This window comes from Cajanus cajan, chromosome 6, assembly GCF_000230855.2.
Source record: "Cajanus cajan strain Asha chromosome 6, NIPB_CcT2T_4, whole genome shotgun sequence".
In the NCBI taxonomy this organism is placed as follows: Eukaryota; Viridiplantae; Streptophyta; class Magnoliopsida; order Fabales; family Fabaceae; genus Cajanus; species Cajanus cajan.
In genome coordinates, this window is record NC_138522.1 from 9,093,401 (window position 1) to 9,154,348 (window position 60,948).

Consider the following 60,948-nt stretch of genomic DNA (forward strand, 5'->3'; position numbering starts at 1 on the left):
TCATCATAAAAAATTATTCATTTCAAAAAATTTATGTGATAAATCCGAACAATCTAGGATTTAATAACTCCTCAATACTAATGAGCCCAATACTAAATGAAAAGGTTTGGCCCGACCCGCATCTCATACGCGGCCCAACCAAGGCAAGCAAATGGCAACTACCAAACCAAAAACAAAATGTTACTCCGTTTCAATTTGTAGTTTACACCAAGGGTGTGTTTGAAAATTTATTAAAAAATTATTATTATAATTTATACTATTAATAAGAATTACTCCATTTAATATACACATATTTTAGACAACTTTATCCCTATAACTCTCTTAAACTATACTTCTCCAATTACTCTTCCTCTTTGGACCATTTTTCAAAAATTATCCTTACAGCTACACTTATTCAAAACTTATTATTAATCACTTACTTTATTTATTTGAAATATACAGAGGCAAAAAATGATTTTTTACACTAATTAATTATAATTGAAATAAATTTCTGTTTAAATAAATTTGTTGAAAAGCAATTTTGAGACATTTAGTTTTGTTTCAATGAAAAATCAACTTTTATGTACTACATCAGTTTAATGAGAAAATTTTTTTTTTCAGAAATGATCATAAATTCAAATTTTTAAATTCACGAAAAACAGATTTTTTTAATAATAAAAAAAAAGTTATTTCAATTTTTTTGGTGTTTCAAACATTCAGTATTTTTTTTTTGCAAACAATTTTTTTCTTTTAAAAAATGGTTGAAATTATGAGAAAAACATCTCTCTCAAACATGCTCTAAGCTTGATAATTTAATTAATCCACTCGAACACTTCATACACATATTTTGTGGGTAAATTGTAGTAGTAATGTTTGTTCAAAAATATTTTTTTTTCAAACTTTCAGGCATTCAGCTGTTTTTATATTATAATAAAAGTTATTTTTAATTTTTTAGTCAACAAAAATTATAATATTGATAACAAAATTCATCATAATACTACTTCATTCCCTGAATCCTAAACCACTAGGTTAACTCTAGTGGTTCAAAGAAATTTATAGTTTAAATAGATTAGTTGAAATGTTGCTTAAATTTAGAAAAGGACAAACCTTAAATACAATTCATTAAGTGTGGATGATGTTATTTTTCAATTAGAAATAGAGTTTTACCTCAATATTATGCACGAACATTTAATATAAGTCTCATTAATATATGTAACAATTCGATATGTTCTGACACTTTAAAGTTCAACAACTAGCAACGAAAAAGATAAATTTAATTATTAAGATTAACATGCAAGCAATTCATGGATATACATGCAACAATATGTGTATGCATGTGTCGTAAACTAGTTGACTAAAATCATAAAAGTTCTTCTGTTATACATATATACATAACAACAACAAAATCCAACTAGAAGCATAAAATCCTAATTGTTAGTCAAGTAACATCTATACAAGATAACTACATCAGAGTAACTCAACACAACATTGCCATTCTCCAGCATGGCTTCCAAAAATAAACTTGTAAAGGTAAGCTAGTATTAAAAAATAATCAATAGTATAGAAGAATAAACTAATATAATACAACTAAAACAACTCAATTATTCAACCACTTCGGGTAACAACTTAACAAACATTGCAACAGTGTCCATTTGCAACACAACTACATAATTTCTCATCATACAACTTATAAATATCTCAACATGGCATATGAACAATATAATATATCAACACATCATATGCATAACAAAACAACTACATGTGACTTCATGCATTAAACTAAAAGATTTTTTATAACACATGTGAGTAGTGTAAATGGTTTGACCCTACCGAGCTAACTTAACAACGCAATCTTTTAAGCTTGCTGGATCAAAAACAAATTTGATACAAACCCACAACACAACATGAATGAGCACAGAGCCCTTTACACTTAGCCAATTAACAACACATTTTTCATTTAGCACTTGGCGGCATTCATCTCGGGCTTGGCATCATTGAGATAGAAAGCCTTTTGTTCACCCATGCTTGACACCAAACTACAAGTGCCCAACATGAATGAGCATAAATCCTTTTTGCCAATCAAGCCTAGTGTGGCAAAACCAACGCCTTTTCCCATTTTAAGCAGAGAGTCTTCACTTAACTTACACCCAGTGTCACAACATTGACACTTGGCATCATCTAGGTAAAGAGCTTCTGTCTTGATTACGCTTAGCACCACTCAACTGAAATTCGATGTCACCAAGTCAAAGAGCTCTAAGGGAATCCACACTTGACCCCATTCAACTCACGCCTAAGGTAACTAAATCAGAGAGCTCTCATTAACTCACGCCTAATGCTACTAATCCTACACCCGATGAAAGTGAGGCAAAGAGTCTTTGGTCTACATCACACCCAACACCTTGAAGTTGCATTTGATGAGATGGTAATTTCTGCACTTAGTAGAATCACGAACTTGGCTTTCCACAGTTGAAACTTGGGAAAATCCAATATGCAATGCCATATTTTGCAACTACACAACATAACCATCTCATTTTCAACCAAAAACATAGCATGTAACCAATAATTAACCAAAATCATTAATTTCACTTCAACATGCTACAAGAACCACAAAACTCCAACCTAAACATTCAATCTTGAAATTCAACCAACACAAATACAATTCAATGAAATTCAAGTAGTATACAACATCATAAAACATCAAAGTGTTAAGCTCTAGCTTCCTTACCTCTTAAGTCAATTAGAAAAGAGGTAGAAGAGAAGAAGGAGATCCTCAAGGGAAAATCCGCACCACCACACCACAAACTCATATTTTCAACTCCACAAGCCTTGAATCACCATTCTATTACTCATTGAATTTAGGAAAGGATTCTAACTACTCATAGATGTAATGACCTACCATGGTCACTACACTTAGTGGAGTCACCAACTAACAACGAAAAATCTACTTGTTAAAGTCATATGTTCACAAATACTTTATGTACTATATAACATGTATATATGTGTAAAACAACTATACAAATATATATATATATATATATATATATATATATATATATATATATAAACAATATAAGTACAATTATTTAGTAAGAGTCAAATATATGACCTAAGTGTTAGTCAAGCACAAAATATACAACTACCACAAGAAGGTAGGACAAAACATCCAAAAGAATCATCATCCACCTGATGGCCTCCAATGCAGTCCTTTACAACCTATCCCTGCTCTACTCTCATATCAAATATGATCATTACAGTTCACACCATATGGAAACAAGCAAAGGTAAGCTAGATTTCAAAAAATCATGGAAGTATAAAAAGAATGAATCTATATTACTCATCAACAAGTAAACCATCAAACCAACAATTGATAATTCACCTCATACAACAATCAACCAAACAACTTATTTGAAAGCTACATACCAAGCAATCAAACTCACACCAAGTAACATCATACAATAAGATACTAATCCAATGCATATGAACACACTAATCAATAACACATCATATGCATACACCTCAACTAATCCATCATCATGCATTCACCTACAAAGATTTCCTAACACACTTGAGCAATCTAAGTGGCTTGACCTTACCAAATCAACATGGTCACTTTCACACCCAATGCACCTGCTAGATCAATAACTAAAATAGGATGTCAATCCTTCATTTGATTTCTCAAGTGTCGCCACTTACACTAGAAAAGTTCGGTTCCATTGTCAAGACTAGTATAGTTAGGTATAAGTGTACCACGACTTTCGCATGCATTACCAAGTTACATATGGAATTAGCCCACTAACTATCTACAAGGAACCATACAACTTTTTCAATAATTAGTTAAGGGTTGCAACCCTCAACTTTATACTTTACTCCACATTGGTTAAGGGCCTAAAAGAGACTCAATAAAATCCACCTCAAGAGTTTCATGCCTACATAATGAAGGTTTTTCAACAATTGGCCTCCCAAAGTGCCATAACAAGATTTTAACTCACCCAAAATGCTCAACAATTCGCTCTAAACAAGCGAAGTCAAGGACCACCCTTGAATTTCCACACCTCCTTGATTTGAGCGAGTAAATTTACACTTTGAGCCTTGAGATTTCGCTTTGAGCGATCATAAATTGCTCTTAGCTTACAAAGTTAGAGGCTACCCTTAAAATGGTTGTACTTGCTCGCTTTGAGCGACCCTATGGGTGCTCTAAGTGGCATATTGAAAGCTTAAGAACAACAACCCAACAAACACCTTGAAATTTTCAAAAAAAATTTCAGTCCCTATAACAATACACACATGTAATGCCATTAATCATACTCATACATTCTCAACAACTAGTTGTGCATCAAAATCATAGCATGCAGCAACAAATTCAATCAAAACATTAAAATAATCTCAACCACCTCAAGAAAACCCAAAAACCCACCTCTTCATCATGCAATTCAAAATTTTCAAATAAACACCATGCATGATTAGAATCAGTAGCACACAACTTAACAATCAAACACCAAACCATTTATAGCCTCCCTTTCATCGACTTCGAGCTAAATTGAGAAAGGAGAAGAGAAAAGCAGAATGGCATAGAACTTCCACAAGTTCTACAACAACTCAGTCCTTTGATTCTTGGCTTAGGCTTCGAATCACAATCTACACCAAATGTTACAAATCTTAGGAAGATGAAAAAGAGAAGAAGAACAAAAATTCAGAAAGGTGTTTACATACTCTAGAGCAATTGGAAGAAAGAAAATGAAATGATGGCTTCTTGACTAGGGAAAAAAACCACCTCCACCCTTTTTTTGAAGACTTACATCAAACCATGCCCAATCATAGTGTTATAATAGAAGCCCATAGGAGGAAAGGGATCTCTCCAACTCCAGAGCACTTCTCTCTAGATTCTCTCTTTAAGCTTTCTAAAAATTGAAGTTATAAAGTTTATTTCTTAAGTTTTCCTCAATAGGTCAAACTTAACCTTTATTCAAAGCAATTCTTAAAGGACTAAAACTCATAAGAATTCCTAAATTTCTAAAGATTCTCAACCATTAAACAGTAAATCACAACAACATATAATTAAATAGAACAATGAATATTATAAAAAAAAAAATACAGTGTTGCAATAAATATGTACACATACTATCCAAAAAAAAAAATTTAACTTTAATTGGAGAAGAACATTAACTACACATAAAAAAACTTAGGAAAAACTTTTGTTTACCAAAGAAAAAGTTGTTTTATAGTAACTTTGACCCAAAAAGAGAGTCGAACCCAATCTTCTTTGGATTTTATAATGAGTTTTATGATATCTAAACTTTTGAACAATTTACTTAATTGTTAACAACTTATTTTTTAAATTGAATGTGTTTAGAAAAATTATGAAAAATATTATTTCAATAATTAATTATATGAATAATTGATTGTTGTTGTAATCAATTATAATCATAATCAATTTTTGTTAAAATAGATTTACAAAAAAGCAATTTTAAGGTAAAAAAAAAATAAGCTTTTATATAATAAATTTAAAAAGGCATATAATTATTTATTTGTATTGAAATACGAAATTATGTGGAAAATATTTAAGATATGTAACTGAACCAAATATTATTTCTCAGAACCTGTAACTAAATTCTCAATTTAGAAGGTGAGATTTTTACTCACTTTATTTTTCTAGTTATGCATTTTCAACAATTTCTCTTTTCTTTTTGTTTTTATGGTGCATTTGATTTTACCCAGCAACCAGAAAAATTATTTTTCACAAATTTCAAAAATATTTTATTTTCTTAATTCTCTATGTTTTGATTTTATAAATAATTTAAATTATGCATTATAAATCTAACATATAATTAATATATTTAAAATGTTTATTTAATAAAAATAAATAAAAATATACTTTATGTATTTTAAAATTTACTTGCATAACTATAAACACATGCAATCCACATGCTATAAAAGACTAGTTTAATAAGTATTTTATAGCATTGACTTCTGCAGTTCTATTTTGAAAGTTGCATAGTTCAGTAGAATCTAGATCCGTTAAAGAATAAATTACTCGATAAATTCTACTTTTATTTCTCTATTTTTATTAATTTATAATTTTAATTTTTTATTTTAAAATAAAAATATTTAATTTTTCTAATTTTAAAATATAAAATTTTGATCATCTTATTAAATTAATATTTATTAATTATTATGTTTCAACATTTACCTATTTAATAACAAAAAATTTAAAAATAAAAAAAAATGTATGCATATAAAATTTATTAATTATTAATAAAAATAAATATCAATTACTCGTTAAAATAGATATAAATAAAAAATTTGATATACAACTTTTAAAATTTTATTCTTAATTATTATATCATTAAATATTATGTGATTTAAAAATATTAGAAAGTGTTAAAATTTAATAATTAAATAAATATTAAATTGATGATAAAATAAAATTTATATTTTTAAAAATGATAAGATTAAATATTTTTATTTTAAAATAAAAATATAAAAATTACAAATTAAAAAAAAAAAAAAAAGATGAACTAAAATTAAATTTTGATCTAAATTATAAATAATTAAGTATAATATAATATAATTTATCAGTAACAGTCTTACAGCCTGACAGGAGATATAGTTGGCCCCTGCATATCACCAATTATTGTGGGTCAGGTTATCAACCTTTACACCTACAACCACAACCATCACACTTTTGTTTTATATCTTTTACGACACAACTTCTCATACATTATTTTTTTATTGGTCAGAAACTACAAAATTTTAAATAAAATTTGTTAAATAAGAAGTAAAATTATAAAATTATATTTTTAATGAACTTAAATTAATAATTAAAACTAATAAAAAATGTGATTAAGTTAAAGTATTACTAGTGATTCTCATAAATAAATAAAATAAAAAATATAATATATGATATACATGATAGAAGTAAATTGAATCTCCTTCTATCTCTCTAGCAAACAAAATAAGTTAGAATCACACAAAAATTGAAGAATAAATAAATAATAAATTACATCCTATTCTCTTTGAAAATATGAGTATTGCAATATTTTTTCATCTTAAGTTAAAAATTATAATTTTTTTTCTCGATACTTTTTAATATATAATACTTTATCTACTTTTTAAAATTTTTTGTTAAAGTTTTATTAATATATATATATATATATATATATATATATATATATATTAGCAAAACAGCATTTATATTAACATTTTCTAGTAAATATAAATATTACAACACTTCTTTTTTTACTAAAATAAATATTTTTCTTATTAAAAAATTTAATTATGTTACGCTTTAACAATTTATCTCTTAATTTCTATATTTTATTTTTATTTATTTTTAAAATTTTGATAAATTAATTATATATTTAAAATTTTGATAAATTAATTATATATTTAAAATATATGTTTTTCATTATTAATTTTACAAAATATTTTAATGTTATACATGTAACGATCCGTCATGGTCGTCACACTACGGAACAACACTACACACTATAGGAATACATATACTAAAATAGTATATAAAATATTTACAACACAAGTTGCTAATTAAGCAACTAATAGCAACCAGCTATATATAACATAATATGCTACTATAAGGTAGCCAACAAAAAAAATCCAATCCAACTCCAGGAACCTCCTGTGGCCTCTAGCAGCTATCTCCCAGCCTATCCTTATCATGCTCCCATCAACGTATGATCATCGCAGTCCAAACCACATGGAAACATGCAAGGGTAAGCTAGAGACAGTAAGCAACTCATAATAATTAAATATGCAACACAATAACTATATAATCATCTTGACATCCAACATAGAAGACAACAACACGTATATTATACATCTTAATATCATTTCAACTTGATTCAATATATCACCACTATATCAATACTTCAACACAACTACTGTACAAACCATTGGAATAGTTACCATATTCATCATAACAACAACTAACACATGTATTGCACACCTCTCAACAACACATGTTTAAAAGCAACACACAACACAGGTAATCTAGCGACGCTAGCATCATCATCAACTTGTATACAAATAAGCAACTCACAACATAACAACACTATCATCATCTTCAATAGGGTCAACATACAACACAATCACAGCTTAACAACACAACAACACATATACAACTCATATCAACATCAATTAAACACATCAACAGCTTATGCGTCGTCATACATTTCAACTCAGAGATCTCTTACAACATGGGTAAGAAGTTTAAGTGGCTAGGTCCTACCGAACCGACAGCAAAGAACCTTTTTCGGCTTGCTATGTAAACAGCAAATTTGGATGCCAATCCACAGCACGATAACGATTTCTCAGACTTTGCCACTTAAACAAGGAAGTATAGTACTATGTCAGGATAGAACAGCTGGGCTTAGGCCTACCACAGCATTAGTTAGCTCAACTAAGCCACCTATGGGATTAGCCTACCGACTATCCTCCAAATACTATAGCCCTTCGATACTCGGTTAGGAACTATGTTCTCGACTTCGTACTTTACTCGAATTGGCTGCTTTAATCGGTATAGCTCGACCTGGTCCCCATACCGTGGTCGCTTTGTACACGTGTGCCTCGACCTTGCTCACACACGAGACCAACTAAGTCCTAGAGGAGAACATCACAACGTCCACTCCAAGGGACAACTTTCCAAGGAGGGTTTTCAACAAATTGGGTTGTTAGAGCACCACAACTATCTCAATCCGCACAATGGGATGAGCAACTTCGAAAACATCTCCTCTAATCCTAGTGATCAAATTTGGTCGCTTGTAATCGGTATAGCTTGACCTGGCCCCTATACCATGGTCGCTTTGTACATGTGTGCCTCGACCTTGCCCACACACGGGACCAACTAAGTCCTAGAGGAGAACAACACAACATTCACTCCAAGGGACAACTTCCCAAGGAGGGTTTTCAACAAATTGGGCTCTCTGAGCACAGCTTTCTCAATCCAAACAATGGGATGAGCAACTTTAAAAATATCTCCCCTAGTCCTAGTGATCAACAACTCATCATCACAGCTTAATCAGCTTATAACTCAACAGCACAGTTCAACTCAACAACTTAAACAACACACAACTCTTCAACTCATCATCTCAACCAACTTTCAACTTAAACAACATGGTTATCATCACATCAGCTCAATGGTAAACTCATTTCAACTTTAAACAACACAGACAACTCAACAACTTATTAGCTCAACTCAGAATTTACAATATTATCATCACGTACTTCATAACTTTCAACTATATCATCTCATCATATTACACAACATATAAACTTCCACATATAACGTATAGCAACTTTAACAACATATCACATATTCAACACATATTTGGCATAACTACTCATTTAGTACCTATACACAACTACACAACTCCACAACTCAACTACAACATGTATCTCATTTACATCTCATCTTCATCACAAAAGCATCACCAAACATCATCATTAATCAATATTATCAACACACAACATTTCATCACATAACACAAGTCACACTACATGTTTACAACCCATCTATCATGCCAACTTACCCACCCAAACAACACCAATCAACCTAAGCACCTAAAACAACTTTCAACTTAACCAAATCACTTCTTGTGAAATGGAAACCTTCACATAAAATAGTGTATCAGAAGTTATACTACTCCTACCATTCTTATCCTTATCTCATATGAAAGATAAGAAGATTTCCTACAACTCTCATGAAGACATCAAGTCCTAATTCCTTCATCTACCTTGTTAAACTTTCTAAAAACCGCAACATCTATAACCAATGATGGCAGCTTGACCCCTCTTCACTAAAACATCCATATCTAGAGTTCTAGACCTCCTTTTTGGGTGATTCCAGCGCCATTGGAAAGCAAACATCCAAGGCTACAACTTCCATACAAACTTAAAGACCAGACATACTCACGCCCAACGCCTTAAGATCACGCCAACGCAAAATCAAATAGAGACTCATAAGAGTCTTAACAGAGACCTACAGAGGTCTCCGTGCTCGGTGCACTTATCATACGCCCGGCGCAACCCCAGACAGAGACTCCCAATGAGTCTGCCTGCCTGGCGTGCTCAGATCACGCCCAGCGCCATATCAGTAACCAAAAACACAAGGCCCATGTCTGATAGCGCGCCTGGCGTGGTTCCTTTCACACCTGACGTGATCTATCTAGAGACTTCCCACTTCAAATCACGCCCAGCGCAACCAGCCTCATGCCCGGCGTGATTTGACAATGGTGGTCCCTGATGAATGCACGCTCGGTGCAAAGAACTGTGCCCGACACATGTTCAACCAGAAACCTCCAAAAACCTCGAAAATTTCTTCAAAACTTGAAAATCAGCAACTTCAACCACATACAATCCATGAAATGAAATGCATAGACTTCATACAACTCAGAAACAACCTCAGATTCAACATGCAACTTCTCAAGGCATCAAAATCATCAAAAACCTCATTTTTCCCAAAACCCCGAAAAAAATGAGAAGCTCTTCAATCCAACCATGAATCCTCCGAATTCAAGCATCATTTGAGTTCCTAAACTCATTTACAATCAAACAACAGACAATATAGCTTCCCTTACCTGAAAATTGGCTTCGAACAGCCAAGAATTTGGGAAGAAGAAAAACTTTCCTCCGAGCTCGACTCCCGAACTTCAATCCTTCAAAATCAAACTTCCTAGCCTAAATTCCAAGAGAAGACAGAAGAAGTTAGAGATCTAGAGAAGAAGAAGAAGAATCAACCAGAGAAATTTGAGAGAGAAAGGAGCTCACGGACCTAGAGTCCATCTCTCTAAAACTTCTCTCTAGTTTCTTTGAGAATGAACTTATGAAGTTCCCTTCTCAGAGAAACCCTTATATACTATTCTCTCTCTAGAGTCAACTAAACTCAAAAATCTCCTCACTACGTTACAATACATCAAAATAATATATATATATATATATATATATATATATAAGAATAATAAAATTGAAGACTAATATCAAAATTATATTTAATCAATGTAGTTAATTTAACATTTTTAAAAATATTTAAATAAAATAATATTTTCGTTATATAGTATTAATTATATTATTAAAAGTAATATATAAGCATTAAAATAAGAAGTCTTATATTATCCACCTTTTATGTTAAAATATTAAATAAATTATCCTTTTATCTTTTTGAGATGCAAATATTATTATTCTCCTATTATATTAAATTAATATTACCAAACAATAATAATTATAAAATTTTAAAAAAAAAATAATTTAATTATTTATAAAAAATTATAATTATAATTTAATTATTCATCAATAATATACTCTTACTTAAAATATATTTTAAAATATTTTTATTTTATTTACTCATTTGATTAAAAAAATTGACAAATATATAATCAAATTTAAATTAATTTTTTAAAATAATAAATAAAATAAAAACCATATAAAATATATATGTATACTTTTATATATAGGCCAAATATATATAAATAAATAAAATTATTTAAAAAATTTATTTTATTTAATAATATTTTTTTTAATATATATTTAGTTAAATATTATTATTTCATATATATTTTTTAGCATTACATTAGTTAAATATAATAAATAATACTTTTCCATAAAAGCCTAAATTATTTATATATCATTAAAATATTGTATTAGTAATATCAATTAAATAATTTTTTTACTAAAAATTAAATGATACTTAAATATTTATATATTAATTTTAATGCATATAATTAATAATATGTAATGAAAATAATATTTTATTTAAATATTTATAAAACAAATTATATTAACTTCATTGATTAAATATTTTGTAAAGATATTAATTAAAATAAATTATATATATATATAATTTTAGAAAATTCATAATAACTTTTAAAATAATAATTAAGTATGCAAATTATCAGATAAATTATTAAAGTGTAATATATTTGAATTTATTAAGGGAGGAAAACATTTATTTTATATTTAAATATATTTTTAGTCCCTCAAATTTATAGTAAATTTATTTTTGGTCCCTCAAATTTAAAATTATTGTTTTTAGTTCTTACAATTTCAAAAAATCTTATTTTAGTCCTTATATTCAAATTTTGTTAAAAAATTTATCATACATTATTGCATAAAATCTACCTATTGATATCTCTGTTAGTGAAAACATCACATTAAATCTAGTTGATATTATATAACCGTTTTAATTTGTCACTTTTAAATATATTATTGGTGACTTGATGGACTAAAATAAGATTTTTAAAAATTACAGGGACTAAAAATAACAGTTTTAAATTTGAGGGACTAAAAATAAATTTTTCTTAAATTTCAGAGACTAAAAACATATTTAAACCTTTATTTTAACATAATAAAGGAGTGTAAAGAATATTTTGGTAATGACTTTTTTTTTAAAACAAAAGTTTATGAAATTTTAACGAAAAAATTTAAAAATAGTTAAAGTTTCATGTAGAGAAGAGTGTAATTTTTAACCAAAAAAAAAAAAAAAACCTTTCATAACACTTTTTGCTTTAATTTAATTCTAACAAATAATTTCTTAAAGTTCTTTTATACATGGAATTTGCATTTTATCAAAAAGTCTAATTCCTAATACCTTCTTATCTATAAAACGAGTAATTGAGAGAAGTAGAGAAAGTATTGGCTGGACAAGAGCTAGATTTGAAAAAAAAAACAAATAAACAAGAAAAATAATAAATATTAATAAAGTATTCTATGCCAACGAGTATTTCAAGTCTCATTCATTACTCTTTTTCTGTTATAATATATAGAGAGAGTGATGCGTTTATTCTAATCTAGACTTACTTTGTTCAATAACTCATATTTTACATTAAATTTTAACGATCTAATTGTTAAATTTAAGGTTTTTAATACATAGGTCAAATTTATAAATTTCGTTTTATTAATTTAAATTAATATATAAAATAATTTATAATTATTCATCAATTTAAATTAATAAAATGAAGTATCAAATAATTTTTAAATTTTTTAAAAATTTGTAAACTTGATCTATGTATTAAGAACTTCAAATTTAACGGTTGGATCATTAAAATTTGATGTAGAACATGAGTTATTGAACAAAGTAAGTTTAAATAGATGTACTCTTAAAATAAACGGATCTCTTTTTATAGAATATATATATATATATATATATATATATATATATATATAAAGTAATCAACATCTGTAGAAAGTAGAATTATGCTTAATTAAACCATTAAAAAACAACTCTGTTTACAACTTGAAAATAAAATGTATATGTAACTGCTACAAGTGTAAGAGTTCTTAACTGAATAATGTCCTTAGATCGATCAATTTAACAATCAGAACGTGGAAAGAATAACGTACAAGCAATGAAATCATGCCAATTAATGAAAAGTCAATAAAAAGATTGGATAATTGCTAGTTTGGTACCGACAAAAAAAGCAAATAAAAAAAAAAGAAAAAAAAACTGTGATGACTCATTACCAAGAACATGAGGTAGCTTCAATCATGTCATATTATATATTATCTTGCACCATTATAGACAGCAACATAGCAGAGAGAGAGAGAGAGAGAGAGGGAGTGAGAAGAGAAAAAAAATGGCAATCTCAGTACCCAGTAGACAACTATTCATAGATGGAGAGTGGAGAGTCCCAGTTCTCAACAACAGGATTCCGATCATCAACCCCGCCACTGAAGACATAATAGGTTCCTTTTCTTTTCTCTTTTCATTTTGTCTAAACTAAACTTTACCAACATGGTGGCAGTTTTAAATTTTTATGACTATGACATGTTAATAGTACTAGTAATTACTAAATAATAACCACTTCACTAGTGATTCTAAGTTTAAAATTTTAATGATTATGACAGGTTAATAGTACTAGTAATTACTAAATAATAACCACTTCACTTGTGATTCCAAGTTTTGACTTGATGTGATTGGTGTTGGATCAGGGAATATCCCAGGTGGAACTAAGGAAGATGTTGAGCTTGCTGTGGATGCTGCTAAAAGAGCACTGTCCCGGAACAAGGGCAGAGATTGGTCAGCTGCTCCTGGCTCCCTTCGTGCTCGTTATCTTCGAGCCATCGCTTCAAAGGTTACTTCTTTTTTATTTTTATTTTTACTTTAACTAATTAAATATGTTTCTATTTCCCAATCATAGATCAACTTACAAAGTTACAAGTTACATCAAATAGCATAGTATTATCCAGCAAAGTTGGTAGATAACTGTGCTCTTTAAACATGTCTGATTTCTCGGTAGCAACTTTACGAAAGGAATTAGTTTCTCCAACCTTCACTTGGAGGATATATTTGGTGGTGCAAACAAAAATAATAATAATTACTATTGGATTAAAAGTTTTTATCATATGATTATATTTATAAATTTTAATATTAATATAAAATAGTTTAATATTTCATTAATTTATATTAAATTTACATAATATATATAATTTAAAATATTTAAGTCATTTTTGTTTAATTTTGATAAAATTTAATGCAAAGAATCAAGATAATTGTTCAAGACTTTTAGATGCATCTTTGTAATTGGAAGAATTAGTCTTTGGTTTCCGTCTAGGAATATTATGTGTTCACTAAAATATTTTAGATCAATAAAAATCATAGTTACTCACTTAGATGTGTTCACAGAAATACGTGTGCATGTGTTGACACCTTTTTTTTCTCACAGATAACGGAGAAAAAGGATGAACTAGGAAAACTCGAAGCAATTGATTGTGGAAAACCGCTAGAGGAAGCATTGGCAGACCTGGTAAGTGGTGACAACTGACATTAGAAAAGCAATAACTGATGTTGCCATGAGTGATTTGCTTATTTGGATCTGTGATTTTATGATGTAGGATGATGTTATTGGTTGTTTTAACTACTATGCGGAGCTTGCCGAAGGGTTGGATGCAAAGCAAAAGGCTCCTGTATCCCTTCCTATGGAGACCTTCAAGAGTTATGTTCTCAAGGAGCCCCTTGGGGTTGTTGCATTAATTACTCCATGGTATCTGCTGTTTCTTCATTTTAACTACTTATGCATTCTTTTTCAATGAAATTTACCGGTTTATACATTCTTGATTAACTGAACATAGTTCATCTAGAGTCTGATAGGATCCAGTTTACAATAGCTTTTGAGAACTTCTCTATCGAAAATAAAAAGTATTTTCTAATAAAATTCTTAAAATTCTTTATAAGCTTGTATGCTTAGTCAGGCACTAGCTTTTATCTAGTGTGTTTCCCAGTTATCGAGCCAGGCTGCATTGGCCTTGATTCTGTTCAGTTTACTTGCATAGGAAAATGAAGCATTCACAATATCAATGATGTCAATTTCTGATTGAATGTATTGAATAGCTAATGAAATGATTTGGTATTGGTTTATGTTATGAATTAGGAACTATCCTCTCTTAATGGCTACATGGAAAGTTGCTCCTGCTCTGGCTGCTGGTTGTACTGCAATATTGAAGCCATCTGAATTGGCATCTGTGTATGTGCTCATCTACGATTGCAAACTTTATTATTTGTTATGCTGGTTTCTTATGCTGTCTTATCATTCACAATTTTAGGACTTGTTTGGAGCTGGCTGAAATATGCAGAGAAGTGGGCCTTCCTCCAGGGGTGTTAAATATTGTCACTGGATTAGGCCATGAAGCTGGTGCTCCTCTGGCTTCTCATCCAGATGTGGCCAAGGTTCAACCGTTTCTAGTTATTATTAGAATCATATATGGGGATATAGTTCATTCTATATGTTGCATGTATTGTTCCTTTGCTATGACTTTGAAAAGCTCCTATGCCATTGTGTCTGATATTTAACTTTTCAACAGGTTGCCTTTACTGGAAGCTCTGTAACTGGGAGCAAGATTATGACAGCTGCAGCACAGCTAGTCAAGGTATTTTTAAGAAGTATTGTATGCTCATCATGTACAATTCATATTGAACATGCATAGTTGCATACAAAAAAATGATAGAAACCCTTTTTATTTTTCCTTTCATATTTTCATTCTCTTTTCATTGTGAGCTCTTGTAATAGTAAATTTGTTGTTGCTTGTTGGCAGCCTGTTTCACTAGAGCTTGGTGGGAAAAGCCCAATCATTGTTTTTGAGGATGTTGACCTTGATAAGAGTAAGTGCCTTTTATTTTTTTTATGGATAGACTATGTTATCTTGCATTGTTGATCCTATGAAACTGATTGCGTGATTGTAGATGAGTAAAATTTGGGTACCTAGAACCCATTACAGAATACAAACAGATGGTCATTTACCATTTACCATTTATTTTTCTTTTCTCCATGATTTAAACAGCTGCTGAATGGACAATCTTTGGTTGCTTCTTTACAAATGGTCAGATATGCAGTGCAACATCTCGCCTTATTGTGCATGTAAGTTTAATAGACGGCTATTGATTTTTCATTTCATACATAACACATTTCCCTGTTCACAAACAAGTATTTGTAGCTCACTTATCTTATTTTGCTGCATAAATGGGAAGGTTCAGATTTAGATAATAGTAGAATTTTGACTATAATCTTTGTAGCAATTGTGTTGGCTGTGTCTTGAAAATTGATAAAGTGAGGTGCTTTTATGGTTTCAGGAAAGTATAGCTACAGAATTTGTGAATAGGCTTGTGAAATGGGCCAAAAACATCAAAATTTCGGATCCCTTGGAAGAAGGTTGCAGGCTAGGTCCTATTGTTAGTGAAGGACAGGTATGTTTAATGTTTATAACTTCTGTATGTACCATATATTTACTCGCTCTCTCTTCCTTTAATAATGTAAAAGGAGGTTTCTTTCATTTAATTTTTGATAGCATTACGTAAAAATGCAAATATCAAGCTTATTCTTCCTTTACACTTATTTCTTTGGGCCAAAGTTTCCTATATGCATATTTATCGATGTTAACATAATAGCTCCTACCGGGCTTGTTAACTTTCTTATAACACTTATTTCTTCCCCTAATGCAGCACTTTTGGGTTGAATATATTGTTTGAAATTTGAATTTGATATGTAATCCTGAAACCTTACGCTAACACAGACTTCTGAATTTCTTCTTGTGTTTATTAATGCCTTCTCCATTATCCAAAATGAAAATGTATGGTATGTGGTATCACTGATTATGATCAAGTCGCATGTAGTATAGAGCAATCATGTTAGTGTGGTATCACTGAATTGTTTATGCCCTATTACTTGTTTTGAACCAACATGATGCAATATCTAATATTTGGATTATATGATTCAGTATAAAAAAGTGTTGAATTTTATCTCAAATGCTAAGAGTGAGGGTGCAACAATTTTGACTGGTGGATCTCGCCCAGAGGTATGATTATATATAAACTCTAGTGTGTGATCGGTTATATATTTCTGCATTTATCATGAGAAATGATAGATTTGTCAAATTTAATGGCAGCATTTAAAAAAGGGGTACTTTGTTGAACCAACCATCATAACTAACGTGACTACCTCCATGCAAATTTGGAGAGAAGAAGTTTTTGGACCTGTACTGTCAGTGAAAACATTCAGTACCGAGGAAGAAGCTATTGAACTAGCAAATGACACCCAGTGAGTTGATGATTTTTCTGGAAACTGATATTAATTTCACATGTAAATTATTTTTCTTAACTTGTGCATTGTTGTTAATCAATGTTGTATATAATTTGTTATGTCACAGCTACGGATTAGGGTCTGCTGTGATGTCAAAAGATCTAGAAAGATGTGAGCGCCTATCTAAGGTGAGAATGATCCTAGATTATCATTAAAAAAAAATTAAAAAAAAAGGTAAAAGAAATGGTTTTTGTGTTATTGACTAGTTTTTTATATTTTTGTGTTTGTGTTGCTTTTGTGCAGGCTATTCAGGCTGGAATTGTATGGATAAACTGTGCTCAACCAAGCTTCATTCAAGCTCCATGGGGAGGCATTAAACGTAGTGGTTTTGGTCGAGAATTGGGAGAATGGTATTACTCTTATTTCCTAAATCAGCTTAAGAGGATGTCAATTTTAATGCCTTTCACCCTCATTTAGATTGTAAATGTGAGAAAATGAAAAAATGTTTAATTATTAGTTTACTCATTATAATTTTATAAATTTTACTTTTTAGTCTTTATAGTTAAAAAATTTTAATTTTAGTCCTTTTACATATGATTTTTGTTTGTTTTAGTAGCTGTTATTTATTTCTATAAGAACTAAGAGGTAAAGTTTATGCAACTATAAATATTAAAAAGAAACAAAAATGATATATATAGGAATTTAAATTGGATATTTTTAATTATAAAAATTAAAAAGTAAATTTCATAAGATTATATGAATTAAAAAAAGTTAATCAAACCTTTAAAAGAATCAAAATTGAGTAGCAATGCAATTTTTTCAAAACACTTCATTTGAAATTCACAATGATATCATTAGTTGTGAATATGAGCTGCCAAATGGGGAATGAGATTCATATGTTGTACGTGGTGCATTGTAAGCATTTATTAAATGCAAATATTGGTTAGGCTACATCTAGACTCTTTTATCACTTGAGAATCTAGGTCTGAGTTTTTATTTATTGTTTCAGGGGACTGGAGAACTATTTAAGTGTGAAGCAAGTGACCCAATACATATCTGATGAACAGTGGGGTTGGTATCAGTCTCCTTCAAAGCTGTGATATAATTAGAGTTCTAAAATCTGGCATGGAATAACGTGTGGTAATGATCTTAATTTGAGAAAACATTGTACAATGTGTACATGTAACAATAAATTGTTTCATGGCCATGCTAGTGCTGGGTTGTGTAGATTTTATCTTATTGGTTCTGGTCCCCTCCAATATTTGAAACTTTGAATGGCTTCATCAAAGACATTTTCTTTTTAAAAAGTTTGCATGCAATTTTTTATGTGCTTTTAGTGTTGCCTTTTAGTTAGGAGTTTTACTTTAATAAGTGATGCTCATCTTTGATGCAGACTTTTATCACATACGTTAAGTGAAACTCCAATTATAATTAGAAAATTTTACCAAAATATTATAGTGAAAGGCGACTTAATTTTTTTTTTTTTAGAACTTTCATAAAAGGTCTTTGACTAAGCTTTTATTTTTTAAGGTAAAAACAAGCTGAAAATATAATTGGACTAAAGAAAACCTAAATTGATTTGTAACACTTTGTAGTAATAATTTTATGATGAGGTGAAAATAAGTAAATTTGTTATGATAATTCGTATTTGAAGGAGAAATATATCTATACTAAAGATAATCGACACTAGAAAAATCTCTATTATTAAGAAAAAATAAAATGAAAAAGATGAATTCTCAATAAATTTTTTAACTCACATAATGTTCTTTAAAGATTAAATCTTATTGTTTTCTCTCTTCTACTTGAATGAGTTGTTATAATCTTATATACTTGTTTATATTAAAATACAAGTAACACAAATCTCTTGTTATGAATGGTTAACATTAAATCATTAATTTAATGAATGGTTTATAATTATTTACTATATATGGTAAACATATTCAAGTCATACATCACAAATCTATACCTTAGCTTGAATTACATAGGTAGTTTTCATTGTTCTTTTGTGTTGCTCTACTCACTTCTTATTTGTAACTCCAACTAAGTCTAAACAATGTTTAAACTTTACTGATGGAAGAGATTTTGTCATCACGTCTGCTAGATTATTAGAAGTACCAATGTTTTCTATTAACACACCACCTCGTCTTGTGACATCAAGAATGAAATGCATCTTGACATCAATATGTTTTGTCCTATCATGATACATTTGGGTCCTTTTTAAGTAAGTAGCGCTTTGATTATCACAAAACATTATAATGTCCTTCTGACTTACACCAAGATCACCAACAATACCTTTAAGTTATAAAGATTCCTTCACTACTCTTATAGTTGCCATATACTCTACTTTTGTAGTTGACAAGGCAATAGTGGACCATGAAGTTGCATGCCAACTAATAGCACTATCACTAAGTGTGAAAATATAATCAGTCAAGGACCTCTTGCAATCAAGATCACTAGTATAGTTTGAATCACAAAATCTAGTAACATGTCTATTATTTGTTCCTCTTCCAACACTAAATCTACGTTTGTTGAACCCTTCAAGTACTTGAGAATCCACTTCACAACTTGTCAATGATCCTTTGGCTGTATTATCCATATAACAACTAACAACACTCACTGCATGTGCAATATCTAGTCTAGTATAAACCATGGCTTACATCAGACTTCCAACTGCATTAGAATAAGGCACTCAAGACATAAACTCCTCCTCATCTTTTATATGTGGTGACATTTTTGTAGATAATTTAAAAGGAGTTGCAAAAGGTGTACTAATTTTTTTTTGCATTTAGCATTCCAAATCTCTCTAGAACTTTTCAATATAACTCTTTTGAGATAAACATAATCTTCCAACTTTTTGATCTCGTATGATCTTTATACCAAGAGTTCTTCTTGTTAGACTAAAATCTTTCATCTTAGATTCACCACTTAATTGTGCCATACCTTGTTATCTTAGTTGGATACTTACATGTTATTAGCATGTCATCAAAATAAATAAGTAAATATAGGAGTTGTCAGGAAATTTCTTATGATAAATAATACTATCATACTCACTTCTTGTATATCTAATATTAATCATAAATGAGTCAATTTGTTTATACATTGCATGGGTGACTGCTTCAACCCATATAGTGACTTCTTCAATGGACACATGATTTTCTTTTCTTGGATAACAAACCTTTTTGGTTGTTGAATATAAATCCATTCCTCCAAATCATGGAGAAAGGTTGTCTTTACATATAGTTACTCTAACTCCAAGTCATGTTGAGACACCAAAGCAAGATGCACTTAAATAGAACTATGCTTTACAACAGGGGAAAGAACTTCATTAAAGTCAATATCTCCTCTTTGTGTAAATCCTTTTGCAACAAGTCTTACTTTGAACCTTATTCTTTCTTTCTTCTTGAATATCCACTTGTAACCCATAATCTTTTGATTAATTGGTTTATCAACAAGTTTCTAACTTTGATACTTGTGAAAGGATTCAAGTTCTTATTTCATGGCACCAATCCATACAATTAATTGCCTCATGGAACGAACTAGGTTCCTGCTCATTAATGTTTTCTGCCATACTAAGTGCAAAAACGAAAAAGTTATCATATCTTTGCGGTGGCCTAGGTTGTCTTCTTGACGTATCTATAGCCAATATATATGTAGACTCTAGCATTATGACTTTATATTGTGTCTCCTCTAGTCTATCATGCCTTTGAGGTGGCCTAGTTTCAAGTTCTACCTTTTTGGGAGCACCATGAAATTCAACTTTATATTCATGGTCTTGGGTTAAGCATGGTTGTCTCTTATCAAAACTCACGTCTCTACTAATCATGGGTTTTAGTCTTTTAGGGTGTCACAACCTGTACTCTTTTATACCATCTTGATAACCCAAAAATATGCATTTCTTAGCTCTTGATTCCAACTTTCCCTCATTAACATGAGCATAGGTCGGACACTCAAATACACACAAAATTGAATAATTTGTCACAGAGTCTGACCACATTTCTTTTGGAGTCTTGTATTCAATAGTTGTTGAAGAAGACCTATTCACCAAATAACATGTGATATTCAATAGTGCCTTTAAGTTTTAGAAAGATGAAAATCAAATAAAAACATTTTATAGGGATCAAAATCAAAATTTGTTCATCTTTTAAGGAACAAAAATTATCGATTTTAAATTTTGGAGGATGAAAAATAAAAAAGAAAATAAGGACTAAAATCAAAATATGTTATTTCATATTAACAAAAAATATATTTAAGGCTATTTTTAATTTCTTAAAATTTGAGTAATTTTTTTATCTCTCAAAGTTAAAATTGAACTTTTTATTTATATAATTAAAAAAAATCTTTGTTTTAGTCCCTTAAGACAGCTAATAACATCTAACAATTGAAGCAATTGTGCAAATAACAATTGAGTTTAATATGATATCTTCATTCATAAATATATTAATTGGTGAGTTTTGTGTGACAAATTCAATAATAGACTATGCAAGAATGGGAACACTCACCTTGTGTGCGTTCATGGTCTCTAACAAAGATTTGTCCTTATTTTCAATGATGAGCACTTCATTCTTATACTATGATTATAAAATATATAAAAAAAATCGACAAATCATTAGTTCAAGTGGTATTAGACTATATTCTCTTAAATAATATTTTGAGTTCAAGTCTTAAATAAGAAAAAAAAAATATTGTTGGTACGGGAGATCCAAATAAAAATAATCAACTAGATTTCTTGATAAAAATTAATTATCGATAAAGTCGATAGATATTTCATATAATAAAATCTTGAATTCGAGACTTTTTACACCAAAAAAATATTATCTTAAAGAAAAGTATTTATATATAAATGACAACTCAAGATCAATTTCATAAAATTTCAAAAAAATTTCACGATTCAATTATTCATTAAACATATGAATATTAATATATATTTTTATCGATTTAATATATATATATATATATATATATATAATTACGAATAAGTAGGTTTAACCTTTGAATTTTACGGTATAGAATCTAACAGAGTTCGTTGTAATTTTTCTTAAGATAACAAATCTAAAAGTATTCTTATCGATGATAGTGACGATAAATAATCATTGAAAAAAAATCACTTTATTAATTGATTTAATACAATTTTAGACCTTTGGGCCCACACAGCTTCGAGAAGAAGAAAGAAATTTGCAGCCATTGAATCACAGCTTTTCCCCTATCTTGATGGAAAAGTAATTGATCTTCGAGGTTGGGCATTAATGTCACATGATTGGACCAACAATTTATATTTCTCAAGATTTAGAATCTACACTCTCGTTTTCTTCATCTCTATGCACTATAGTCTCATCCTTTTCTTCCCTTCAAGCAACCCATTGCATGGTGCCGTGGAATATTCGGCGTATATATCCATGCTTGAATATGAAACAGTTTCCGTGATTTGACTTATCAAGCTATAATTATTACCAAAAATGTTTTTAATATTCTATTTATTATTAGTTAAAATTTAATAAAAACTATATATTAAAAATTACAAAGTTTATGAGTAACAATTTTATATTTAATTAGTTTTTTTTTCTAATTTAATGATAAAATTTATTAAAATTTATGATTTTTAACCAAAAATAGATAATGCTTTAAAAATAAAGCGTTAAAAAAGGTGTCGATAGTCTATTTCTTATTATTATTTATAACGATCCGCTACAACATTTATATTTAGTAAATCATACAATTATAGTCGACCAAGATAACAAAACATATATATGTATATATAGTAATAACGAAAACGCTTGTTTCATATACAAAATAAACTAATATATATATATATATATATATATATATATATATATATATATATATATATATATATATAGTAATCCAACATCAATAATAACGTCCTAATATCAATCAAGCACTAAAAACTAATCATTCTACATTAGTCTAACATTCTTCATCAGTCCGACATTATGTTTAAACCATATATATCATTTCCAAGCATACATATGAATCTAGCACCAATTTACTCCATATATCATACATATATGAACCAACATCAACATTAATACGTGCAAAGCATCACAACTACACCACATCACCAAAATACAATTCACGCCTACCGCAACTCAGCTTGTGCCCAACCTCAGAACATTCACATACCCACACCCAACAAAATGCTATCTCACCTAGCACTAAGCTCAACTCGAGAGCTTCAGGGCTCTCTCACGCTTGGCGTAGGAAATCACACCTGGCGATTAAGGCACAACAGAAACCACCCAAAGGAATCACGCCCGGTGCAACCCACCTTGCACCCAGCACCAAAGAGTCAAAGATTCTCTGGTGCAAATCACGCCCAGCACGACCTACCTCACGCCCGGCCTCATCTCAATAGAGACCCATCTAGGCCATTATCTGATATCGTGTTCGACATCACCTTCTTCACGTCCGGCTCCATTTATCCAGAGGCCTCAATTTCAATTTACACTCGACGAGACTAATCTTGCGCCTGACGTGAAAGTGAAACGGATGCCCTTGATGAATGCACACTGATCAACGTTGTAAAGGTGCGCCCGACGTAAATTCAAACATTGGCACTCCAACTTTGAAAATTATACAAAAACTTGCAAATCCAAGAGAACCAACCACATGCAATCCATCTAAAATGACAAGCATACTCCATACTATCCAAAAACCACCTCAGAATCAACATGCACCCATCCAATGCCTCAAAATCAACCAATTCCTAACTTGGCCCGAAATCCCAAAAATGATGAAACTCCTCAACTCAGTAATTTAATCCACGAATCATGCATCAATTGAGTTTATAAACTCACATGTAACCAATCCAAACAATCAAACAACGTCCTAGCTTCCCCCACCTGAAGATTGGCTTAGAACAGCCAAGAAAAGAGGAAGAAGGAGAAAATTCCAAACACCCAACCCGTAGACTTCAATCACCCAATTTCAAGCTTTCTAGCTTGAATCAAACAAAGAAATTTAATAAAGAAAGAAGTTCATAGAGTCAGAGTCTTTCTGTCTAAAACTTCTCTCTACAATTTTCTAATAATGAACTTATGAGACTTTATTCTCAAAATAAACTTTATATTTCCTTCTCTCTAAAGTTAACTAAACTCTAAATCAGTAACTTACAATGTACAGTATTACATTATTACTCTTTTTGAACCATATTTTTTAAGTTTAAAATTTTTATCCACCCACTAAAATAGTAAATTTATTTCATACTAGATGTTAAATCTAAAATATCTCATTTAATATCTTTAGTAGGAAGGATAATGAAGAATAATAATTGTTGAATAAGGATATATCTAAAAAAATGTTAATTAATAAAATTTGAAACGTGTAAAATATTTTAAAAAGAACAACTTTAAACATAAATATAAATATATATATATATATATATATATATGAACAGAGTATATAGTATTATAAAAGTGTAATCAATTAATGCCATAAATTTTTTATTCAGTCATAAATTAACTCGCTTTTCATGATAATCTAAGAACATCTATAATGGGAGCTGTTTATAAGCAACTCTCATCCACTTTAAATGGAATCTCACACTGTCATGTCCCTTATAAGCAACTTATATTACATTTTTATAATTTTTACTCCAATGAAAGTTACTTATAAACACCTCCACTTTTTAATCACTCATACTTCATTTTTAATAAATTTTAAAAAAATTTAATTATTATAGTTGTTAGCATCAATAAAGGAAGGAAATATTAAATTATTTTTTTATTCTTACGCAATCGTCTCTTATATAAGCAACAATGCTTAAATTTTAACAATTTGACCTGCCATGTCAAAATGCTTCAATGCAAGTTTCTTATAAATAATGGGAGCTTAAACTTAAAAACAAAATAAGAACATAGTATTAGAGATACTCTAACTGCTTCAAGATAATTTAGCTAAACAATCAATCATATGGCCATATTTCACCTAGTTGCTTAACCAAAAGTGATAAAATAGTAAATTGCATATACATTTTTGTTCCTTTAATTAACTTTTGTCGATTTTTGTTTATAATCTTTAAAATGTTTTTATTAATATTTTAGTCTCTAACATTGAATTATTTAATTTATTAATAAAATTAAAAAAATAACTTAATCTTTCCACTAAAATTAAACTTAAGATCTCAAACTTCGTCTTTCTTAAGAAATTACATGCATTTGGACGCACATGAATTGAAAAATAAAAAATAAGAAAAATATTATTTTAAGACGAATAACGTTTGGATCATTGTTTAAAAAAATGGACCATTTTGAATTAGCTTTCTTTTTTCTGAATCCTTTTTTGCCGTTTTTGGATTAACTATTGTTTGGAAATTAAGAAAATTATCATCTACATCATTAACTAAAACTTTTATTTATTTATTTATTTTTGCTTTTGTTAGCAATGTACTCATAAATATTGTGTTGCACTTTATAGCAGTTTAAGATGCGTTATAATAGCACTCTTTTGTCCTTTTTTTCTCTCTCTCTCTGAAATTATGATTGATGATTGCAGATACTAGCAGGTAAATGGTTAATTAATCATTCAATTTTGCCTTTTTCATTTTGTACGACACTTTGTGACAGATTATTGCTGTTTCCTTTTCTTGTCCTCATCATTTGTGCGGTTTCCTAGCAAAACTTTGGCCAAGCCAATTTATGCTTTGGTAAATCTTCGAGAGTTACTTTATGTATTTAAAAAATAAAAAAATAGTTTTTAATGTGTTATATTAACATTGACTAACTCAAACATAAATTTATTTTAATAATAGAAAACTTTAAAAAAATTTAATTTTTAGAATTTTTTTTTAATTATTTATAAATCAAATTTAAATTTTTATTAAAAAAGATAATTGCACTATAATGAAAGAAAATAGATTACAAGAAAAAATATACAATAAATAGATATTAAAAATAAAAAATAATAATAAATACATAAGTATTATACGAAATTAATTTTCATCATTATTATTTCTAAAACGTTTCTAAATATGTTTAATAAGATCTGCTTAAACTTAAAGAAACAACTCTCTCTCTTCTTCAAGCAACTCATGTTACTACGTCAAAGTTCTCTAATGACAAGAAACTGGGACTTGAGTTGCTTCATGAGACAAACAACTCCCATTAGAGTTGCTCTTAAGTTCAACTCAACATTTTTTTTCAAATGAGCTTATTATTTAATTAATTTCATGAAAACTAGAAGCAAAACTATATTGGTAACTTACTTGTCACAAGGATGGGATTGTAAAATGCATTATATTTTGCTTTACAAAAGTAAACAAGGACATGATTAGGAGCATGGTTATAAAAAATGGACCGGTCATCGAATTGATTAAGGTACTGGGTTAAACCGGTGGGTCACTAGTTGAATTGTCTCGATTTTTATTTATTTTTATTAAAAAAATATTCATATTAAATATATTTTATACTTATAAATTTTGATAAATTCATATCTTATTTTAAATTTCAAATTTTCTATCTTATTTAAAATTATTTTTATTTTTATTTTGTAAAAAAATACATAAAAAATTATATGTTAAACTGTATATTAATACAAATTAAAAATATAAATAATATGTACATATATAATATGCTTGCAATTGATATCACAAAATAATATATGTAAATCTACATAGATATTATATTATTAAATATATAATTTAAAATTAATAATATACTATAAAAGTTATTTAAGTTGTATATATTACAAACAAATACATTAGAACAAGTAGTCATTGTTATATTTAATAAGATTCTTTGCTCTTCCATTAAGAGATTCAATTTTCATTATTATTTTTGTGGTTTATGGTCCCTTAAAAAAATTTTAAAAAATAAGAAAAAAAAGTGATTGAACCGGTTTGACTCACCGGTTCACTGGTTGAACTGAAAAATTGACCAATTCAATTCAGTTTGAAATGGGTCAACTGCATAACCAATTCAACTTAAGATTCAGACTGACTGGACTACCAGTTTTCGGTCTAACCGGTCCAACCGGCCGGTTCAATCCGAGTTTTAAATTACTGATTAGGAATGCTAGCGAATAGAGCGGATACAGATTTTAATATCATTGATTTCATTTCTAAATTTGTACATTATATTCATCTCTGGTCCCATATTTAATGAGTTTAGAATTTGTGTTTTATTTTCTATCCGATATATTTATATTCACTGAAAATTAATTAACTATTTTTAAAAAAATATAAAAGTAAGAATTTTAATATAAAATAGTAATTACAAAATTATATTAATTAAAATTTATTTGATATAAATTTAAAATAGAATAAAAATTAAATAAATCTCAAATAAATAAATAAATAAATATAGACTAAGTAAATATATATCCATCTTTATTTTCATATTCAATTTAATAAAATCAAATATTACATATATTAATACTCATATTTAGTCGAATGAAATATTTTCTATCAAAATCAAGATGAATTTAATCATTATTCATAATTACAAGTTTATCTTACAAGATCCACAAACACAACAGGGGAAATAAGAATTAGCCAATATGTCCATATTGACAACTTTATGAACTACTCATTAAAATATTCCTTCCTCTACAAAATATCACCACCTTTTTAATTTATTTATTATATGTTTATAATAAGGTTTTAAAGTGAAAAGAAAGAGAAAGTAATTTTTATTTTATTTTAAAACAAAGAGAGTGTTCTATTGTTTATTAAAAAGTTAGAATATTGAATTTATGTTAATATTTTTTTTTAAATATTACACCCTTCATATCTTGTTATAAAGCATAATTTAAAAAGAAAATTGTGATTACTTTTATGAGGCATTTTATATTTTCATAGAGCATTAATTTTACTTTTGTGACAATATGTATTTCTTGTTATTAAATAATAAAATAAATAAATAAATATTTTCTCACTTATCTCTTAAATATTCAAATTATTATTTAACAATTTTATTGATATTGATTTATAAATTTTGATATAAAATAATGTAATATAATTACCTCTTTTATGATAATTTAATAATAAATAAAAATAATAAATTATTATATCGTGATTTTTTTAAAACTAATAAAATTAACTAAGATAACTAATTATATTAACTTGGATGATTATGTTATAACTTATAAGTGTCTTGTAATGAAAACTGGAAGGAGTAAATTAAAGAACATTTTTTAAAAATAAAATTGTATTCTCTCTTTGTCTTTATCTCCCAATCATACTTTAAGTTCTATTAATTATGTTAGTTGCATTTAAAGCTTAACGATCTTATTTAAAGTGAATTGTCTTTTTCTTGCTAATTTTTTTATAATCTCGAGTTAAATTATCATACAAGTTTCGTCATAATTAATTATATTAAATATAATTTTTTTCCTTGTAACTATTGTGAACCACATTAATTGTTTGAAAATGAGTTTAATAACTATATTCTAACAATATAAAATTCAACCGAAAATAATTTTTGAAAATCAAAAATGTATTATATATAGTAATTTTTTTTGGTAGTTATTATATATAGTAATTTATTATTAAATGACAGTAAAAAAAATTATAATGCTGATACGTCGACTATTATCTCTTTAAAAATAACCTACCTTTTATATTTTTTCTTTTATATCTGATTTATATAATTTTTCTTGCTTTTTCATGAATGATCTCTCTATTACCTATCAGAGGTACATGATGAGGATGTTAAAAAGAACACTTATGTTATGTGTTTAAAAAGTGTAAATATTACAGTGAGACCTAATTTTCAAGAGCCTCTGCATTGAGAAACCCATGTCAGAAGTGAGCTTTATATTTTTATTTTAGATAAAACTGAAATAACCCATTCGAATATATATTATTATTAAACATTTTTTAACAATTTATCCTCAAAATTACCTTTAAAATTATTCTCTCTTCTTTTTAATCAATTTTTCAAAAAATTATCTTTATAATTACTATCCAAAAAATTGTTCACACCCTCTAATTATTAAAAGCACTCACTTTTGTTTTATTTTTAAAATATTATTATTACTTAATTAAATACCTCTTGTCATAATTTATTTTTAAAATATTATTATTACTTAATTAAATATGCATATACCTTTTCCATAGATGATTGTTCAATCTTCATATAAATATAATTTTTTTCTACTATAAATATTTTTTTTTAATTTTGTAGTTTTAATTATGAACACTTTCTTTTTTATATTTATGAAGTGAACATATAAACAATGAATTAGGTAATGTAGGACGATCAAAAGACTAGTAATGATATAAGTATTTGAAGAAGGTTTTAGCAGTCTCTGAATGCAGCAAGGATTGTGAAAGAAATAGGAAACAATTATTGCTGTGTGCTCATCTAATTAATCTAAGGAGGTGCAGAGTCATATGAGAAAACTCACCACTAAAAAGAATAAAAATTATTATTTTTATAGTTAATTATTATTTATTTTTATATTTATAAAAATTATTTTTTTATAGTTATTTTAATTAATTAAAGAGGTTTTATAGAATATTTTAGAAGTTTTTAATTATGAGTATATTAATTAAATAATAAATATTTATAAAAAAATTATTTTGCATAAAATTCGAATGGTGTTTTAAAGGCCCAGAACGGGCCATTTCCAAAAGTGGAACGAGGTGTTTCCAAAAGCAAACTACTAAAATGGCCTAAAATCTGAAGTTGGAAACGAGTCGTTCCAATTATGGTCTTCGTGAGTTAAACTCAATCTCAGAATGGGTCGTTCTGGTTGTGAGAACAGACTGTTTTGGTTGTAAATTTTACACATAACGAATGGGTCCAGAATGGGCTGTTCCGGATCCAGAACGGACCGTTCTGGCCACTCCAGACTTCTATAAATAGGAAGGGGGCTGTAGAAAATGAAAACAAACAGAGGTGAAAATGTAAGTGAGAGAGAGAGAAAGAAAGAAAGAGAGAGCGAGAAAAAGAAAGAAAGAAAGAAAGAAAGAAAGAAAGAAAGAGGGAGAGAAAGAAAAAAAAAATGAGTAGGAAGGGAATCGTGAAATTTTTACACAGTTGATAAGTCGACGTTCTAAGGTAAGGGAGAGGAGAACTTTATCTTTTTAAAATTTTATCTACTATTATGTTTATTTATTTATATTATTTTCTATTTGTATCTACTTAGTGAGGTGTCCCTAACCTCATTTATTTGTTTAACCTATAATCATTCTTACCTATAATAATTAATAAGGTATTCATAGTTTATGTTGTTTAATTATTTTATAATGATTATCATTTTTCATTTACATGATTGGTACTATTAATATATTCATTTTTAAATAAACATTATTTTATGCCTAACAATAATATAATTTTGTTAAAGTCTCTTTGACTCGTCTTGTTAATTCTTCATGTATTTATGAAGATAAATATTATTCTATGGCCATAGAATATAAAGTTTGAATTAATTTGTAGTTAGAGGTTTGACCTTGGGGATTTAAATGAGTAAGGAATGAAAGTGAAATATCCTCTTGTTGGTTAAGGTGAAATATCCTTTTGTTTTGTTGGTTGATATTATGATGATGCTCATTTATCCTGACTAGTCACTACAAGTATAATTCAAATTTTATTGTAACATGAAAATTTAATATATATATATATATATATATGTTTAATATTGATTACAAATAATTTTGTACATTCTATTGAATTATTTGTATTTATTGGATATTTGTTCTCACTCCTTATTTTCTTTGTTTTTTTATAAATTAAATATATTACAAAATAGTTGGATCTACCCGCGATTCCAAGTCCTTGTTATTATTGTTATCTTCCGTGTAGGGAATTGGAATTTGAAGGTTGTTTGATGGACCTATTATAATATTTTTTTCCCGCCAATCATGTTAATTCAATTGTAAATTTATTTTCATCATCAATGTAAATATTGTAATAGAAGTGGAAGAAACGAATAATGTGTAAAATAGTACACTATTGTAAATATTTTTAGAACGATACTTAATGTAATAAGTTCACGAAATCTTATTTGTCTTTATGAAAAATATTATTAATGATATAATTGTGATAATATTATATAGGAAAAATATATTCAATATTACATAAGTTGGGCGTTACTGTAACGACTTGCCTGACCGTCACACAACAAACAACACCAGCACCACGCAGAATAAAACACATATATTCAAATAAAGTATATACAATATGTCTAGCCTGGAGCTTAAAAATCAAGTACAAAATACAACCCAATTGTTACACTAAGTAGCTAAAACAACAAAGTATCTAAATACAGCCACTGCATCTATCAACTACAGACCTGCCTCAAGACACCAACATATCCCTACTCTGCTCTCATACATAGTATGATCATTGTAGTCCAAACCGCATGGAAATAACAGAGGGTAAGCTAGTGAAAAGAATCAGCATATATAGATATATAAGTACAACAATTATAAACAATTTCAGCTTATAAGCACATCAATCTAGTTCAGCAAGATCAGCACACAACACATCAATGTACAACTCATATCATTCAACCAAAAACAGCATTAAACAAACAATGCGTCGTCACGCATATCAGCTCGGAGATCTCCTACAACAGCTCAGTCTTACGGCCTACAAAACTCAACCTTATGGCCTACAATAGTTTATATCAGCATGCAGCACATCACAGCATAGCAGCAATAACAACATATATCATACAGCACAACTCAACTATTACATCCATACAGCTTATCATCATAATTCAGCGTAAACAACTCACAACACAACAAAATCATCAATCAGCTCAACAATAATTATCAATAACAACTCAGCTAAGCAAATATCAACATATATCAGCATTTAATAAAGATCACATCCGCGCCCGGCACACTAATGGTCGCGCCCAGCGTGGCCCAACCAGAGAGCACCAAGGCTCAAACGCACCTGGCGCAATTCCAATTGCGCTCGGCGTGCGAGGAGGTGGAGACTCCAAAGAGCCTCACACGCCTGGCGTGCCAAACCCGCACTCAGCGCAGGGAAGGAGAGACCTCCACAAGGTCTCACGCCCAGTGCAATACCAATTGTGCCTGGCGCCACCCCTGGTAGAGACCCCCAAGGAGTCTCCATGCCCGACGAGACTACGTCATGCCCGGCGCAACACCAAAAACCCAAAAAACTAGTTACTTACTAGTATCACGCCCAGCGCGGTCCAACCACGCCTAGCGTGGGCCATCTAGAGGCTCACATTTTCAAGCTCACCCGACGCACACAACCTTGCGCCCGGCGGGCTTGCCCAATAAAGCCCTTTGATGGTCACGTGCCCAACGCCAAGAACTGGGCCCGGTGTGGTACCAAGCAGCAACTCACCAAGTTCAAAAAATTTCATCAAAACCTGCATAAACCAGCATCCCAAACACATGCAACCCATTCAAAGAATCACATTTTCAACTAACAGCTCAAAAATCATCACTTTTCACACATGCAACCATCAAACAAGAAAAACCCAAATTTTCACCCAAAACCCCGAAAACGAAATTTCTTCAATCTCAGCCAACAATCATCCAACATCAAACCACAAATGAGTTTCTAACTCATTTCCACACAATCCAGCAAAAACCTAGCTTCCCTTACCTCGGTAAAGAATTCCAAGCTCCGGGAAGAGAAAAACGAGAGAAAACGGAGAAGAAGAGAAAGAGCTCAACAATCCGCGTTCCAGCTAGAAATCCAAACACCTACTCAGCACCTTGAGACAGCAAGGAATGGAGGAAAATGAAAATGGAGGCAAAGAGAGTGAACAAGCAAAGTGAGAGTGAAAGGAGATGAAGTGAGAAAGGAAAGGAGGAGAGGGGGTGGGTTGTGGGGTTTCACAGTTACAACTTGAGTAAAATAGATATAATTGGGGTTGTGTTTGGAAAACCAGCCAAAATTAATTATTGTTATGATTATGATTATTTATAATTAAAATATAATTTGTTTTGATAAATTAACTGAAAAAAAAGGTTTTGATATTTAATTTCATTTGGATAAAAAAAATTAACTATTATGTAGTAATCAGCTTTAAGAGAGAAAAAAATTGTTGAAAAATAATCATAAATTTCAAAATTTCAACATCATAAAAATAGTTTATTTTTTAAAAAATAATTATTTACAAATTTCAACTATTAATCTATATAACAAAGTTGCTTTACAAACGGTTTGTGTTTTCTAATAAAATCAGCTGAATTTAGGGGAAAATCCTTCCTACACACTACTAATTAACTTATTTCTTTACAAGTATCTTTTAGAAAAATAAAATAAAATAAATCTTTTGTAAGTTAAAATTGAATTATATAAAAAAATTAAAAATAAAAGAATTTCTATAAATTAACGTATACATACATATAAGGCATGGGTAAGTTTTCTAAAATACTAATAAATTAGTTTTATTAAACGTATCCTTATTTGTTGAAAAGCATTTTATTTTATCACATAAATAAAATTAATTTTTTACCTATTAAATATAAATGAATTATTTCCTTCTAAATTAATTTCAATTGAAATGGAAAGAAGAGAAAAACAGAAAAGGAAAAAAAAAGGAAAAAATAAAAAGAGAAGGTGATAAATTTAATAAATAACTGTGGGTATTATTTAAAAAAATAAAATGAGTTGATTTAGTAGGAAATTTTTGGAGAGAAAAAAAAACCAACTCATATATATTAAACATATATATTATTTCACCAAAAAAAAAAACATATATATTAAACATAAGTTTATATCTTATGCGAGAATATTTTTAGAGATTTTAAAGAATTTTTAATTTCTTATTTCATTTGAGTTTTATTTACATAATTATTTATTAACTAAATTTTAACATTTTTAAAATAATTTATCAATAAATAAAAAATATTGTATTATAATATATATTATTTAATATAAATTTAAAATATAATTTACATGTTTAAAAGTATTTATTTATACAAAAATTAATTATAATTTATATTTTTAAACATAATATTTATTTGTATATATGATTTATTATAAATTTTAGTTATTTATAATTAATATTTAATAAAAATATTTTTAAAAATTAGAGTATGAATGAGATGGAGAAAAAAGAATTATGTATTTATTAGTGAAAAAAAGGTACTATGTGCCTTACTAAGGTTGTAGGATGTGAAAGTTATAAAACAATTATGTTATAGTTTATTTTTAGAAAATAAGAATTTTTATTTAAATTAATTAAGTAAAATTATTGAATTATCATCTTTTTAAGAATTGTATAATTATCATAATAAATAAAGAGTAAAAACGTCTTAAAATTTGTATACATAAAAATAATTAATCACAATTATATATTATTAATAATGAAAGAGACATTTTGTGCTCTTATATATTTATTTTTAAAAGAATAAGTTTTATTAAATATAAAGATAATAGTATTTAATATAAATATAAAAATCAAAAGAGTAATTATCAAAATATATTTTTTTTATAATAGGTGTAGATTAGTGGAATTTAAATACTTTGTACTTCTATAAAATTATAAATATTTATTATCAAATATTTAAAAATATTTAAAAAAAACTATTAATATTTATTAAATCGTATTTGATTCTTAAATTTAAAAGTCTTAAATTTAAATTTTATATTTATAAAAATGATTAACTTTTAATATATTTTTTATAAATTAAAATTTTAAAAGTAAAATTATCATAAAAATATATATACCAAATAACTCAATCTCCTTCGGATAAAGGTTAAAATAAATAAGGTGAGTGTGAGTTAAAAAAATAGTAACTAACAGACAAAAAAATGAAAAAACTGAAACGGAGACATGGTTTAGTACCGAGTTGTGTGCTTATATGTACCGACAACGAAACTTGTGATCTGAAAAACAAATCCAACACAACCTCATCTAAGCCTCGAAATTGCATTGCACTTTAAGATATTTTCTTCCTTTCTTTCTCTCTCTCTCTCCCTGTTAAACTCACATTACTCTTTCTCAAACTCTCAAACTCAGCCTTTTTTTCTCTTCTCTTGCATCTTAACCAATATGGTATCTGCAAATGAGAGGGTCGTCGCTGTGATCATGGTTGGAGGCCCCACTAAAGGTATTCATTTCATTCATTCATACCACTATTTTGATTCACTCAATGCCACTTCACCAATTTCACTTCCTCTTTCAGTTGAGACCGCACACATTGGTTTATCATGTTATAGTTTTTGTTGTTAATGTTTGCAATTTCAGGTACTAGATTCCGACCATTGTCATTCAACATACCCAAACCACTTTTTCCATTAGCAGGACAACCTATGGTTCATCATCCAATTTCTGCATGTAAAAGGGTATACTTTACACAGTTCAACACCATTGTCAATTTTTATAAAATAATAAATGGTGTCATATTTTGCTTGTATTTACATATAATCTACCAAGTACCTAATTGTTGTTCACTTATTTGTGTCCCAGATTCCTAATTTGGCTCAAATTTATCTGCTTGGTTTCTATGAGGAACGTGAATTTGCCTTATATGTGTCTTCTATCTCAAATGAGCTTAAAATCCCTGTTAGGTGTGTTGTCTTTTCTTTCTAATCATCTTTTATAAACTTGATTTTATTTTTCGTAAGATAAGATTGGCCACTTATGTCATTTGTGCTGTAATATTAGATACTTGAAGGAAGATAGGCCACATGGTTCGGCTGGTGGTCTTTATCACTTTAGAGATCTGATCTTGGAAGATGATCCGGTTTTTATCTTTACCTATGACCTTGTCCATGCTTCATTATAAGAAACATTCTTACATGTGATAGTGTTCTTAAAGTTTTGCTATGTTATATGATTGAAATTTTTTATGCATTAGTGCTTGTGTTCTATGTTTTGATTGTGTTGTTGATCATGTTTTGTGTGGCAGACACATATATTCTTGCTGAACTGTGATGTATGCTGCAGTTTTCCACTGCCAGAAATGCTAGGTAATTTTTTTTTCTTTCTGAAATAGGCTATACTTTCTTCTATGTACAAGTGCTTGATGCTGGAGTTTCTTTGTTGAATTGTAACCTTGGGCTTCCTTGATATCTCTTTAACTTTTATGTGACTACAGTAACAATTAATTGTTGCCTTTTCTTCCATCTATGCTTGCAGATGCTCACAAAAGATATGGTGGGATGGGAACAATACTAGTTGTGAAGGTTGGAGAATACACACTATATTTAGCATTAAATTTTGGTTATTAGCGTCTTAACTTTTTTTTTTTTTGCTTTTCCTGGTTGAAGGTTTCTGCAGAGTCAGCAAGCCAGTTTGGGGAATTAGTAGCTGATCCAACCACTAATGAACTATTGCATTACACAGAGAAACCTGAAACTTTTGTATGTTCATCATGTGCTTACACCTTGAATTGATGAACTAATATTTGAAAATGTTTCCTCTCTTGCTGTTGTTGTTTACTGTCTTACACTACCAGCTTACCTGAATGCAGGTAAGCGATCGCATAAATTGCGGTGTGTACATATTTACACCAGATATCTTTAGAGCCATTGAGGGTGTTTCTACTCAGAGGAAAGACAGGGGTCAGTGCAATATATTAGGCTGAACCATATGGGTTATTTAAAAATAAATAATTAAATTCATATTTAATTTCAAAATGTAGAAGCCTTCATTTTATTTTATTGTTCTGAATATACAGAATTGGAGATAACTGGAGTTTGTCCTCATGTATGTTAACTCATTTTATTTGCAGCTAACCTAAGACGTGTCTCCAGCTTTGAAGCAATGCAGCCAGACACAAGGTATGTACTTATGAATAGTCAAAAGATCATTAATGACATTGAGCCTGTTTGGATACAGAAGTTCTCTATGAAAAAAAAAAAAAAACTTTATTTTCGGCTGATAAATTCCTAAAAGCTATTTTAAGCTTATATCAAAATAGACTCATTAGCTAGAGAAATTCATGCAATGAGCTGAAGCTTAAATTCTGGTCTAGGATCCCTGCAATCTGCATATTTAATTATTTACCTTCTCAATCAGATATCATTCTTTTCATGTTGTCTTATTTATTAAGTTTATGCATATACTTGACTTTTACGTATGTTTAATACATAACATTTTTTGAAGCTGAAGCTTAAATTCTGGTCTAGGATCCCTGCAATCTGCATATTTAATTATTTACCTTCTCAATCAGATATCATTCTTTTCATGTTGTCTTATTTATTAAGTTTATGCATATACTTGACTTTTACGTATGTTTAATACATAACATTTTTTGAAGCTGAAAAATAATTGTTGAAATTAATTGCTGATCAACAATAGTCAGTTCACTTGGTTAAGCTCATCATTTGTCACAGAACAAAGCATTTAAGGACGAGCTTCCTTGCACTTATTGACTCCCAATATAAGCAAAGTTAAATTGAAAACTACATCACTTATGAAATATTTCCAATATGATCCTACCTGAATGAACAAATCAAGTATGAGAAGGATTCTTAAATGGTATTATTGCCTCAAATTTATTTGTGGAAATTTAGCCCATGCTTACATATCTGGTCAGAAAGAGTAGTTTTGATGTGGTTATAATGCTTGCTTGTTAACCATGCACAATAGTATTGTGCCCTTTGGAACTTGTTTTTTGGGTGGATTTTACTTGCAATGTAGAGGGTTCAAATCACACCAGAAGCAACTTGTAACCATGGTGGCAACACCCTATTGAGGAATAGGATTAGTCCTTCACCCAAATAGTGTGAGGATTCCTTGTGGTCTTACCAAAAATGTTGTAAAAACAACTATTAAATTGGGGGGTTTAATTCTGGTTTGCATACCTAAGTTATATTTTCAGGGCCTCAAGATGCATGTTGCTTTTGCTCCTCTGAAGAATCGTCTTTCATCTTATTTCAAAGCCCACTTAAATGATACCAAGTGTATATATTGTGTGCCTTTGGTGCAACTTAAGTATTTGGAAGAAATATTTATTCATTTAAATAAATATATATATAGAATATTGGTAGTTTACAAGATCTGATTCTGGTGAGTTCTTCTGCAGGAGTCTTCCTGCCAATTATGTCCGATTGGATCAAGATATCCTCACACCCCTTGCAGGGAAGAAACAGTTATACATTTATGAAACCATGGACTTTTGGGAACAAATCAAAACTCCGGGGTAAGCCTTGAGTAATAATGTAATATGTTACATATTTTCATCATTTCCTTCATAGGAGATTATCCATGTATTAATATGTTGACTTAATGCTTGCAGAATGTCGATAAAATGTTCTGGCTTGTATCTTGCCCAATTTCGTCACACATCCCCCCATCTATTAGCAAATGGGGATGGTGTTAAGAAAGCCAGCATCATTGGTGATGTTTATATTCACCCATCAGCAAAAGTGCATCCATCTGCAAAGGTTAATATTCACCTATTTTTCCTTGATCATTTACTAAAGGCTTTTATAATCATCTTAGTTTCTGAGTCAATCATGATATATGAAAAATTATTAAATTTTGTAGTAGCTTAAGGATATTATTTTCACTTCTAATACATGAATATTTGTCCTAATTGGACAAAACTTAGGCACAATATCATATGTACGATTGGTGTTATTCTTCAATCAGAATTGAAATTTCACCTCAATAATATGCATTTATACCTATTGCAGACATCAGTAATGTGCATTTTTACTTTACTGATAAATTGTATATCATTGGCAACTTGATCTATGTCATGAACGTACATAGGCAAATCTAGATGCCATAATATACAACATGATATGCAAATTGACTTTTGTAAATGTGATTGAACAGATTGGTCCAAGTGTATCGATATCTGCAAATGCTCGTATAGGAGCTGGTGCAAGGCTCATCAGTTGTATCATCCTTGATGACGTGGAAATCAAGGCAGGTTTACAGTTAAATTGGTTTGAAAGGCATAAGTATTTTTGGTGCTCAATTTTTTTACATTTCATCTTACAGGAAAATGCTGTTGTTAGTCATGCAATTGTTGGATGGAAATCTTCTATTGGACGATGGGCACGTGTCCAGGCAAGTTTAAAAACTTTAATATTAAATTAAATTGTTCCACCACCTAAAAGGCATGTTTTGTATTTATAGCTCTCAATATTGCTCAAAAACAGATACAGAATCTATTTAGATACAAGTTAGATACACTTTTGAGAGTTTTTCTACTAGAAAAAAACTCGCTATTTTTAGTAGAATAATTATTAAAACTTCTTCTAAATTTGTATCCAAACACACTTATAATGATATTCACCTTTATGACAAGCATTCTTAGTCAGATCATATAAATTTTAAAAGTATAGCTTGGTCCATTATGGATCATATAACATTATGCATAGTCCTAAAACAGAGACTTGGAGACTTCAATGTCAACTAGTAAAAAAAATCCTTGGCTGATTTTGTTTTCATTTTCAATAGAAATATCTTTAAACTATTAGTATTATCAGTATGTAATTATAATATGAATTTAACCATCACAGTTATTACTAGTTTGACATCAGAAGAGGATAAACACCTTAGAGAGATAGGATAGGCATCTAGCTTTCTGGATGTGTTCATCCATCCCAGCTATTCTTCAGATAAGGGTTGTTGTCACTGCCCTAAGAATGCAGTTGATGCTTATTTGTTGTGTTTTAAGAGTCATCTTAATTTCAGATTGAAAACTCAGAAATTATACCCTATTGGTCATCTTTTTATCAATGGCATTAGAAAAATTTCATTGTCCAATTTTGTTGTCATTTAGAAAACTAATTCTTATACTAACTTTATGCCGGACACTAATAAGTGAGAGAAGATTTGTAGACCTAGAATGAACATTATTAAGTATATCGGAGGTTATTTAGTTCACTATAATTATTTGTTGATAAAACTTAGGTGCACTACTATAGGTGTCTTTTGTTTGAAAATCAAAATTGAAGTTTTACCTTTGTAGTTAGTGTCGGCTTAAATGTTATTTTCTCCATCTCATAATAAGTGTCGTGTTTAAAGAAAAAAATAAATTTAAAATAAGTATTATGTTAACTTTACAATGTAATATTAATTACCTTTTTCTATTTATTGGAGGGAGGGAGCAACTCTTATTGTGCAAGTTGCCAAAGTAGAACATAATTTTAAATAGAGAACATATACTAGAAGCACCTAAAAAGTTACACAGAAGTTTTGTCTATTTCATTTTACCTATATTTCCTATTTAGTGACTTTCTTAATTGTGCAACAAACTCAAGGGAGTAAATTTATATGCCCTGAACTGGCATTGATTTTCCCTTTTACAGCCACTTACGTGCATTCTTTTATCAATGTTTAGGGTGATGTCACCTATTAAAGCATTTATCAATTATGCTAATTGTTGTGCTTGCATTTTCATTTTCTATATTCACATTTAATATCTTTTTGGTAAATACTTTGATTTTTATTCGCAATTTGTTTGCTAAATTGGATAAAACTAAATCAGGCTAGTGGAGATTACAATGCAAAGCTCGGGGTGACTATACTTGGTACCTTTCTTAACCTTATCTACATATATATTTATTACTTTTTGATAAATAGACACTCTCTTTAACACTTCATACATTACTAGTTGAAAATCAGAAATTTTGGTGAGTCTTATTACTAAGGGCCTATTTGTTTAAATTTAAAATTAAGTATTTTTAAACAAGTTCTTTAAAAAAAAAAACAATTATTTAAGAAGTAGATAAGAGTTTCTTCTTAAAAAAACTAGAAATCTTTTTATTATAAAAAAGAAGTTTAGACAAATACATCAAAAAAATATATATATAAAAAGTACTTGTTTTATTAAGAAGCGTTTTTAGAAGAAAAAAAGTTTAAACATATAGACTTTAAATCAGGAAATTCATTAAATGAGATACAAGACTCATAAAATTTGTGATTTTCAATAAATTTTAGTCAATAATAGTGTTAGTGAGAGTGTCGCTAGCATTTCTCTTACTTTTTTTAATATTTTTTTAGAGTAGTATGAAAAGGCAAAGTTAAGTTACTAACTATGCAAATATTGCTCCCTTGTTGAAACCAGGTGAATCTGTAACGGTAGAGGACGAGGTAGTGGTTGTTAATAGCATTGTTCTGCCACATAAGACACTAAATGTGGGCGTTCAAGATGAGATTCTTTTATAGAACCTCCATGGCTCCCATTGTTGGTTTCTATTTTGTTTGTGATTGTATTTGCTGTGACTTATGTTTATTGTCTAGTTTGGAATACCCGAACAGTGGATATGAGGATAGCATCCATTTTGTCACAAAATTGACTGTTTCTGGAGCAAAAAATCCATTGTATACATACATTAATGTTGCTATTTAATAATGAAAGTATATCAGGTGTGGTATAGAAGTATATTTGTTTAGATAATCGTATTATTAATATAAAGTGTCTGCCAATTTCATTGATGATTAATCTATCGACCATATTTTTTTATATATACAAGACTTTAGTGGAATAAAAGTATGAATATGTCTATAATTTCTATTGTGCTAAACGGGCATATATGAAGGACCGGGTTCGGTTCCCAAATGAGAAATAATCTCGTAACAAAAGACTGGAATTTATGAGGGATATATTTCGGAGTTTTACTGGGAGGCACAGAAAAACATTCCATAGAAGTTCATGAGAACCACTAAGATGGTTTAGTGATGGAGAGGTTGAGATAATGCACATAAAATGTTATATTTTAATTCGGTTGTTATCATTGTATTTGTGATTATAAATAAATGAAAGTAACAGACAAAGATAGTGTTGTCTAGGAATGTACAACAGCAATAAATCAATTTAAACGGCTCAATCAAATCAAGAAAATATATATATATATATATATATATATATATATATAAATAAATAAACAAACTGTTAACTGGAAAATAAATGTTTTGTATTCGGTTAAATTTTCAATTTTATGTTCAAAACTGAATCAAAATGCAAATGTACTAAACTTATATTAGTTTTATTATCCTGTTTTTAAATAAACCTCTAAAGCTGATGTATTGTCTAATTTATTATGGACATATATTTGTATTTATAAAATAATTGGGATTATTTAATATGTGATTTGTAATTTATATCTAGTTGTAATACATGAATACTTTGATTCACTTTTATATTATGTAATTGATAATTTATTTAATAATCCCCTAATACCTCGTCATGGTATGAACGTAGTAGCATGGGATGGGACGTTCTGTGGGAAGTTCTCTGGTCAGCTAGCTGCTAGAATGTTGTCTTCTATAGATAGGGGTATTCAAATATCATAATAGAGTAGAGTATGAATCCTTAGATATACACTTGTTAGTGTAAAGTTGTGGACGTGAACATGCTTGGACAACATTGATAACCGACATTCTTAGTAATGCAAGATGTTTCGCATCATGTGAACAAGTGCATACTTTTCAAGAGACGAATCAGGTGACGAACCTATTGGTTGAGGAAATGAATTCTCATGTATCTTTGTATTTCCTTTATTATGTCGTCTTTGTATTTCATTTACCATTAGGAATAATATTTGTATGACCAGTTTCCCTCATAAATTCAAGTTGAGAGTAACACAAACCAACTAACTCGAGAAAAAAGAGAAATAACATAACATATTAAAAGCTAGGAGACATAACATATTTAAGATGGATCGACAATTTAATTCGTCAAAAGAGAAAAAATAATAAAATTACCCTATATTAAAAAATATTGATTCACCCATTAATATATTCCAATTTTCTTTACAACCTCAAGCTTTAAAAAAAAAAATCAATGAATCTCTATCCCAAAAATTAAACCTCTTACGAAATAAGTTTCGGGAAAAAAATCAATCACATTTGATCAAACTGCCACAATCTAACTTTAACAAACCAAGTTGATGAGTTGAGTTGACTGACCGAATGAGCTCATCCCGTTCCTGTAACTCCTAATTCAAGCCTTAAACCAACATTTATATAAATTATAAAGCTTTATAATAATTATAATTATAATTATAATAAATGTATAAATAATTTGCAAGAACTGTCGACTGATCTTACATAACATGAGACGCTAAGAAAATCCACACTCAACAGCTCTATTATGGCGCATGGAGAACATGCATCCGATAATGGATCGTCTTATTTTGAGAATGCTACAACTATGACTAATTTTGGACAAGTAAATTACAAAGTTTTCGATCACTTTTTCCCAGCAACTTCAGAGTACCAAGATTTCCATGCATCCATGAAGTGAGAGAATAGGTCTTTCAAAGCTGCATCATAAGAGAAACCCAATCATAAAATTAGTTGATTTTTCAAACATATAATTGTTACGATGGTACATTAATTAAAATGGCGAAAAGAAATGTCATACAACCAATTATCCTACCCTAATTTGCCAATACTACACAAAGTAAAGACATTTATACTTGAGAATTGCCCTAATTTTATACTCGTAAACCCAAGCCTATACTTCAATCTTATCTTTTTAATTCATAACTTCAATTTTATCTTATTGCAAGGAATGAGAATAAAGTCCTATATTACTCAAGTTTCTTATTGACTGTCATCTTCAGAATTCTAATTAAGTAGCAGTTGTTTCTATACATAACTTTAATATTAATTTAATTTCTAAAGCAGTTGTTTGAAATTTGGACTATTCACAATGGTATTAATATTGCTTTGAGCATCCCTAATCCTATTCAAATAAACAACTCACTTTATTTTATTTTTTTAAAAGTGGATTCATTCATGTCACCTTAATTTTAAGTAATTCATTTAATTTTCACTCCAATGCAAATTTCTATCCAAAAATTCCTTAAATCACAAATATATTTTCTCTCCTTGATATTTCATATTCTCTCTCCTACATGAACACACAAAAACTAAGCAATCCACAAGGAATAGATACTTATATAAGCAACTCTCTAATATTAAACAACACCATATGACATATCAAAATAATATTTTATTGTTAAGAAATCCATAAGCAACTTTCATACTAAGATGCTCTTAGGAAGATAGTACTGCTATGGATCTTCTAAATAAAGGTTGTCACAGATTTCACCGTGCAAATTCTTTGGCAAAGCGTTCACCTCTAAATAAAAGTGCAAATTCTCAGAAAACCTAATCAGGTTGCTGACTCTTTGGCTTCTTTAGGACCACATCTCAAGATTTTTTATGTTTGCTCCTCTAATAACTACTTCCTTAATTGCTGAAGCAGCATGTATTTTCTTTCTTAGAGGCTTCTAGTTTTGTTTGTTTTTTAAGCTTTTCCCGTTTTTGCCACCAAAAAAAGTTACTAAGCTACACCAAATCACGAGGATGTATCTAATCAAAGATACTCCATTAAATAAATTCACAAATTCACATGAAACCGTAATCTATCGTAGACCTTATTATTTTCACAATTAGAGAAGTCAAAGCAGACAAATGAGGAGAAGAAATTAAAGGTGAGCTTGTCTAATGGAAATAAACAATTAGACAACCCATTCCTGAGAGAGAAAAGATTTTTCTCATGAACACAGTACATATATGAATTTTATTCCATTTCAGAAGGTTAAGCACGGTTGAGGTATCATGAATATTTGTGATTTTTCAATATGCAAGTAAATTTACATGCCATTTGAAGAAACAGAAAAAATCTTTTCGGAAGAAATTGAATACTGTATTGGTCAAGTTGTCATCTTTGCTCCACATTGGCTAATAAAATTGCAACTTTGCACCTGGTAAATTACATTCATTGTATGACATAATTCAAGGAAAACACATTTTTGGCACAAAAACAACACATAATAGAGCCCACGAAATTTTTTCCCAAACGTATATGTAAAAGGAGGGGAAAAAATAACATATAGTACAATTACTTTCATGCAGAACTATAAACATATACCATATCTATGTAAAAGCAGAGAAGAAATTTACCTAGATACCTTGGTTTTGATATTGAGGACGATGGACCAGGGCGAGGCTGTCCCAGTTATGCTCCTTTTTCACACTATTATTTTCAGATGTTCCTACTTTAGGCACATAAGCTGGAGCAAAAGGGCCAAACTGATAGCTCTTTGAAGTCTGTTTTGCACTTTTTTCTAAGTTGTTTTTCTCTGGCTGGGCTCCGTGACTCATTTTTTCCTGTTGGTTTTGCATTTTAGAGTTCTGGTCATCCATGAAGAGATCAACTCTGTTTCTTTTAAAAACTACATTTGTGATGTCACTTCCAAACATCCTTTTCCTTGGCTCCTTGATATTTGAATTGTGAACTATGTCAACTGATTCATTCCTTTGTTTCCCTCTAAAACCCAGCCACCTAAATGCTGGTTTTTTTGTGTTTGTTGCATGGGTCTACATCCATTAATACCCATCGTAAGCTTACTGTAGTTCGTTAGAATACAAAAAGGTGCAGAGGAAAATTTAAATGGTGAAAATAAACGACAAAACACTCCTTTCGTAAGGGTCTATGAGAAAATATAAAGTGAACCAAGGAGAATATCACCTTCTCGATTAGGTTCATGGAGGATAGCACATTCGCAATATCATATAGGCGTCTGACTTTTGCTGAAAGATCAATATCATATAAAGTAAAAACTGATAAAGTTAAATGCTTCCTCCTTTGTCAGTGAATAATGGACAAGTCTAAAGGTGTATATGGAAAAATTTATTTGAACTTATACAAGTATTTGAGAAAACTTATAAAATAAGCTATGACCCGTCCATAAGCTGTTTTCACTTACTTGAATAAGTTCATCAGAATAGCTCGTAAAAACAACTTACAATTTATATAAAAGTAGTTTATTCGATTATGCAAACAACTTATACATAAATGCTTACATTATAAATACATATTAAATAAGTGTTTGACTAAACTATTTACCTAAAAAGGCATAAACATTAGTATCACTCACTTCTCATTATTTTATGGGCATTTCCAAGCAACAACTTTGCAGCTTCATCAAGGGTGATCATTTCAATCTGAAAAGCAATTGTTGGAAAGTATCAACATATTAACGTGTTATCAATTTGGAATATCCAAAAAAAAAACGTTAATAAATTGGAGGCACTCACATTAGAGCAGATAAAAAGCTTGACAAAATTCTGAGTAAGCAGTGCCAAAGATTTTTCCCTTCTGTTTTCTGCAAAACATGAAGCAGTGTCAATACTCAAAATATCACAATGCAACATTCATAAATACAACACCTACTTTTACACTTCATATTTCAAAGAAAAGGAATACCTTCAAACACATATATCACTTCCCTCAAACGACACTCGTTTTAAGTCTATATACTATTATCTTAAAAACAGGCATATAGATGGTATGGCGTCCTTGCCATCCCAACAAATATAAACGTAGTCTTCTGTTTAGTCGTTGTTTGATTCGGTCGTGGAATTCATTTCCAGTCATAAAAATGAGTTATGACGCACATTAGCAACTTTAGGAACTCTTTTTATTTGATAAATTTTAAAAATTTTAATTTTCAATAAATATAATTTTAGTCATAACAACCTACCAAGATTTTTAAGCATATAATGCAATTATGATCAATTTTTTAAGCTTATCAATAATCAATAAAAATGAAAATAAAATATAAAAAATATGTTCACTCCCACGTCACATGCTATAGATATTTATCACCCTTTTTCCTGCTCAGTGACTCCTGTTATTTTTCTTCAAGAAAAACACAATTCGTATATTCCTGCTCTGACAGTTCAAAAGCATGGCAGGATCCATGGATGTAAGCCATTCTTTTAATTTAAATACTTAAAATATAAAGAAGCGGAAAGCTTGCCCGAACGGTGAGGTTAACAACCTGCCCAGGATGCAGTTTTTTCAAATTCTGGAACAAACATACAAGAAAGTTCTAGTTTTTTTTTTAAATAAATAATGTTCACAAACAAGATTTATAACATATTTAACTCATTCCGAAGTGAAAGAAAAAGGTTTCAAAAATACCCGTCTTGATCGATTTGGCAGGCGCGGCGGAATCAGGATGTTCCTTATCATTCTGCGTTTCAGTGTCAAGATTGGGAAACGTTTCCTCTTCATCCTCATCATCAGACATCTAAAACAATCCGTTCCAACAGTAAATTAGTCATCAATTGACAAATTTAAATTAAAGAAGAAAGAAAACAGAGGCAATTGACTAACTTTTCCACTATCATTAGAACCATCGAAAGATGCTGGATTCTCCTTAAAACCTTCGTCCTACAAAACAATAACCTAAAATGAATGCCTATCTTAATTGCTCAGCATCAATTAAACAAATATGTCATCTTTCAAAAGAAGACAGACCTTGAGCTCCTGCAAAGCAGCAGGAATGGCGGTAAATCCCTTCCATGTGTACTGATTTTTCGCTCTCCTCGCCAGCACCTGAAAATTAAGATAAAATGAGCAACAAAGAGAGTAATTGTAATTGCAATTGTAATTGTAATTGATTTTTGATGAAGTAAAAGAGAATCTTACTCCGACACTCTCCAATACGTTAACGATATCGTAGATCCGTCGCCTTTCGACGCCTAATCGCAAAGCGGCGTCGTCGAGACCGATTGAGCGGACATCTTCTTTGTTGTATAAGCTTAGGAAACTGCGAGATCGAGAAAAAGCGCGTTAGAAGTTGTGGATTGAATTGAAGAAAAGAGAAGAGAGAGAGAGAGAGAGGGGAATTACTTAGTGCAGAGGAGGCCGAGAGATTTCTGCTTTCGGCTGTAAGTGTGGTGCGTTGAGGAAGAAGACATGGAATGGATTAGGGCAGAGAGAGAAGAAGGGAACAATTCGATTTTAGGCGGCGGAACCAGCTTTTTCGAGTTTCTCAGAGCGGGAATTTGGATTTCTTTATTTCCTTAAATACTTTTCTTAAGGGTTTCAAGTTTCAACATAGCTTTGTACATTACTTACTTTTGACTTGAAAATATTTTGTTGAAATTTTTTTATATTTTAAATTATAAAAAAAAAGATAAAAAAAATACATATATCAATTGTTTATACTTTTTTCTAAACACTTGATTTAGAAACAATTTTCGAAGTTTAAAAGATTCGGATAAGAAAATTAATCGTTGAGTAGTGTGATTTTGTTTTAGAAAATACTTTTCAAAATAAAAAAACAAAATTGGAGGGAATCAAGCAAGTCATTTTTTTAATATTTAAAAATATCTCATAAAATGTTTTTAAAAACTAATTTTTAGATTGTAATAGTGGAGAAAAGAAGACAAGGTAAGATAAGAAAAAACACGAGTAACACATGCTTAAAAATAGAAAATCAAATGAGAAATAACATAAAGATAATTCCCCTCAAAAAGAAAAAATCTAAAGATAATTTGATGCTTTATTTTAAAATTTAGAAATTCGGCACGACATTTTAAAATTAAATTAACATTTTAAGTATGTAGACTGTTCGGATTAAATATTTATTATATAAATTATATTTAAAAAATTTACAATATATTTTTAAATATATAAATTAATCCCGATTCTTATATATTAAATATGAATAGTTATATGATATAAGACAATGTATTTATAGAATTTTTATTAACTCCTTATATATTCAATTTTTTATTTACTATTTTTTTAATAATTATCTTTTTCAAAAGAATATCTTTAAGATTATTTTTCAAAATGTTATTAAATATTATTTTAACTTTTTATCTAATTTAATTTTTAATTATAAAATTATATTTAATATTTTTTATAAAAAAATTATCAATAGCTAAAAATAACTATGTATCATAATTTAAATAATTTATCATAAACTTAAAATATAATCTATATATTTCAAAATATCTATCTATAGAAAATTTAAATATAATTTATATATTCAAATATAGTATTTATTTATTTTTATAATTTATTATAAATTTTTATTATATATAATAAATATTTAAGTTGTAAAATATACATGTTAAAATATTAATTTTATTTTATATTTATAATAAACAATTTATATTATGAAATGTTATTAATTTTAATTAATAATAATTCATTTTAAAAATATTAAATTTTAATTTATAAATAAATATGATAACTAAATTTAAATTAAAAAAGTTAAATGAACTCATACAAATAATCACATAAAAAAATTACCTAAAAGTTACTTCATTAAAAAAAATCTCAAAAATATATCTAATTGTATTCAATATATAAGAATAAATTTTGGAAAATACTCTTTCAAATAGGTTTATTTAGGTTTATTTAGTTTCTAATTTTCAAAAATAAATAAAAAATTTAATAATACAAAACAAATATTCTCTAAACTAAGTTTTTTTTTCACCAACAAAGATAAATAATATATAAATAATTGGTATAAGAGTTATCCAAAATTCCATGATTCAAAAGTTTTTTTACATGATTCATATTGGTTATAATCTATTTATATTTTTCATGTACTATATAAATAAAAGATAACCAAATTATTTTTAACAAAACAACCCTCCTAGTCCATCCCTACACACAATAAGTCTCTATTTTGCATATGACTCATATACTTGTTGGAAAAAGTATTTGTCCTCTTCAAAAGCTCTCAAAAGTCTTTAGCCTTCACATTGGTTGTTGTACTTATAAAAAGACTCTGATGTTTAAGTTAATAGGTGTTCAAAGCTTGTGTGTATATTCTCAAAAAATGAGCTTACCTTATGAAGTTGAAATGTAGGAGTTTAATATAGGAGAGGCATTGTTATCGTTGGTCGAAGAAACATTAAAGAGTAATCAAAATCTTTAATTGTCGTGTAATAATCAAATTTATACTCAAGCATAGAGTAATGGATCTCGACATGTCGAGGACTAATTGGTTTAAAAGTAACACCTACTCGATATATTGATTAGTATTCATACACATACCCTGTAATTGAGGTAGTAACAATCTAGGGCTCATGGTGGGAACCGAGATGTCTTCAGTCGAGTGATTTGAGACCTATCTAGTACACAAGCCCCAAGTTTTAAACTCTTTTGGAGAAGAGTTTATTCAATATGGATTATCCTTTTGGCGGGAAAAGATTTTGTTCCCCTTTCAAATTTTGAACTCATTGTCACTAAGTATGCTGCTGTTTTGGGATACATAACGTCGAAGTCATTTAAGGAAGTGTAATGATGGCCTATCAAATACCCTATAAGTTTTTGGAAACCTAGGTGTGAAATGACACGAGAATGCGAAGATTTGTTTTCAATTCATTTGTTAATCTTGGAGAGATCTAATGGTTTGGAAAGGTGTGATGCTTCATTTCTTAGACTTCTTCATGCTTATGAATAAAATCCCTTAGTGCTCACAAGGAATTACCTACCACCTTTATCTCTCTATCACTTCAAGCATTTATCGTCATCTAATATGTATTTGGCAAGTATATCAATTGACATAGTAGTAAAGAGGAAAAAAGTCTAAGTATTGAATCCATAGAGACTTGGATTTATAGTTGTTTAACATAATATTCATACCAAATAGGCAAATTACTTAGAATTAAATTTATTCTGAAAGAAAATGTTTAATACAGTAGAATAATAATGAGATAGTAAATTGTCATGAGATTTAATTAATAATAAAAGTAGTTAGGGATTGGTTCATTAACTATCCCTATGTAAAATCTTTTTTTTTTTCCATTCAACATTGCAAGTATACAATTAATTCAACAGTCCATGATTGTATTTAAATGCTAATTTCTTAAGTGAGAAATTATAGGTTATTTAACGGAAATCTCAATTCCTTGGTAATTTTTGTTAAACAATCATGCATTAAGGTCAAGGATCAAAAGTCAACGGATGAGGTTTATCCCAATTTTTTGATAATAAATGTCATCGGTGTTTTAGCAAGGTTGTAATATAAAAAAGGTTTTCCAACCTTGATTAAAAATTATAAATTCATGATGAGGTTGATCAAGACACAACAAGCATTAAGTATAAGACTAAAATAATTAACTGAAAATACTTTATTGAATGAAAAATAGGGAGAAAATTACATAGTTCAAGTAGTTACTTCAATCCTCAACAATGGAAAAATTAGCAACTTATTAGTAAGGATTACAACTATAGATGAATTTTCAAGCAATCTGTGATTACAGTGTTGGTCTCATAGAACCCTCTTTAATCTTTCTAAAACTCTACTAAGAAATATGTATTATAATTTGAACTCTCCCCCTAAACCTCGAGAAATCCTAATTTTATAATAATTTATGATGGGTCTTGGATTGGATCCAGTCTCTAAAAGCATCTGTGTTGCTCGCTTTGAGCAACCAAGTGAATACTTTCAGGGGTGTCCTCTATCTTCAATTGTTCAGAGTGAATTTGTGGTAATTCTAAGCGAATTCTTCTCACTTAGAGTGCCTAAGAGGCTCGCTTTGAACGACCAAATGTCTGTTTTAAGTGTTGTTTCAATAGCTTGGAGTAAAAATTATGATCGAGACTTTGTAGCTTTGCAAATTATCTTATCCCTGTAATATTTTAACATAAAAAATACCTAGTATTCAAATAATTAAACTAAAATTAAATTATGTCTTGACTTAGAGTTTTGTGGCAAAAAAAAAAAGATTTAAAAGCATAATATATATCAATAATTGTCTAAATTGAATAAAATATGAATGCCTATTTGACAATTATCATTAGTCAATGAAACATTAAAGGACATTCAAAACCTTTAATTGTCGAGTAATGATTAGACATTACTATCTGCTAAACTCGATCACAAAGTAATGGATCTCGACATGTCGAGGACTACTCGATTTAGGAGTAATACCTATCGATTAGTATTCATACATACCCTATAGCCAAGGTACTAACCATCTGAGGCTTATGGTGAGAACTGAGATATCTTTGGTGAGATGGTGCAAGACCTATCCAATATAACAAAATTAAGGAACAAATCTAAAAAATTATGCTTGGGACCAATTCTAAGAATTAAAATTTATTAAATAAATATATAAAATATAAGTATTATATTTTATATGAAATAATTAATAATATATAATAAAAATTATATTTATATAAAATATAAACTAAGATCATAAATGTTAATTGTATCAACCCACCATGGTCCCTACACTAAACGACACAGTTACTAACAACAAAAAATAACTAACTTAAGATCATATACTTACAAATATTAAAATATGTATTATATCACATACATATAAAGATGAAACAACTACACAAATATGTGAAATATACATACAATAATTCTGTAAATATAAATATAGAATTAAGTTATCAGTCAAACAATTACAACTATCTATACAAATCCATCACAAGTAAGTAGTCATAAAAAATAATCCAGCTCCAATGTCATTGTATGGCCTCCACTACAATATTTTTGTCCTATCTTTGCCCTGCTCTCTTATCACATATGACTATCTCAATCCAAACCATATGAAAATATGTGAGGTTAAGCTAGAGTAAAAAGAAACAACATATATATACAACATAGGAACATCAACACTTTTAGTACAACATCACATCATCATCTCACCTCCAACACTGTTAACACAAGACATCACAATGTACAACACATATCAACACAATTTCGTTGACCCCCACATAATATTGACTCAACATCACAACATTCTCAACACAGTTTAATCATCATAGTAACACAATATTTTTAACACAATAATTACATGCGCCGTCACGCATTTAAACTAGGAGATCTCCCACAACACAGGGTGATCTTGGGCTCGCTAGATCAACAACAAATTGGATATAAATCCACAATACAACAACTCAATTTCTCGAATGTCACCACTTAAACAAGGAAGTCCAGTACCATTGTCAAAGTAGAACAACTGGGTTTTGGGCCTACCACAATATTAGTTAGCTTAATCGAGTCATTTATGGAATTAACTCATCGGCTATCTTCTAAGTACTATGCCTTCCGATACTCGCTTAGGAACTAAGTTCTTGACTTTGTACTTTACTCAATTGGTCTCTTTATACATGTGTATCTCAACCTTGCCCACACACAATATCAACCAAGTCCTAGAGGATACTTAACACAACTATCCACTTCAAGGGTTAACTTTCTCAAAATAAATTTGTCTCTTAGAGCACCATAACACAATATTCACACAATGAGATATTCAACTTTTAAAAACCTTTCCTCTAGTCCTAGGTTGGTTAACACAACTCAACAACACAATAACATTTTACATATTCAACACAACAACGAAATCAACATACAATTCCACATCTCACAACTTAATCATCACTACTCATATTCAACTTTTTACTCATCATACATCTCAATAACACATTAACATTATACGTATAAAATCCCAACACAACTACACAACGTACTACTCAACTCAACTTTCAACTACTAACTCACAACATAATCACCAACATACAAATTATCAATATTCAACATATAAAGTTCTTTATCATACAACAACATCCCTACAACTTATTCATCATCATTTAATTATAAACCAACTTAAACAACAAACTTTCAACATACAACTCATTCATTAAGCAAGCAACCAACTCAATTAGAAAAGAAATTTGTTTTACTAAGTCCCCATGCTCAGCACAAACTCTCACACTAAGCCTCAGCTTTTCAGAAATCTTAGCTCTCATGCTCAACATGAAACTCACGCTTAACCTCCCTCATGCTCAACTTAAAATCTCACTCTAAGTCTTAGCCTTCCAAAGGCACTTCCCAATTTTCATGCTCAACGTGAAACTAACGTTTAGCCCCAAAACTTAGTTTTTTCAACATCAACGAAGAACATCTCAAATCTCCAATTCTATCAACTTATGCAATAACCTATACCTGCGACCAAACCTTCCAATTTTCACAACATACAACTCAGAAATAAAAGGAAAAGCAACATGCATCAACCACAACTCAAAGAAATCATCAACACTTTAACCTTTCATCAAGAATTTCAAAACCTTGAATTTCAACATGCAACCCACTCGAATCCATCCCCACAACTATGAATTTCAAAAATTCTATCAACATGATGTTCTTAATTCATTTAACAACCCAACATTTCAACTAAAACCCAAGATTCCAATTTCCGTTACCCCCAAACAGAGTGAAATCAGGAAAGAACTTCGAGCACTCTGAGGTAGAAGAAAAGAAAGAGAAAGAAATGGACTATGAGCTCCAACAACTCAAGCTCCGCACCTACACCATGAGATTCTCAATTTCAAATTGCTTTGAATCACCACTAGCTACAAAGTCTCGAAGAAGAAGATAACAAAGCCTCCGAGTATGAATTTTCTCTTAAGAATATCTGAGAAAAAGAAAGAAAAGTATTTAGATCTTCAAAGTTCCTATCCCCTTTAAGTCATATCATACATTAATTGTGAGTTTTAATATCAATAATAATTATGGATTCATAATAAAAATTGATATATACATTGATTATAAGTTTTACAAAAAGAGTCCTATTATTTTGTTATAAAAAACTATTAAATAAAAATAAATTATATTACTTCATATTGTTTTTCCAAAAATAGAAGCTAATAACAAGAATTTTTTTTTTAATTTGTTAGAAAGTGAGAGTAAAAAAATATTGTGCATCTGTGATATTTAATATTGAAATATCATAAATTCAAATAGACACATACTGCAACTTAATATCGAATTTATCTTCTCAAAGTTTACATAATTATGTGTTCAAACTTATTATGTAGTTGAAACTAAAAGCACATTAGAAAAAAAAAAAACAAAAAAACAAAAACAAAAGTGACAAGAACGAGAGGATAAAAAAATAGTAGTAAAAATGTAAAATATTTATAACGTGTTTCAAAGTTTAAGTTATTAATCATTTATATCATACTCATAAGTTTGTTTCATCTATAAATATTAATAATAAATAATATTTAATTTTAAAATAATTATAATAAAAATCAATAAAATCATTTATTAGAAGTGTAATCATTTATAACTTTTAAATTAGTAAAAACAAATTATAAAAAGAAGAGTCTCTTAAAAATAAATAAATGATACTTAAATATTTTATCTAAATAAATTGAGAAATGAATAGATACTATAAATATATAAATAAATTATTTGATTTGCTTTTTCTCCCACACACCTTTGGTGCATCGCTCCACCATTTTAAGGCTCCTTTATTGTTCTTTTCCTCCACCAAAGCATGCCATCCACCATATCCTTCTTTTAGTACCTTCCCCCAAAGTTCTCTCTTATGATGAAACATTGAAACATAACCCATCTCCACTTAACCAACAAGGCCTCGTTGATATTTTTAAATCCTTAATACGTAATCTTCCCTTTTCTTTTGCCAAACAAATCTTCTCCAACTCATCCAAGGTATCATTTTGTTTGCATCTTTAGTACCCCATAAGAAATTCTTTTTATTGTCACTAACTTACTAACTACTGTACGAGATATATTAAAAAAAGATATAATTTCTAAATTGTGAAGAAATAGATGAATGAATTTTGTGTAAAAAAGACACAAAAACCTTATTTTTCACATTTATTTTTTTTATTAAAGATATTTTTATATGCATATTTATCTCTTTCTTTCTATTTTCTACATGACTAAATAAGAGGAGAGAAAAATTTTAACCTTCTTTCCTATTAAATAATTTAAAAGATCATCTCAGTTTCCATTACTTTTCATTCTTTTTTACTTTCTTCTCTATCTTAAACATACCTATCACTATGTTTGCTTCATAAAAGAAAGCAAATGTTAAAAAAATGAAAGTTTTTTCTTTTTAAAAAAATATAATCCTTCGGTTGATTAGTACGAGAAAAACTCAAAGGAATGAGAAGTATCAACTTTCTTTTCTCTTGTCTCATTAAATTAAAAAATATATATATAAGAAAAAATATACTTATAAAATACAAGAATATCCTCAACAATTAAAAAAATTATCAATGTTTTATAACTTAGATATTTTTGTCATTTTAGCTCAAATTCATAGTTCTTTATCCTTTTCTTTTCAAATTGAAAAAAAAAATCCACGAAAAGTTTATTTCCTTATTTATATACCACAAAACAAAAAAGAAAACATTTTTTTTCATTCTTTTCCTCTTTTTTAATTTTTATTTTATTTTTTTGTCGTTATAATTTCACTGCAACTAAACATAGCAACTGCATCAAAAGTATCTGATACCTCTGTTAGGTCAAGGCAAGTGAATTAAATGAACCTTTTATTACCTGTTCAAGAGAAAAAGGTAAGGAAAAAGAAATTTGAAATTAATTCGTACAAAAGAAATCCCCTGAAAATGAAAGGGAAAAGAATTTTGGTTATAATTGTTGGCATTTTCTACTATAAATCCTTCACACAAGTGATTCACGGTGGAGAAGTTAAGAAATGTCTTTTATATAAGTGACCCATTCATTAACCAATTATTTTAAATCGTAGGATATATTTATTAAAATAATAAACGATTCATATTTAAAACTTGGTTTTTAATGATAAATTTTTTTGTTATTGTATTAATTTTATTTCTTGTAGGTAAACGTCAATTTTGTCCCAAAAACAATCTGACTGACATTGTATCTTCTTCTGAAAAGCTTTCATCTCGATGAGGGCTCCATGGTTGGATGGAGGTTGCACGTGGTGTAGAAGAAATGTCCATGGTCTCGATTTTTTGCTCGACATCATGTGCTAAACCAGAGCTTAGCAGCATTGAAGTTGGAAAGAGTTTCATGGTGGCAATCATGAGAGAGACAGTCGACATTAGCTACAACAAGGTGGAAGTCTTTGAGGTGCTCGAAACGATGGAGTTAAGGAGATGGACTTGGATTTTAAAATGTTATAGTGGAGCCTAAAAATCTTGAGATTTGAGAGAAAGTTGTAGAGGGAGAGGAAGTGTGGCGACAAAGGTGGGGATTGCGAGATTATCCTGTGACCACGAGAAAGGGCATCTTGAAAAAAGTAACAATACATCTATTATTAAGAGAAGTTTATTAGAAATCTCATGTCTTTTAAATAAATAAAGTTCTCCACAATTGATAATTTCCCAAATTTCCCTACCTTAGGATGGGCCTTAATTGTCTTAACATTCCATTTGTAAAATCAAAAGACGAATCAAAACTCCGGAATATTTTTATTAAACAAACAAAATAAGTCTTATATTATTACAAGCTTTATGAAAGACTGCGCATTTTCGTTAGACATGATCCCATCGTTTAATACAAAGGAAACAACGAAATAAGTGGAACTAGAGATCATTAAATGGCCTTCAAGCCATAGGACATGAATTCACCGAGGCTAGGAACAATCTAAAGAGTTTTAACAACCTCCCAAGGCTTGAGAACCTAGGAGTATAAATATCCAAGAAATGTGAAGCATGAAATCACTTACATTAGACAAACTCCTTGTAGCTCTAAGAGTCCATGAGGTTTCTCTAGCTTTACATATTGAAGAATCAAGTCATAAAAGCAGAGGTTTTTCTTTTTTTTTGGGTAAATAAGCACAGGTTTGAGAAGAAACATACTCAAACAGTTTCTAAACTTCGTATGAAAGAATCTGAAATACGTTCTAGTAGATCAATAGATGATGAAGTGACTCCCGTAACCAAAAATAAAACTTTAAAAAGGTGCTAAATAAGGAAAATATAAACATTTTTTTGAACAAAAATGACACGTACAAGAAGCCCCAAAAGATTCGATAATCAGACAACGTCAATAGTAACAAGTTAAAAAAAAGAGCTTCCAAATAAATTACGGTTACAAGGTACCTAGACACTAGTATCCTTTTCAGTTTTCACAAGAACCTTGGGTATGAAATTAAGAGTGAGTTCACAATTAGTTAAAAATAATTAGCAAGATGAAATTTAAAAAGAAAATAAATGAATAAAATTGATAGAGAAGTTGGGTTTGTTTCAATGCTCAAAACATAATGTAAGAAACTATTCATTAATAAAAAGCATTAATCCATAAACTTGTTATATTCAATTACAGTAACTATACTTGACTACAAAATATTAGTTCCTTTTACCGATTATGTTTTAGGTTTAGACCCAATTAAGCAGCAAATCTCAATTGAAATCAAATTCTCTCCTACAATAAACACCCACGATATGATTGATTTGAGAAGAGAGCAAAAAACATTATTGATTTTTGAACTTCCAAACAGAATCCTAAACCTCACAGCCATGCATTGCCAGAAACTCATTTTCTTCAACAGAAGATACTCGCTAAACACCTCATCCAAATGGTCAATTCAAATAAACCTTTCTTCGACTGAAATCTCAAATAGATCATAAAATACATTCAGATCAAATATTTGAAACCGAAACTGGGGAATTCAATACAATGTGCAAAACCAAGATTCTAGAAATAGAATGTGAACATAAATCAACTCAAGCAATAAAGAAAACAACGATTAAATTCATCACGTTAATAAACAACAAATATAAAATTTTCAACTATTGATTAAGGAGTTTGGCAATTAGTAACACATGAGTGGATGATAATTCATCAAACAAAAGAGAAGAGCAAAAGGTCAAAAAATTTGTCCAGCAACAAATCAATTGGTTTAGGCATTCTGGCACTGATTTAAATTGTAACAAACTAGGAACAAGTTTAGTACTTCACTTTATTTTCAATACAGTTTCACCACAAATTGTTGCGGCAAGCATATTGACAGCATTAAAACAGCAGCAACCAGCAATGCATCAAATCAAATCCAGCAGTATTGTATTTCCCAACCACAGCATACACACTGTTCGGCTAGAGAAAATAACCACATTCTGTTTTCTAAATGCAAAATAAAAGCTGTCTTTAACATAAGAGAATTCACATCTTACATAAACCTTTGTTTATTCAGAGCAACTTAGCTTCGACTTGTGTCAGCGAAGAAGTTGTTGATGTTGGGCATAATCTCTGGTTGTCTGTTGCGGACATACTTCCTCAGGAAATGCTCTGCATACTTCTCTCCCTCAGCAAAGTTCTCCAACACTCCAGCCTTTCTTCCCTCTTTGCTCACCCTAAATATATGACAAGAACAAAACAACCATCGATTATTTTCCAATAATGAACGAATCATTAATACCATTCAATTAAATTAACCAAAAGATAATTGAGGCTTCTGCAATGGATAATTAAATTAACCAACATCTGATGATGAATGAGACTCGATGTCTGATAAAAATTAATCAACTTTTGTCTTTATAGTTGAGGCTTGCTCCCTCGAGCTACTATTTGGATTGATTCAACTTATTTTAAATAATAGCTAATACACAATTAGATCCTTGAAAGTTGAAAGTGACATCCTCTTTTTTGTCCGGAATGGGATGAGTACAATTAAGTCCTCAAATCACACTTTAGTCCTTTTTACAACAAATAGATGATCAAAATACATTCAGAGATTAAATGGTACATATTTACACTTTTGAGGACTTATTAGTCCTTAATAAACTAAAATACGATAGAGTTAATAGATTTAGGGACCAAATTGTATATACCAAGACTTTCAAGGACTAAAGATGAATAGGTTGTCACTTTGAAGGACCAAAATGCATATCAACTTTATAAAAAAACATAAAGTACTTATTTCTAAACCTAATCCTACTCTTTGCCCCTTCCCTTCGCTATTTTATCTTTAACACGCATACCAATTCATTTTTTTTCTTTTCTAAATAAGCAATTCTAATAATCAAAACTCACACAGGGTCAGAGTAACAAGCGAAAAAAATAACCCAAAATCAATAAGTATAAACCCCCCAATCGCTGATTATTCGGAAATAAGAGGAAACAATACAGCGTCCAAACAAAAAATCAATAATTTCAACGACCAAAACCTACGACTAAAATAAAAGAAACTAATTTCAACGCAGAAGAGGAGAGAGCAAGAGATATACCTGACTTCGGGGTTGATGCAGATGTTACGAACCAGTTGGAAACCACAGATTCCAACAGCAACACCAACCGCGGCGAACAGAGGATAGACCTGGAAAAAAAACACATAAAAACGGTGAAACCCTAAAACGGAAATGGAATTTGAGATTCCGATTATAGATCGAAACGCACCTCGGGCCTGAGCCAGCGATTTGCCATGAGTAGTTGCGGCGTTGAGAGCTGAAAAGGGTAAAACGGCGGAGAGAGAGAGTGGTTGCAATGCAAAACGACGGAGAGAGAGAGGAGTGAGGAGTGAGGAGTGAGAAGGAGTTTATGAAAAGACTGTGGGCATTTAAATATTGTGTAATTTCAATGAGACGCAACCCTATTGGTTGTTGCAACTTGCAAGGGTAACCATACCGCGTTCCTGTTGGGCTTAAGCACGCGACTCGATACGCTGCAAACTAACACCAATCATTAAACGCCACCTCAATATTTGATTACACTACTTTTTTCACTTACATAAATAAAAACTTAGATTATAAACTTTACTTGTGCATGTGCATGGAAAGTTGGGATTAACTTTCATATAGTTTGAGTTGTAATAAAAAATTAATTTGAATTGATTAAATTTAATTGATTTAAATTTTATAAAAAAAATTTCTAAATTTAAATCAAATTAATTTGATGTTGATTAGATTTATTTGATTTGAATAAGTTGATATTTAATAATTTTAATAATAAAAAAATAAATAAAAAATAATTTTTATTGTTAAAGTAAATAGATTTTTTTAATATTAACTAAATTGATATAATATAAAAAAATTAACTAAATTGATAAATTTGTAATATAATTTTTT

General features: G+C 29.4%; 5 protein-coding genes across 6 annotated transcripts; 2 read left to right on the forward strand and 3 right to left on the reverse strand.

The window, feature by feature from the left end:
- Positions 1 to 13,497: 13,497 nt before the first annotated feature.
- On the forward strand, positions 13,498 to 18,802 carry LOC109815177 (aminoaldehyde dehydrogenase 1, peroxisomal). Its single transcript, XM_020379819.3, has 15 exons — positions 13,498 to 13,668; positions 13,915 to 14,057; positions 14,649 to 14,729; positions 14,818 to 14,966; positions 15,354 to 15,446; positions 15,526 to 15,649; positions 15,784 to 15,849; positions 16,015 to 16,081; positions 16,261 to 16,337; positions 16,550 to 16,663; positions 17,194 to 17,271; positions 17,362 to 17,513; positions 17,623 to 17,683; positions 17,799 to 17,905; positions 18,505 to 18,802. The coding sequence occupies exons 1-15, from the start codon at positions 13,560 to 13,562 to the stop codon at positions 18,593 to 18,595; spliced, it is 1,512 nt and encodes a 503-aa protein (XP_020235408.1). The 5' UTR covers positions 13,498 to 13,559; the 3' UTR covers positions 18,596 to 18,802.
- A 992-nt stretch (positions 18,803 to 19,794) lies between these two features.
- On the reverse strand, positions 19,795 to 20,145 carry LOC145958540 (secreted RxLR effector protein 161-like). Its single transcript, XM_083076041.1, has one exon. It carries the CDS (start codon positions 20,143 to 20,145, stop codon positions 19,795 to 19,797), a length of 351 nt encoding a protein of 116 aa, XP_082932167.1.
- A 15,125-nt stretch (positions 20,146 to 35,270) lies between these two features.
- LOC109815185 (uncharacterized) lies at positions 35,271 to 41,739 on the forward strand. Its single transcript, XM_020379830.3, has 15 exons — positions 35,271 to 35,502; positions 35,640 to 35,737; positions 35,862 to 35,962; positions 36,060 to 36,138; positions 36,304 to 36,364; positions 36,534 to 36,580; positions 36,665 to 36,757; positions 36,868 to 36,958; positions 37,129 to 37,177; positions 38,425 to 38,541; positions 38,638 to 38,785; positions 39,183 to 39,275; positions 39,351 to 39,419; positions 40,846 to 40,888; positions 41,425 to 41,739. The coding sequence occupies exons 1-15, from the start codon at positions 35,445 to 35,447 to the stop codon at positions 41,523 to 41,525; spliced, it is 1,248 nt and encodes a 415-aa protein (XP_020235419.1). The 5' UTR covers positions 35,271 to 35,444; the 3' UTR covers positions 41,526 to 41,739.
- A 1,581-nt stretch (positions 41,740 to 43,320) lies between these two features.
- Positions 43,321 to 48,177, reverse strand: LOC109815178 (E2F transcription factor-like E2FE). Of its 2 annotated transcripts, none has more exons than XM_083076691.1 (10): positions 48,016 to 48,177; positions 47,812 to 47,932; positions 47,641 to 47,718; positions 47,497 to 47,553; positions 47,302 to 47,410; positions 46,413 to 46,480; positions 46,253 to 46,319; positions 45,844 to 45,905; positions 45,284 to 45,692; positions 43,321 to 43,624 (listed from the first exon to the last, which is right to left on the reverse strand). In XM_083076691.1, the coding sequence occupies exons 1-10, from the start codon at positions 48,081 to 48,083 to the stop codon at positions 43,551 to 43,553; spliced, it is 1,113 nt and encodes a 370-aa protein (XP_082932817.1). In that variant the 5' UTR covers positions 48,084 to 48,177; the 3' UTR covers positions 43,321 to 43,550. The 2 variants fall into 2 exon arrangements, with proteins under 2 accessions (XP_082932817.1, XP_082932818.1); XM_083076692.1 differs by having other exon boundaries at positions 45,276 to 45,692; positions 48,016 to 48,176.
- Positions 48,178 to 58,812: 10,635 nt separating this feature from the next.
- Positions 58,813 to 60,439, reverse strand: LOC109815186 (uncharacterized). Its single transcript, XM_020379831.3, has 3 exons — positions 60,281 to 60,439; positions 60,112 to 60,200; positions 58,813 to 59,238 (listed from the first exon to the last, which is right to left on the reverse strand). Exons 1-3 carry the CDS (start codon positions 60,305 to 60,307, stop codon positions 59,085 to 59,087), a joined length of 270 nt encoding a protein of 89 aa, XP_020235420.1. The 5' UTR covers positions 60,308 to 60,439; the 3' UTR covers positions 58,813 to 59,084.
- Between the last annotated feature and the right edge of the window lie 509 nt (positions 60,440 to 60,948).

Bases quoted from the DNA above. Each gene is read 5' to 3' on its own strand.
- LOC109815185 (XM_020379830.3), top strand. From the start codon at position 35,445: ATGGTATCTGCAAATGAGAGGGTCGTCGCTGTGATCATGGTTGGAGGC. The intron at 35,503-35,639 runs GTATTCATTTCA...TTGCAATTTCAG, and splicing joins GGTTGGAGGCCCCACTAAAG to GTACTAGATTCCGACCATTG. The intron at 37,178-38,424 runs GTATGTACTTAT...GTTCTTCTGCAG, and splicing joins GCAATGCAGCCAGACACAAG to GAGTCTTCCTGCCAATTATG.
- LOC109815186 (XM_020379831.3), bottom strand. From the start codon at position 60,307: ATGGCAAATCGCTGGCTCAGGCCCGAG. The intron at 60,201-60,280 runs GTGCGTTTCGAT...TTTTTTTTCCAG, and splicing joins ATCGCTGGCTCAGGCCCGAG to GTCTATCCTCTGTTCGCCGC. The intron at 59,239-60,111 runs GTATATCTCTTG...TCATATATTTAG, and splicing joins TGCATCAACCCCGAAGTCAG to GGTGAGCAAAGAGGGAAGAA.
- LOC109815178 (XM_083076691.1), bottom strand. From the start codon at position 48,083: ATGTCTTCTTCCTCAACGCACCACACTTACAGCCGAAAGCAGAAATCT. The intron at 45,906-46,252 runs GTGAGTGATACT...TTGATCTTTCAG, and splicing joins TGCCCATAAAATAATGAGAA to CAAAAGTCAGACGCCTATAT. The intron at 45,693-45,843 runs GTGATATTCTCC...TAATGGATGTAG, and splicing joins CCATGAACCTAATCGAGAAG to ACCCATGCAACAAACACAAA.
- LOC109815177 (XM_020379819.3), top strand. From the start codon at position 13,560: ATGGCAATCTCAGTACCCAGTAGACAACTATTCATAGATGGAGAGTGG. The intron at 16,082-16,260 runs GTAAGTGCCTTT...TGATTTAAACAG, and splicing joins GGATGTTGACCTTGATAAGA to CTGCTGAATGGACAATCTTT. The intron at 17,906-18,504 runs GTATTACTCTTA...TTATTGTTTCAG, and splicing joins GGTCGAGAATTGGGAGAATG to GGGACTGGAGAACTATTTAA.
- LOC145958540 (XM_083076041.1), bottom strand. From the start codon at position 20,145: ATGGTTTATACTAGACTAGATATTGCACATGCAGTGAGTGTTGTTAGT.